The sequence below is a fragment of the Haliotis asinina genome, chromosome 3 (assembly GCF_037392515.1).
Source record: "Haliotis asinina isolate JCU_RB_2024 chromosome 3, JCU_Hal_asi_v2, whole genome shotgun sequence".
NCBI classification, from domain to species: Eukaryota; Metazoa; Mollusca; class Gastropoda; order Lepetellida; family Haliotidae; genus Haliotis; species Haliotis asinina.
This window is the reverse complement of record NC_090282.1, coordinates 70242439-70306006: the sequence shown is the minus strand read 5'-3', so window position 1 is coordinate 70306006 and position 63568 is coordinate 70242439. Positions and strand designations below refer to the sequence as shown.

The window sequence follows — 63568 nt, the reverse complement described above, 5'->3', positions numbered from 1 at the left end:
ACAGTTAAAGTGTCTTGACAGCACGGTAAAAGTTTGACAACCTAACTAACCTTTCGGTCAAATCTAATTTTGTGTGCAGTTTTAGATTTGGGTGAAATTTTGAGTGGGTCCAAATTGATGAAAATAATGTTTCTGGACCCCCTCTAATGTTAAATAGATGGGAAGATATAAAATAGAGGGGGTCCTCGCTGAATTTGATGAGTCAAAACACTCAAAAACCCCAACACTGGAGTGCATGTTTCAGTTTATTAGTCCTCAATATGAATACTGTTTTTTAAGTGAGGACAAATTATATGCCCTTAGTGCTCACGTAAATGTTTCAACACCGAAGAGACCCTTAAAACCTGTGTAAGAAATGTCCATGTATATTCTACGGAACAAGCTCTAACAACGTTTTGGAGAATTAATAATTCATGATAATTTCGTTTCGCTTAGGGAAGCATAACAGTAAACATTAGGATCACACTAATGATGGGGTCAGAGCAAAGATTGAGACATGAAACACAACTGCTTATGTTATAAGAGGGAACCAGCCTGGGGAAAGTGTTGATGGTTGTAACACTCTTAACTATAAACCACATCTGGTATAACCATGATTGTGCCTCGCAGCTTCCTAAAATACCCTCCACTCCAACCTCCACCACAACGACACCAGGGAAGACTTCATTCACGATATACAGGTCTTGGAATGAATGTAACATTGGCATTGATATTCCGCCGTGCCCGCAGGTCTCTGATGCCTCTGATGCCGACCATAGCGCCTAGTATCCCCTATAGTTAGATTCACCCAAGGGAGTTGTGGGTAGAATGGTGGAAGATCTGGCATTCTTGTTCTACTGAAACCATCTGCATATCCCGCAAGCAAATGTCGCCCACATACCTCAGTGTTTCAGCTACATGTTAACGCCGAGCGCCAGTATTTGTTCGCGATAAAGAACGTTAACGTGTTTTATTTTTCTGTACATCTCTGTGATTTGTATCAAATTCATGTTTCATTTATCCATGAATATCCAGGTTAGAACCGGCCAGTTAATAGATGCTTTTGATGTTGATCACTAGGTCGTGTGGTCCAGACTCGAATGTTTACAGACCGCTGCCATATAGCTGGAATATTGCAGAGTGCGGCGTAAAACACCAAACAAGAAGCATATCATGTTTGATTTCAAAAGTATTTTGTTGTAGGGTGCCCTTGGCGGTCCAGCATATGCTCACGGCTTCGGTGACACCTGTTTCCTGATTATCAGCTTGTAATTTCAAAACCACACTCCACAACCGTACCTTAGCCTATGCTAGCAGATACGGCTAATAAATATGCAAAGAGTTTTCATAGCAAAATAACATTTCGTTATAAAAGTTTGTTATAATGAGATGATAAATTCGGGGGTACATTTGTGTACTTTTAATGGAAATATTAAAGTGGCGAGGTATATCGTGCAGCGATGTATATGTCGTATGTATTGGGAGTGAGTTTGGTGCTGTATACGGTTTTTATCGATATGCGGTGGTGGACATGTGAAAACCGCTTCACACGTTGTTCCCATGTGGACAATCAAACCTGGATCTTCCAAGTGGCGAGCGAACGCTTTAACTGCTATTGCTGCAGATTCGTCCTTCCTTCGCATGGCGAGAACTGACACGTCTTAAATCCACTGGGTGTATCGTGGTTGCAATCAAGCGTTCCTGCTAAGTCGTCGTAGATCGTAATTTTCACTGTAAATTCATAATCAAACGGGTAGTATTACTAGTAATACGTAGTAAGTATTCAGTTATTCAAGGTAAATGAAGCAACTGTATGAATGTATGATGCGGAATTACCACCTATTCTTTTTGACACTCCTGGCCTCTAAGTCCATATGCAAATAAATAAATAAATAAATAAATAAATAAATAAATAAATAAATTATAGATAGATAGATAGATAGATAGATAGATAGATAGATAGATAGATAGATAGATAGATAGATAGAAGATTAAATTTAAAACAAAACAAACCAAAAAATGAAATGAAAACCAACAACATTAACGCATGAACACAAACACCACACAAAACAAACAATGATGACGCTAGTAATACTCCCAAACGTTACGCGTGTTTGCCTCTAAAGGTAATTTCACTGTGACTGTCGCGTAGGTTTGCCAGGCTGTTGGTATCGCGTCATGACTTCTTTCCAACCGGCTGATACTCCACACGCCAACACCTCAGTGTGAACGTAATATACACGTCTGTGAATGCCTTAGTGTAGTTCATTTGTGATAACCCTTTAAGCACATTTAAAAGAAAATGTGAAAGGAATATGAACGTAATCTCACATTTTAAATAACAGCACGAGTCGATTACGCAAGTTTGTGATACGGATAGGAACGGGAATAGCCATTATGTATACTTGTGCAACAGACTGCCACTGGCAACGACTTCGTGATTAGTAGTGGGTGTTTACGTCGGAAACCACTTCTTATCAAATGTGATATACACACAAGCGGGCAAATGTGATTATTAATTCAAACTATAACATGTTACCCTATCAAAATACACAAGTGGTCAAAACGTGTTAACCGGTAAGAGCGTGCCACTGTGAGAAATGTTATAAACACATGGACCACAGGATCCTTGTTTGAAATGTAGTGAGGACTCTCACATCATCAACTCTCACAATAAACAGATGCTAGAACACTGTATCTTGGTATGTGCCATTAGGGACTCGTTAAACACATGTTCCGCTCAGACACTTATCCAAGTGTAGAGTATAGTGAACGAACACATTATGTTAAATGGAGAGTGTTTTGAATGTTGTGTGCCTCAGTTGACACTATATCATGACATTTTGTACCATGGGGAATCGAACGAGGGTCTTTCACTGGAATATTGCTGAGTGCGACATCAGACAACAAACAAACCAACAACTACAGTCCTGATATTCACTGAGGTGATTCATTCATCACTGGCAAAAATATTCTAAAATCTGTGATTTAATTACCCAAGGTCGACAATAATTCTATTCTGGTGTTCTATTTCAGAACATCTCTAAATGTTCGCTCTTTGATCCAATAATTGTTACGTGTATGTAGAGCTATCACATGCCTAAAATAACCTACATCTGTAGTAGCGGATATGGGTCACGTGTATTCCCTGTAGACAGTGGCTGTCTGTGTTTCCCAGCACACCCGGTGTTGAAGTGTTCAGCCACATTTACAAGGTGTTTCCCTAAGAGTGAAGGTGCTGAGTTACGTTGTGATAATACAGACGTACATACGTTATAATATACGTGTCTTCCCACCCATCTATCTACCTTTGTTGAAAGTCATGGCGCCTTGTCAGAACCAGGGCGACATTCAGCGACTACAGCTGCTCGATAAAGATAGATAAAGCCGCTGATGGTAGCCTACAGATGTATCCGAAATACTCATCTTTGGGATTGAATTACGTTTTAACACCTCATTGGCATTCTCTCGATGAAGAACGTCTAGACATATATCATCTACATGAAAAACATTTTTTTTGTAATCAGTCGTGAGGAGTAATGATTGAATTTTTAAAGACTTGAACTTCACCTATAAAAAATTATTTCTACAGTCACCTACAGATGGTAATTACATATACTGAAACGATGAAACAACGCAACGTTCGGTGCGGTGCGGTGCGGTGCTGTGCTGTGCGGTGGGGTGCTGTGCGGTGCGGTGCGGTGCGGTGCGGTGCGGTGCGGTGCGGTGCGGTGCGGTGCGGTGCGGTGCGGTGAGGTGAGGTGGGGTATTATACTATCATGTGTACGTGTATGTGTGTGTGCGTGCGTACGTGCGTGTGTGTGTGTGTGTGCGCATGCTTGTAATAGCTCGTTCTAATGCCTGTTCACCAGTGCCAGCCACTGCGATACCTTACTACAAATTAACATGACATGAGCGCCAAGCGAGGTAAGGACAAATGCCATGTTTTACCGCTTTTCTATATGATCCGGTGTCTGGGCAGACACTCTGCCCGCTAACACCATGAAGGCGGTCGTAAAAACAAGACATGATAAACAGCGCCTCGTTATCTTGCTACTTTGCATTATTAAGACAAGACTCAGCTCAGCGCGTCTGACATACGATACTAAGAAAAGCACACAATTAAGTGTGTATTTCAATAATGGCTTTACAATGTTACATCGTTCAACTCCTACTTGCTCCATGGTGGCAACGCCGATTTTGTGTCGTACAAAACACGGAGAAAAGACTCCCAGGCTGTGTTTTTCACAAACAATATTTCTATGGGATGTGTGGGCGTTGTGTACTCAGCTTGTTTATGTGCAACGCACATTGCAGCGTTATTGCCTTACATTTGTGGTTTTGGTTCTAGGATATTACACACACAGAGAGTGACGTCATCAAACGAGCGTTGAAGATGGACGAACGAAGGACGAGTGACATGGTAATTACCTTACATCATCTCCACTTATGAAAATATCCCAAATCAGCCAAAATAATCTCAGAGTTCGCGAACGGATTGGAACTAGCTCCATATACACTCAAGCACAAACAAGCCGGTGATGACTAAATATGCATCTCGTTAGCCTCTGCGGGATATCACGACTCTTCCAGTTAATAGGGGTTAAGTTTAGGGAAATAGCATACTTCAAGACATGTTCGGTTGTATGTGCTGTACATGTTACTGATTCACCCCATGTCTCATACTAAGACGATGTGGAGATGATTAACGCGGCATGACTTAATCAGGGTCTGTCTGATGTTAATTAAGTGAAGCTGTTTTCAGGAAGACGTACGGGTATAAAATAGCTAACACGTCAGTGATGTTGATGTAACATCGTGACTCACCCATCACTCGGAAGACAACGTCATCCCTGATTTCCGTGAAGTGAGTGAGTGAGTGAGTTTAGTTCTACGCTGCACTCAGCAATATTCCAGCTGTATGGCGGCGGTCTGTAGATAATCGAGTCTGGACCAGACAATCCAGTGATCAATAACATGAGCATCGATCTGTGCAATTGGGAACCGATGACATGTGTCAACCAAGTCAGCGAGCCTGACCACCCGATCCCGTTAGTCGCCTCTTACGACAAGCATAGTCGCCTTTTGTGGCAAGCATGGGTTGCTGAAGGCCTATTCTACCCCGGGACCTTCACGGGTGATTTCCGTGAAGATTTCCGTGTAATGTTGGTGGTGCTACAGACAAGACTGCATCATGAACGCCTGGAATCGTCCTTTATAAGCGACCCGTAAAGGTCCGGGTTAGACTAATGGCCTTCAGTAATCCATGCGTGTCGTAAGAGGCTTCGAGATCGGGCGGTCAGGCTCCCTAACTTGCTTGACACCTGTCATCGGGTCCTAGTTGCGCTCATCGATGCTCACGCTGTTGATTAATGGATTGTCTGGTCCAGACTAGGTTATTTACAAACCGCCGTCATATAGTTCGAATATTGCAGAGTGCGGCGTAGAAAGAAACTCACTCACTCACTTTATAAGCGTTCTCAGAATGTACAGAGGTGTAGATAATATTGAAAAATGAACAAGACTGCATTTAGTTTATTAATGTCTGTACCAAACTACAAAAGAGTGAATGATTGAATCAATTTAGTTTTATGACACTTTTAGCAAAATTCCAATAATATCACCACAGGGGACTCAAGAAATAAGCTTTATAGACATTGTGCCCATGTCGGGAATCGAACTCGGGTCTTCAGCGTAAGGGGCGAACGCTTAACCGCTATGCAACCCCACCGCGCCAAACTATAAACGATGTTATTTTAGAACACTATGAGCACACGTTTGCTTGCCTATCGATTAGCGGATCTTGGCATAGTCTGGGGAGCCTCTGTTACACACTTTACTGGTGTTAATTAGTTTTAGGTATTTATGCTAACTGCTATTATTGACCCTCGCATTTCTGGCGTTTGTGAGTGAAGGTTGTTTTAAGCTGTTATTCCATACCCTTTTTGTGTCTGTGTTTTCCCTAACTACCATTCTGAAACCTCTGAACGATGAAAGGTGACAAGGTCAGTATAGAACGGTGAAACCCTTGACTTGAAATAGTATTGTGTGTTTGGATATTATGGCACAAGTGATCATTTCATCTCATATATCTTCGACAGTGTCTAGAATCAAATAACAATGCGTGTTACATAAACTGAACAGCAAAAGAAACGTAACTTTGTGGGTTGTGGGTGTCAAGTTTTTCAACAGAAGACTAAAGCATGAACGTTTACTTTTATTAGATTTCACTGCGTTTCTCTTGCTGTTCAGTAGACTTATACAGCTCAGTTTGAACTGCGTTCATTAGAAATAGCTGATCGGGCACCAGACATTAGGGTGAAACATTTGAGGAACAATCGACCACAAAAAAAAATATAATAAAATAAATAAATAAATATCAGAAAACAGTACGGGGTAACCATTTCTGTCCTGTGCTCCATTTTGCAGCCGAGCATTTCACTCTGTAATACCAAATACGTAAAATCATGGATAGTTTATCACTTACATAAGTTCCTCCTTGATTGAACCGGAATGCACGTTGTTCATTCGTTCAGGCGATGCGATAAGCCGTGCGGAGAAGAATATCTTTGCCAGACCAGGAACCTATGAATATGGGTTCGAATCCCGGCTCGCCGCAATTGTGTATCTACGTTTGTCGTTCAATAAATAGATAAAGCGGCAAACATCTGAGCAATACATCACCTAATCTCTCCTTCAGCTAACAAGCAGTCGGATAACGGTAAGTATAATTATGCCTGGACGTTGCGGTTTCAACACGGCAAACCGAGCAATAACAACTACTACCCCAGTAGCCTAATGGTTAAAGCGTTCGCTCGTCACGCCGAAGATCAGGGTTCGATTCCCCACATGGGTACAATGTGTGAAGCCCATGTCTGGTGTCTCCCGCCCTGATATTGCTGGAAAATAATGCTCACTCATGCACTTACTACATGTATTGCTGCGGCTACTGCTACAGTGTGTGTGTGCGCGCGCGTGTGTGTGAGAGAAAGAGAGAGAGATCGCTAGAGAGAGAGAGAGAGAAAGAGAGAAAGAAAAAGAAAGAAAGAAAGAGAGAAAGAGAGTGTGTGTATAGTAGTGTTCTATAGGAGGTAGAACACTCGGCATTGGTTTGTTAACAGTCACTCGATCTGGAGTTCAAAGTCTGTTCATCATATTGTACATTGTCCAACAACCATTAAGTCATGGAAAGGCACCTCCAGATGGTAGCGATACCAGTTAGCTCACTTTCTGCAGTAACTGAAACGTCGACCTGAAGACACAAAAACCTGAAACTCGAAATAGAAGAGCAAGCGTAAAGAAATAGCACCATCGACTTTTAATTCAGTTGAACTCGTGAAGCTGAAATAAATCACCGTAGGATGAAACAATTTTAATCCGAGTCCCATCCACCTGTCTTGTTACTATACTTCAGAGAAATCTAGCATACCAAAAAGCCATTACGGTGCCAGTGGATGAGAGGGAGAGTAGGATAGACAGATTGAGAGAACGGAAAGTGGAGATAAGGTATTTTCTCATCTAACAAAACATTGAAGTCTTGTTCCGCATTTAATCGTGAGGCTAATCTTATGGTGGTATTGATGATAAGAGCGTTCATCCATCACGGCCATTTCTCGGAGAACTGTGTGGTGTGGTTTTACCTATTTGTTGTCGGTGTATGTGTCAACCCCAATCAACCTCTAACTATACACCGTTACCAAGGACGTGTACCACTTGCTAACATTCGTCGTCATTACTCACTCTACACCAAGGTCAATGAAACACAGTGGTGGTAGAGAAATAGTGAGTGAGTGAGTGAGTGAGTGAGTGAGTGAGTGAGTGAGTATGTTTTGGGCAAAATTCCAGTAATATCAACTCTGGGTGTGCTATAAATGTCGGGAATCGAACCCGGGTCTTCGGCGTGACGAACGAACGCTTTATTTTCAAGGCTTCTCATTTCAGCTGTCACTTCAGAGGGACACACCAGGAATGGGCTTCAGACTTTTCATACATGTCGGGAATCGAACCCGGGTCTTCGGCGTGATGAGTGAACGCTTTAACCAGTAAGCTACCCCACCGCCATTCTTTCTATCAGTGAAATCAATAGGCATCACTGAGGCAGGGTCTGCCCTCCTAGAAAAGTACTTTGAGGCGTGCACCGTTTAAAGTAAAGAAAATAATCATCCAACGTCTGAACATTAACTGCATGATCAAATAACAGTGTTTGGAGAAACTGGATTATTCTGCACACACTTGATAGCGCTTTTGATAATTTTATCCACCACAGCTGTAACGCAACGACCGGTCGATAGTTTTATCTATGCCTTATCTTAATCTCTTCCCTTGCTACCATAAACATTTGTACGTCCGACATCGAAACATCAAGAAAACAAATATACAGAACCAAAAAGGTCAAAACATCCTGTATGGTCAAGGCAAAATAACAACAACCTCCATGCTGAGATTAAGAGGCCGAGGTTTTAAGCTGAGGCATTAGTGTATAGGGAAGTGCTTCCAAAGCAGACAGAGCTTACGCCCATCCGTTAATGACGTGATGATGACGTCTAACGCTGTCCAAGACGATGTATATCAGTGCTCACTATCAGAGCAGGTCCACACCCTTCAGTGAGCTGACGTTCGCATGTTAGCTTCGTCTCTCACAGAACGCGGTGTATTCCCTCCCATAATTCCCTGCTTGTTCGTGGTTTGCTCGAGTTCACGATCTCACCGTGGATCGATATTACGTCATCAATTACGTTGGATCAGTGTCACGTAAGGAATTACCGCTAAAGTGTTTACTCAGGGGCAGGAATGTTTTTGCCACTGATTAGGTAAGGCGTTTCTATCTTGGTGTAGTAAAGAATTTCGTGATACAGGCTACATCCTGTGATATATATCGATGCCCCTTTCAAAAGAGGGATTGCAGCTAAATTGACACACACGCTTAGAACAGACAGACAGATTTGTTTCTGCACCTCTTGCTCATAGCCCGATAATACAGTCAAGATGCAGGCACTTTGGTAGCATCGTATTGTACATGCTTAAGCATTGATACAATGAATACAATTAAGAATAAAACGTCTAATTTGAGAAGACAAAATAATGTATTCTTGTTGTTACAAAAGAAAAGCCTAGTAAAGTTCTTAATACTGTGGTTATGAAGTGTACAGGAAGGAATGCATTCTTGTCGAATATCTAGGACTCTAAGATGGGATCGAATCATTCAATGTTCAATGTCATGGTAGATTTCATCTGGGGAAGTCCATCATAAGGAGTGTTATGGACATCAGCGATTTTAGTTGGCCTTGCGGTTTGTGTGTTCTTCAACTCCACACTTGGCAATACACCAACTCTATTGCGACGGTCTGTAAATATTCGAGTCTGGAGCAGACAATCCAGTGATCAACATCATGAGTGTTGATCTACGCAACTGGGATACGATGACATGTTCAACCAAGTCAGCAAGCCTGAGCACCCATTCCCGGTAGTCACCTCATACGACAAGCAAGGCTTGCTGAAAGCCAGTTCTAATTCGACATTAGGTACGCACGCACACACGCTCAAACGCACGCGCGCATGCATTATGCTGTATGCATGCAATTATCTTGAACTCAAGATCAAATCCATTTCACAACATCGCCATTCTGGTAAGCCACTAGGTGTGATAATAGGCAGAGATGCTTATGGAGTCACGTAATGTCTCTTACTCGAGGCAGACACTTTAATGAAAGCTGCTGGTGTCCATTGGGACGTGGGTGAAAGCAAGATTATGGTGCCACCGTTAAAAGGTTTCCTGGGGTGCATTAATCGATGTACACTAAGCTGGAATGCTGCGTGAGTGAGTGAGTTTAGGTTTACACCGTACTTAGCAATATTCCATATGGCGGCGGTCAGTAAATAATCGAGTCTGGACCAGACAATCCAGTGATCTGGAATGTTGAGACAATGTACTTCAATAAACAAACATGTTTACACACTGTATCACACAGTGTATTAACAAAATACCGCAGAGGAATAGATCTTCTCAGATCAATATCTAGAAATGGGCGCGTAAACATTTTGGGATGTGTGAGATCTTGAGACTGGGTCAGACTATATGGACATGAAAAGACTGATGTTGTTCTGATCACGACTTAGTCTGTAAACGCGGTGGCAGAGAAACAGTGAGTGAGTGAGTGAGTGAGTGCGTGAGTGAGTGAGTGAGTGAGTGAGTTCCGACAATATCACAGCAGAGGCTTCACGCATTGACGAGCGGACGCTTTAACCATTAGTTTTCCTAAGCAGCACCGGTTGAGAAACATGTCAGTACACTGTATTACAGATCGTTTATAAAATTATACTCTTCAACGAAAATAGGGGAACCTGAACTTTGAAGAAAACCCATTGAGGAACGTTACAATGACATTCATCTTATGTATGCAGCATCATTTCACGTTATCACCACACGCAAACACAATGCATGGGAAGCACGTGCACAACGTGGGAGGCTCCTACACGTTTCTTGCATCTGTGTATGGTCAGGGTTTTCATGGTCAAATCACACACTACTGACTGAAAATTGTAAACCTGAAATTTTCATGTCATACTCAAGTCACCTAACAAGGGGGATAACTGAACGAACAGCTTTGCTTTGAATGAAATCCATGTGGTGATGCATTCTCAAGACATCCATTATTATTGTATCAACATTGATTCAATCCCATATATCTCCTATTTTCGACAATCGTACATTGGAAGTACAGTTCCCTACTTTTTGAAGAGTATATTTAAAGATAAACATACTATTTGTTATTTAAAAAAATGGGAAGCAAAGGGTTACAACACATATATAAGGGCTTCAAATTAACAATACTGGTAGAAAGAGTGAGTGAATGAGGTATGGAGTAAATAGTAACTTAATAATTAGAGTTATATTAGCAATATTTCAGCCATATCGTCACGGAAACAATATTTGCGTTAAAAGATCAACAACTTTAGAACATAAAATCAGTCGTCAATGGACATTAAAACTACTAAGGTAGTCGTACATTAAGTTAAAAGTAGCATATTATCATATACAGATGTAACTGACGAGAACAATCCAATATACAAACGGGCTAGAGATCACCAACAACTGAAGGTAGATCACCACACTAGGGACGGTGGAGACTTAAAGTACTTTTGTTTTCCTAGATTGGACAATAGTTCAATTCACACAAGCCTTCAGGTGTTGGTGATTTTGGAGCAAATTAGCCACACGTAACACAGATAAAATAACAGAAATTATACGAGTGAAACTCTGGCAATGATAAACACACACTGAATGGAGTAGTCGAACGTATTCTCGTCGCAATATTGGAAGGTTCAAGTGAATGAGTGAGTGATTGAGTGGCAACAATACTTCCTCCTGTTTACTATTATCACGTTGATGTGTGAAGAAAACGTGAAATGACACGCCGTTAAAACCCAAGAAAACTGCAATGGCTTTCAGAAAGATATTCGAAGGACAAAGACTCATTCATTGCCAGTTTTGGAAAGCAAATCCAATCAATAAACTGCCCATCAATAAGATATTGGCTGAATATATTTCTATCTCCATAAACCGTAAACAGAATTGGGCTACTTTCACTCACGGACTACTGTTTACAGATTGGATTATGGTGTACTATTAAAATGTAGGACATGCTCCATTTTGTGGTAAAGTTATTTGGGAAGAAAGATGTACAATTGTGTGTGGATATAGAAAAGTTTATTCCAAATGTCTGGTTATCCTCCTTCAAGACACCTCCGGAGTGAGTGAGTGAGTAAGTGAATGAGTGCGCTGTTCGTGCTTGTGTGCATGAGTGAGTGAGTATTAAAGCCAGTCTAACAAAAAATAACCTTGAAGCGTGTTGAAAGAATCTTAATTACCATAGATATTTACCAATCAGATGGAACCACAACAATAGGCATGGTGCTAAGATTCTGAGATACACAATCAGGGCAGATATTGCATCCGAACCCGCGCAATTCTCTGTTGTGTGGAACGCAATTTATCTCTATAGCTGACCTCCATCCATATATATGATCCGGTCACAAACGTTGTCCTTCAGCGAGATTACGCTGACCTGTCAGGGTGCACCTCAACCACCTCCTCGTGAACCAATGTGCAGTATCTCCTTCAACTACAATCTCTTGCTACGAACATCCAAGAGGGTATCTCCGTAATCAAGGAATAAACATGTACCTGGAGTGAGCATGGTGTTTCCTATCAAAGCGATGTGCCATCCAAACACGTCTTCCAAAAACACAATGGATGTTCTTATATATCGCCTCTACAAAGACACGGAAACACGAAGATCCCTTCCAGCATGAGACAGTTTATTCTCGCTCAAGTGTTCCTCTTGTTAAGATAGCAAGGCACATAAGTAGTGCACACTCCCTTTCAACACGAGAGGAAATCAAATGGTGCATTTTTTTCGGTCGGCACTGATTGCCAGGAATCTATTCTACAGAGCTGCAGCACGAGAAACACGCCTGTTTTCAATGGCAAAATTGAGTAGGTGGTAATATGTTATTGGGGGCAGACTGTATGACTCGACTGCTTGGATGTAGGAACTGACGACCACCGCGATGGTCGTAAACTTCATCCTCATCAACGTTGTTCACCGTTACCGTCGTTGTTTGGTTGAAACCGAACTATATATTATCGTTTTGACGTGGCATACACCCATCGGCTTTAGCCTCACTGATTGTTATTGTAGACGGGAATTACAGAGAAAGTGTGGGAATTATTTCTGTTATCATCATGTAACAGCAATTACTCAAACCTGGCAGGCAAAAGGAAGCACACACGTGTTCAACTGTGGCTAAAATACTGTAACAAACAAGAAGGGTTATTTCGATGGTGATGTACTGAATGCTGGCTTTAGGTTTGCAGAAACGTTTGATAACGTTTGTAATTTTTGGAGTGAAGGAGTAAGCTGTGTATAATTGCATTGTACGGTTACTACAGTATTGCAGCTACCTCGCTGAAACTCAGTCGCTATGTGGGAGGGAAACCCGAAGTAATACAAACTTTTACAACTGTGCTGAAACTAACGAAGCGTCTAAACATGCCGGCTGGGTTGTAGACAGACAGACAGACAGACAGACAGACAGACGAGTTGGGTTGTTGTCCTTCACTCTTACTTACTTTTACTCATCGAAAAAAACCCAAACAATTTAGGCATCAACTGCAATTCAGCAATACTTGAAAATTACAAGAATGATGACCAGTTTTGTCGGTCAACATCTTTGATTTGCTTTCTAGAAGATGGGTAAATGAAGGATGAGGACTATTCTATGGATATACATCTTCTCTATTTTGTACTGGCGACGTTGTATCGGCGACGTTTCAACATAGATTCCAAAGTCGTTGTCAAGCAAGTGATACTTGTATGCAAGTGTATCACTTGCTTTGCCTACGGTTCACAGATGGCGTCGTTGTTGGCGTCGGAGCGAGGAAGGATATGCCAGAGAAGCAATTCTTGACCATGATCGATATGGAGGTGGTAGTGTCATGGTGTGGGGTGATATTACACATGACAGACGATCAGATTTGGTCATCATTAACGGAGCTTTGACTGGTCAGCGATACGTTGACCAAATATTGCGTCCTTTTGTGGCTCCATTGGCTAGAGTTATCGGCCGAAATGTTGTATTCCAAGGTGATAATGCCAGACCACATCGGGCCCGAATTGTCTCCGCTTATCTCCGACAAGAAGGTATCCAGACATTGGACTGGCCCTCTAAGTCCCCAGACCTGTCCCCAATTGAACATCTCTGGGACGTTCTTGGTCGAAGGGTGTACGCCAGGGACCCAGGACCCAGGACCCGCCAACCTGGCCCAGCTTGGTGCAGCTCTCCAAGAGGAATGGCGGGCAATACCACGGGCAACCATCCGGAAATTGATTAACAGCATGCCATCAAGGTGCCGTGAATGTGTTGCCCAACATGGTGGACACACCAGATATTGAACTTGACGCCTAAAATTGATTTAGTGGATATTCAAAGCAGTTTCAAATTCGCTTTTATTTCATTAGTTCCCTTATTTCTTGTCGGTAGTATACTATCAAGAAACACAACGTTGTAAGCAATTACGAGAGTCAGGAGCCCAAAGATTCAGTCTGTCTGGAGTCATAGATGAGTGTTCAGACGTCTGTTGTGTGAAGGAGGTATGGAAAAGTCATAACCGACCGAGTCTGTGTTTGCAATAGACCTACATTGCTATGCCTACAAACAGTATCTTGGTACAATGTAGTCTTTAACTTGGGGCTGATCCAAACCTAGTTTTATGTGGGAGTAATGGTTGTGCTGGCAGGTGTGGGGCATGAACCACACATATACTCTGTTTGTGTTAACCCTTAACGCATGCCTTCTAAACCGGAAGTAGATACTGAGATTCGGTGAATGCAAACGTGACACTTTTATTCCGAAAGAATTACACATTAACCTGCTTCTGTCGGTGAGAGAGCGAAGGGTGGTGGAGAAGTCAATATCCCAACATCATGTGGGAGAGAAAACCCATGACAACGTGAATGTAAATCTGATCATGGGGAAATGTCCGCATTTGTTAAATGCCGAGACACAAACAGGTTTTATTCAGTAATTATGGCCCCGTGGCTCAGAGTATAATTGAAGTTGCTCAATTCCAAGTCTTGATCACGTGACCTGAATTTATGGCTTTACATGTTGGAGAGAAACCCATGACAACGTGAATGTAAATCTGGTCATGGGGAAATTTCCCCATCAATTAAATACCGAGACACAGACAGGTTTTATTCAGTAATTAAGGCCCCGTGGCCAGGAGTATAACTGAAGTTGCTCAATTCCAACTATTGGTCACGTGACATGAAATAATGGTTTCACATGTGATTTATGGATGGAAATTATATGTTTTATGAAAATGGCAACATATTTAATAATATCAGCATTCCAAGAATTAGGTACATTATATACCGTTCGGTGGCATCATTAGAGCATTGTAAATAGTTTTTTCGGAAGGCAGTGAACACCTCACAGACTAATTATATGTGACGATCGACTTCCTTTTTACAAGAACAATAACAACATGATAAATCTAATTAAACGAATGAAACGGATATAATGATAATAGTAACTCTAAAGTGGCCTTCACACGGCAAGCTAAGTTTTTGACAACACATGTTTGTGATACATTAAAAGTTGTCAAACTCGTGGTTTCAAGTCAAACACATGTTGTCAACCTTTGTCTTGTCAAGAGCCTCATGTCTCTTTATCGTTGCAGGCACATGACAATGTCTTTGACTGCGATTGGTTGTTTCTGAACAGCACGAGCTTGACAACACTTCAGACGTCAAAATGGAGTTTGACAGCACCGAAAGTTTGATGGAAAGGTTTGTGAGAATTGAGACCGATCCTATTTGTCGACAACAGTTTAACAACGTTGAAAGTGTGTTGCTGGCGAGTTGTTTGAAGGTTCAGACACTCAGACTCGAACTTTAGTTTGCCACGTGAAGCCGCTTAATAGTAGGCTTACTTTCGTGTCTTCTGACATAATACTTCTTAATCATGCTGTATGTATGATATATGATGGTTCCACCATTTAATCCATAACATGTTCGAGGCTTTAGGAACCTTGAATTGTCACGTTTATTTCTGTCTGTGTTCGGGTGAATAGCTCAGGTACCTTTGCACGTGTTTGTGTCAGGATTAGCCGATATCATCAATACTTGATTGGGATTAATAAACACGTGCTTGTAGCATACTTCTGAAGCATGCTGAAACACGACACATGGAACATGGAACAGGAACTTTTACCATAGCAGTTCTTCAAGACATTTTTGTGACTTCATTAACACTTTAGAAATACATTGTAAACTAAAGGTCGCGGTGGTTGATTGGCTGATGATGACTGAATGTTATTCGATTCCCAGAAACTGCTAGCTGATGACACCTCACTGCTGTACCCGAACTCGAAGTCAATGGGTGCAGACACAAAAAACAAAACACGCATGTGTACGTTTTGAATTACTTAAACCTCTGGCCATGGCCGTGGGTTCCAAATGAATTCGTGTGCTTCAAATACCCAAAAGTCCCGAAAATTGACCAACACATGACGTTTATCTCCCAAATCACCAAATCAACCATGTTTTCTTTTCTAAAAAGAGTCACTTGATGCTAAGATGTTAATGTTGGTTCACATTCAAGGTAAGACCATTTAAGGTCACACAATGTACGGTGGTTCCGCCATTTAATCCATAACATGTTCGAGACTTTAATAACGTTGAATTGTCACGTTTATTGCTGTCTGTGTTCGGGTGAAAACCTCAGGTACCTTTGCATGTGCTCGTGTCAGGATTCGCTGATATCATCAATATTTCATTGGGATTAATAAACACATGCTTGTAGCATATGTTGCACAAGCAGGTTGCCAAACAGTTGCATTTAGAACTAATGAGGACACCATTTAGAAAGCCAGTACCGGACGCCGCAGTGGCTGAGTGGGTTGAGGACTGGCTCTGTACGCTGCGGTTAGGTCTCCGACTCGTGGGTTCGAATCTGGGACTCAACCCCATAAAATTACTAGAATCTGCAGAAAAAAAATGTAATCCCAAAAGGTAACACATGTTACAGGGGACCAAATGTCGGCTTGAGTATACAAACATGCAAAGGGATTTCCATGGCAATACTGGCACCCACTACAGTTCCTAAATTCGCGGCAAAGTGCTCTTTGTGCCAACAATACCACGGCTCAGGTCATCAAACATGGTATTTCACCTATGTGAAGAATCCAATTCCGGCATCTGATGGGACGAGGTAACACTTTAACTACTTGACGTCTAAACCGCGTTAAGGCACAGAGAACTCCAATTAGCGGGATCTACGGTTGTGGGTTTTAAATTGCTGTGAGATTTATCTCGACCACCCGTTGTTAGGGTCTGGCCACGGGCGAGTTCACAAAGCAGCATAGCAACTGCTTACCCAGGGTAATATATGGCATCTTCCACTTTGAGCTTCGTGGATATACATCAGGTTTATCAAGAACACGGACGACATAAACCACGGTCACACCACCGTTATCATCCCAAAACACCAACATCGGTCAAAGTTATTACCAAGGTGCCAGCCGAACACCATTTTGGCCAGGTCATGTGAGTTTCATCGTCAACACCTTCTCGGGCTTGTGTACACAACAAAGAGTCTTCCATCATCAGAACGCAGGGTAAACAAACTAGTGAAGTGTTGCCTATGGCGATCTCTAACCTGATAAATTGTGACGGGGAGGCCGGTACTCAGACTTTCTTTGACCTCCTCCTTGATGAGGACTTGTGAATCAGTCAATTCGATCCATCAAATTAAACAGTTCAGTTCAGTCAGCTGCTCACAAATATCAATTAGAGATGTCTAAATTTACAGGACGGCTGTTTTCGTCACCACTCGCAGTCTTCCATAATTTACATTCGGTTTATTCCGGAAGGACACGACATGGTCGAACAAGAATTAATCGTCTCAGGAGTCTCCCGTAATGTCACAAGATGGTCGCGAATAATGCCTATAGTCCTCCATGCAATGCTAATTAAAGCCCTAATAAAAGCAAGTCTAGATTTCCCCAGGTTCAGGAATCCCCAAACTCACTGGGGCTCCTTTCCAATTAAAATACTGTAGGTGTGTTGCTTACTATAAAAATTATATATATTCAGGGATTAAGCGTTGGTCTAGGCAAATAACAATGGGCACACGTCGCCCCTTTCCGTAACCGTAGCAATAATGTCCGATCGCGTTCAGAGTACAGTCGAACCCCGTTTACTCGGACCCTACATATACGGAAACCCCGCCTTCCGGACGATTTTTATGTGAGACGAAACTTACGTTCATTAATTGTACTCGCTTAACCGGACCCCGCGCCTCCGGACCCCGCCCCTCCGGGCCCGGACGGCGATTTTTCAAACCATTCCTATAGATTTCCACTGAAAAATGATCCAGTTATCCGGACGGGGAGATATGTGCAACGTATAATATGTGCATGTTGCGTAAAATCTCCATCTGAAACTTGTCTATCTTCGGAAACATACTCTTTCTGTGCCATAGAAGAGGAACGCTCATTGTATTGCCAGGCTTGAGAATTGCTTCTGTTACGATTCCCTCATGTATTCCGCAAAGCGAACCGTATCCCTAGATGAATTTAGCGATCAGTAGGATCCATTATTCGTGGGTGGATATTTTGTCTATAAAATGAGTGTTTTTATTTGAGCCTAAGCGATTTTTTTACAGTAATGTTGTCGCTGGTCGATGTAATGATAAAGTGACGCTGTTGACATGTTCAGCGAAGCAACAGCAAATTACCTTTTTCGAATAAGGTAATCTGCTGTTGCATCGCTGAACATACTGAATAACAATAAATCGACTGCTGACTTGCTGCTGAATGAGTGAGTTTACAGTTGCCTTCAGCAATTTCACTATTACATAAGAAATGGGCTTCGTCTTCGGCCTGACGAGCGCACGCTTTAACCATAAGGCGACAGCCAGCTAATACTAACGTGTTCTTTCACCAACTAGAGTAGGTCTTAACCAACCCATGCTTTCCTACAAAAGGCGACTATGCTTGTAAGAGGCGACTAACGGGATCGGGTGGTCAGGCTCGCTGACGTGGTTGACTCATGTCATCGGTTTTCAGATCGATTCTCATGTTGTTCATCACTTTATTGTCTGGCTGAGTCTTGATTACATACAGGCATATACAGGCCGCCGCAATACAACTGAGTACAGCGTAAAACTAAACTCACTTTTTCACTCACATGTGCATTCGCCAACCTGTATTCTTGAAATCAGTCATTTCATATTCGCTTCATAATGGCTTCGTTGCAGCGCAACTGACAATCCCCGACTAGTCTGGCTTCGTGGTTTCTAGACGTAATAACACTTTAATGAACTGAGAAAAATTACATTAACTGAACCATCAATATCTTCCATATGATATGACCGACACGTGGCCAACACGACAGCAGATGCACGCGTTGCTACGTCTCCTGCCGCCGTTCTTCAGCAGTCATTACATAGCGAGTTCTAAATCCGTCATAATTATTTATCAGAAGCTGTCTTTAAATATATACACCGGCCAAACACAACACCACACGTTCTGGTTCTACACTAATTACTCATTACGGCTTCCTCGGCTATTTTGGCAAAACTATCAACCCGATCTTGTCCGACATGGCTGCACGAAACTCAGGACAAAACGGCTTTTGTTTTGGTGTGGAAATTATCTGTTTGACAGCCAAATGAATTTCGAGAGCAATTATGTACTTGTTTGTTGTTCCACTGGTCCCTGTTTATGCGTCGGTGACAGTGAATGAGAGGAACGTACGCCATTGGTTCAAAGGAATCTGACTGCTGTCTGGTTTGTGTCGCTGAGGAAGCGAGAGTCACCATTTACTGTAGCTATTCCTATGACCATTACAACGACTAGAAACAAAATTTACGATATTCCTGGTTGTTTTATCTTAAAGAACACCTTTCAGTGCGGTACTTTGTCCAACCAATTCTCAAAGCTGATGACATAACTGCGCCTTTTATAATGATGTGTGCTTTAGCATTTCATTTTCGTCTTCCTGGAGGGTATTCAGCAACACACCTCGACCAGTATGGATAAAGGAAATCAACAATTTGCACAGAAAGGTAAAATTGAAACAATAAACTGAAAATAAAACAGTCAAAAGAAGTTTCTATCACCAATATTCCAGCTATATGACAATAGTCTAAAACTAATTGAGTTTTAACCAGACCATTCAGTGATCAACAGCATGTGTCGCCCTATCACATTGGTCCCCTCTTACGACAAGCATGGACAGCTAAGATCAGTACCAACCCGGATCTTCACTGGTAGTTTCATATGGATACCCCATGCATACAGCATATATAGAGAGGATACTAAACGATCTCCCGCGTAATCCCATTTTCATTAAACGAGTTAATGATTTGGTATCAAACGAGAGCTTGCGCCCGTTTGATACTAAATCTTTGACGAGTTTAATGAAAATGGTATGTCACGGAAGCGAGTTTAGTATTCTGTTTATTACTCGCCAACATAAATTGACAGAGACTGTGCAAAAGGACTCCCTGCTTTCCGCGAGTCAAGCAAGGTCTAGTAAAATTGCAACAGCGACATTAGCATTGCGACGTCACAACTTTGAACCATTTTGACGTCAGACGTCAAGCGGTATTACACTACAATAATATTGCCGTAAAATATTACACTGCAGTATCTTCAACGGGGGAGGAATAAGCCCACTGATATGACCCATTCTGTTTTGTTAGCCCTTTGGCGGTGCCTCTATCTCGCATCAAGGGAATTCGGTTAATGCAATTTAGTATGATGCAAGTGGATTTCAACCACTCACCTTCTGACCTGAAGGTCAGATGCTGACTAGAGAAAACAAAAGCCTACATTGTGTTGTTAGATTTATTCACTAACATGCAATCATGAGAGGAACGGTTGATGAATAGTTGATAAATGGTAAATGAACATGTATACAACAGTGCAGACCTCCACTCAACCACACTTAATGAGACTTATATATCCTCCATTTGGATAAACCATTACAAGAAGTTTTGTTGTACATGCAGCTTAAAATGTTTGACCTAAGGCCAAGAATAAAATATTTAAGTCACATAAACAGTTCATTTGTACCCCAATGACGACCACTAATAGCTTCAGAGAGTGTCCTTCACATATTACTTTAACCCAGAACTACAACTATGAAATCTCTTGTGAATTTGCCTTGAGCTCCTCTTGCTACTTTTCAACTTTGTGACTGAACTGTCCACATCCCCAGAACTAGAACTTGTCCTGGACTCTGTTGAGGTGGTCCTTGTGCTCCTCCTCGCTCCACCCATGACCTTGACCTTTGTCCCATTTCCTGCACTGGTCAAGCCATCCCCAACACCTTCGTCTGCTTCACCTGAATTCCTGTGCCTACCTGTCTTCGTGCTGGAAGACTTGGCATTTGTTTCTTGTGATGAGGATGATTTGGTTGTTTTCTTAGTCTTTACTTTCTTTGGTTTCACATTTTCTGCTGTTTTCGACTTATTATTTTGTTCTGTTTTAGCTTTCTTTGATTTTGGTTTTCTTTCCTTTTCTACTGTGTCTTGAAGCTTTTTTCTTGTCATTCTGCCCTCAGTTTTTGTTTTCTTTGTTGGAGAGTGAAGAATTTCTGGAAGTTCTTCTCCTGCTTCCTGAGACCAATAAAAACATAAAGAGATTGTAACAACACAGGCACATTCAAGGTCTGGGATAGTTTAAACACTTCAATAGTTTCTGTCAGGATAGACACATAGTGGTAGATTGTTGTCTCTCTTGGAATGCTCTATTTATTGAGCTAGTTAAATTATAAATATTTAAAATGTGGGCAATTCACATACATGCTTTCCACTAATGTTGGGTGTGGCTTACTAGCTTGTAGGCCTGGTATGATGACTGAGAATGGGAAACACTTGATAGGAATAATTATTATGATTATTGATATGAAAATTGAATTATCGATAATATTGTGACAGAAACAAATTTTTATTTTATCACACGACATACAAATTTAGGACTTAATTCATGGTTTGCATTAATGCTTTGTTTGTAGTCCATGCAAAACTATTGTCACCACTCATAACACATGTGAAATAGACAATTCTTTCAGATGTTTTTGGTACTTTTGATCAAGGTTATGTCTTGCTAATCAATAATAACTGACTGATATTTACTTAACAGTTATCGACCATTATGGTCTCTCTTGATAACCATCCTTACTCGTGTGTCAAATTGTTGATTTTCTCACAAAGTTTCTCTCTGTCTACAAATAGGCCAGGAGACAGTCTACTTGCCCAAGACACCTGGGTGTAGCTCAGTTTAAGGCTACTTACCAGCATCTGTTTTGACTTTCTTTTCACGATCTTAGAAGTTTTCTTTATCCTCTTTGTTTTTTGTTCTGAAACAAATTGAAAAACTGAAACATGCAGTATTTTCATATCCACAGAGCATGTTTTCACGTAGGAAATGACTACAGAGGATTCGTTTTATTTGTATTGAGTGATTTTAACCATTTTTAGCAATAATTCAGCAATAAAAATAAACAAATTAAAACAAAATAACATGGGGGACACCAGAAATGGGGTTCATGCTTTGCTCTTGTTTAGGGAGTCAAATGTTGATCTTTGGTGTGACAAATATATGCATTAACATTGAGTTTTGACATTTATTCATCAAACAATACCATAGTATATTCTGATAAAAACATAAGTCAACAAAAATATTTATGTACTTAAAAACTGGACAACAATGGACATTATATGTTAATTGAGTTCACAATCAATGAAATCAGAGGCCACCCTAATCCTATCATCAGCTGATATGGAAGCACAAGACTGGTTTGGGCAATTAGCCACTCAAGTGTCTTTGAAAAGGCACTTGCTATTTAGTGAGAACTTGACACATGGACAAATATGGTTTTGTGTATATGTAACTGAAAACTGAACATCTGGATTTTTTGTTTTCATACAGCTCAAGGAAAATCCCCTTCTTTTCCCCCAGAGGTTACTCATGTCATATCTTCCTATGTAACATGTGTTCTTATACGGCCCTTTCATGGTGTGCGAGTTCTGCATTCGAGATTGCTTGCAATCAGATTTATTTGTGCCATCAGCAACGTTGTTTCAAAAGTGATCATTTGCATAGCCTTAATATCTGTATGCTTTGGGAAAACTAGAACCTCTTCCCCAACATGATACACAAACAATCTGTCCAGACAGAACCCAGTCATGTAATGGCAGATCAATGGTGTCTGCTCCCAACTCCTCGTTGACAATGGAAAAGCTAGCCTTTAAATGTCTTAAGTGTCACATCAACAAGTAATCTTGTCAACTGATTCATGCTCTCTCTGTTCTGCTAGTTTCTGCTTTTCAGTTAAATATGAAATTCCAAATCTATCTTTCACATGTTGATCAACAGCCTCATGGCGGCCACCATATTGGATCTAAGTGGATGTGACATGATCAGATGTGATAAAAAGACAGGGAGATGATTCATGTTGTGATTTTAGGCTGCCAGGGGATTTTATGAGAAAGAGGAAATATGGCAGAATTAGAACAGAGAACATGTAGGAATATATGACAGGAGTACCCTTTGTGGGAAGAGAATGGGAAATTCAAAATGTTAATGATCACTGAATAGACTGTATACACATTAAAAGCAAGCATCACAACACAACAATCATAGTGACAAAAATTATTTCCTCTTGAAAAAGTCTTTCACTGAGGCAGTGTTTGCAATATTGTATGATTACACGATGCCATTTTAGAAAGTGGTCAAATGCAACATATGCCATATTTGGGATTTCATTTTCTTAGTAAAGTACACTTTCTAGTCCTTTTCTGGTTGAGTCCCATCTGAGATTCGAACCCGCACCCTCAGAGTCAGGCACCTAATCGCCAGCACACAAAGTCAGCTGCCTAACCCGCTCAGCCACCGCGACTTCCACAAAAATGGAGGTTGGACAACTGGTAGTCTAGACTGTGTACTTTGTGTACCCCTCTGATAAGTGTGAATTGGCACGGCTATGATTACATGATGCCATTCTAGAAAGTGGTCAAATGCAACATATGTATTATTTGGGATTTCACTTTCTCAGTAAAGTACAAATTCTAGTACTTTTTTGGTCCATTTACCTGATGGCCATGACAGCCTACTGCTGCTTGCAGGTTTTAGAATCTACAGTCCCTGAATGAAATCTGCAAGCCCATTTTGTTCAAGTCAAACCAATAAAAACAAAACAGACTACAGTCTATACAGTTTCATACTGGTTCTAACAAGAGTCATCAGAAGTTGACATATCCCCCCGGCCCCCACATGTTTGAAAGGACAAATAATCTGAGTGTTACCCATTGCTTTTTTACACTAAGTTTAAATTGTTTCCATGCAGGTCATGAAAATTATAAATGCCATATATCTGTAATCAGCAAGGTCACAATTTCAAGATCTGTCTCATATATGCCAAGATCTGTTCGAAACACACCTCTAAAAATATTGGTCTAAAAATATTGAATGGTTTCTGAGTTATGCTCCAGAAACAAAATGATTACGGACGGACAGACGGGGGACTGACGTATGGACAGACGAGGCGTTGACTATATCCCCCGCATTACATTCCAGGGGGATAAAAATTCATTTAGTGAAGTCTGTGCTGCAGAGAGATTTTATTTGTTAAAGACATTGGTGTTGACACTACTACGTGCAAATCGCTGAAATACCAGGAAGTGCAACTGTAAGTTATCATAACATAGTGCATCAAGAATGAATCCCAAAAGCTGATATGAGTGATAAAAAAAATTATGGGAAAGATTCCAGTTAAAAAAAGACATATAATTTACTGGAGGACTCAAGGGCCTGCAAATATTGACACTGCCGACCTGATACAACAACCAGTGCTGGTCCTCTGGCTGGTGATTATTACAAAGGCTGCATTAAAGACTGCTTACTCTTTATAATGCTGATTTGCAACATGATGGACAACATCTGTCCATGCTGTGACCACAGGCAAACTGTAGCACAAGTGGGGTTGCGCAGTGTAGAGAATATGACCAGTCGTCATACATGCGAGCGAAGCGATCAAAGGCTGGCAACACACTTCCCTCACTTCGGTTCAAAAAATATTTTTCATGTCAAAATAAAATATCGCCACCATCAAAGGTACACTTAAAATTCCTCACTCGGTTGTGCTCTCCGATTTCCAATGCCATATTTAATAATTACTCACGTGAAATATGTTTTATTAAACATTTTAGGCACCACTCGTGGTACATCAGACTGTTCTTCGCCTCCATTACCCCTGCCAGCTTCCGGTTCAAAGCAGTGAAGGAACCAACACTATGCACATTTATTGCTTTGACTGTATGAACAAATTAACAGTTAAAACTTAATGGTACATGGAGTGTCAGATAGGCTGACCAATCACCACCAATACCCATTTGACTGGTCATTAATCTGGATTAGTGGACACTTGTGCTTCACTTAACATGGTCAGTGGAAGTAATTTACTGTCTGGAAACAGAAACAGCATATCCATCATAGATGGTCACTTAAAAACGCAGCTCGGTAGGAGATCAGATTTTAATGAAAAATGACTGCATGGCCAGGCTTCCGGATATCCTGTACCCAAGGTCTCACTGTATAGTGATAACAAAAAACAACAACAATGTGGTGGGTTGGTATGGGTTGTTAGTGAGTTAAAGGCCATCTTAAGAGTCCCATGAACCCACCTGTTTATTATGAACAAGGGAAGGGAGGCAACTCGATACAGAAACTGAAATCTCTCATGTGGTCTTACCTTTTGGCACCATGGGTCCAGGGTCTCCTGCAAACCAGATGGTTCTCTTGTTGTGGTCAGCCATGTTCTTCATGTTGGGGTTGTAGTAACACTGGAGCCAATCCATAAAACTGTTCATGGATTTTGTTCCATAAAGACCATAGGAGGTGGCCCCTGAAACATTCATAACCACATCCATGTTACCATGGAAAGACCATAGGAGGTGGCCCCTGAAACATTCATAACCACATCCATGTTACCAAGGAAACTAATATCAGAGGAAACTATTTTGGTCAACAAGAATGTGCATGTTTCAAGACACAAAAAATCTAACTTGCTATTCTATAAAGTTTCTAGCCCTACAAACTTCCTACACCCATTTTTAACACACCGGCTATGTACAAAGTTAAGAATTCTTTTGACTAAGAACGTTTCAAGAAAAAGAGCCATGAACATTATCAACTGCATATTATATTTGAACAGAATTTTTGAAAATTACATATTTTAATAAAATCTACTTAGAGTGTATTTTCTATGTGGGTTAAAGATTCAGTCAGATGTTTAACATGTCATGAGACTAATGACTTAATCTGAAGGAATGATGGCTAAAAAGAAAAAGTTGGACTGGTGCACAGAACACGTTTACAAGAAGTAGGTAGCTCACCCATCTGGTTTGTGAAAGGGAGAGGTGATGTATGCTAGTGCATGTGCTGATCACACCTCTCAAGACTCTCCTGTTGTTGGTGTAGCAAGTCAATAATATTCAGACTACACTTGATCACTGATAACCTGGATCCCTTTTGTTCACAATGGGTCAGTTGTCAGATTGGTGTTCAACTTATCCTTATTTGTTAGTAATGACACTTGATTGCAACATAAGACATTTATCAAGGTGGTAGTTGATTACAGTCAGGCCGCGTTAGTCCGGACCCCGACAATCCGATTCCCGCGATATCCGAACAATAGCTAGCTGTAACCAATCTTGTTTACTATGTAAACTCATTACCTGTTGATTCAGTAATCCGATGCTTCACTCTCCGTATCCGAACGTTAATCAGCGGTAACAGATTAGCTAATTACACATAGTTTTGCTTCATTAATCCGGCGGTACATCAAAAAGGTTCGGATAATCTCTTCACACCATGAGCCCATTCAGTGGTAATTGTTAAGTGACACTTGCGAGGTGAAGATGTCGTTAGTTTGTGATTTTGATCAATTAGTCGGTCTCACTTTTGGTTAGTTGGAGTAATACCTGTCATGCTTCCTTCCTGTATAAAACACTGATCGTGTCAAAATGAGATCACCTGACGCTTGTCAGTCATAATGGCAAGTCCCGCCCCTAGGCGTAAAAGATGTGAAATTACTGCCGCACACACAAAAAAGAAAACCCTAAAGCCAATTTTGATCTTATGTGTAAACATTTTGGTCAAGAATTTGGACATTCTATCGGCAAGAGCACAATTTCGGACATCGGATATGTTTTGTGATTGGCTATGATAATTTGACAGACAGATGCAATCATGTGGTTGACACGTGATCTTACTTCGTGACAATGCTGCCAGTCACAAGTGTGCCAATGTCAAACTGAACAATGTGAAAGTGAAAGTGCCCCCAAACACCACATCGCACATTCAGCCAATGGATGCTGACATCATGAGAACTTTCAAGGCCCACTACAAGAAATATCTCATCAAGCATTTCATCCAGTGTGCCGACGCTTCATCTCCGTGAAGCACTGAGAAAACTGCCTGGTCCGGAGTAAAAAGTTCCACCATTCAGAACTGTTACCGTCATGTAGATTTCTTTCACAAGTGAGTTTTGTTACGTGTATGTATAATCTATCCAGACATGACTGTATGCACTGATTGGTTATTATATGAATATTCAAGTTATTATGTCTACAAACTGCAATAAAGTCTTTTGAAACCTGTATACGTTCGTATGTTTTTGTATTGCCATGTCAAAGGGAAGTAACCCTACATTAGTTGTGTTCATAAAAGTTCGTTTCAGTAGTCCGTACGTTTCACAATCCGAACGTTTTTGATGAAAAACAGAAGCGTTCGGATTAACGCGGCCTGACTGTATACAACAAGTTCAAGATGAGATGTGGATGAGTTAGTCTACCTTCCTCAGCAAATGTGACTTAACAAGCGATCAGACCAATAGCTGATACAGTCAGCACCATAACTGTAAACAGACAGTCACTCAGGATAAGGAGTGCATCCTGCTTCAAGATCATTCAACCAGAAATATACATATACTGAACAGCAAAAGAAATGCAACTTCTTATCAAGTTCTTATCCAGTAGAAGACATAAACATGAACGATTACTTTTATCAAATTTCATTTTTTTCATAAGCTGCATTTAATTTTCTGTTCAGTATATCTGGCAGCTACTTGGTCACATTGGCAGCACCAGTGCTGATTGGCTAACTTTGAAACAAATTAAATGTTTTACCTATGTCAATGACCTCCAGAGGTAGGATGTTGCACATTTGTAAGATGTCTGGACACTCTGACTTGACCACCACTTTCTTCTCTTCCTGACCAGAAGACAGTTTCTCCAGCACTGACCGAGCACACTTGAATGGTGGCACTCCAGCTCTGTCACATTGGTGGAAATCAAGCAATGGTTTAGCATTTACATAAAAACAACATATGCCATATTTGGGATTTCATTTTCTTAGTAAAGTACACTTTCTAGTCCTTTTTAGGTTGAGTCCCATCTGAGATTCGAACCCGCACCCTCAGAGTCCGGCAGCTAATCGCCTGCACACAAAGTCAGCCGTCTAGCCTGCTCAGCCAACGTGACTTCCACAAAAATGGAGGTTGGACAACTGGTAGTCTAGACTGTGTACTTTGTGTACCCCTCAGATAAGTGTAAACACATATAAAAAGAGTTTCACCAGTATTTCTGCTCTACTAAATATATGTACAGTGTTTCTGCCCTGGGACCTTCCTGTACATGTTGGGTATTTCTGCTCTTGGACCTACCTGTACATGCACAGTAATTCTGCTCTCGCTTCTACCTGTACATGTACAGTATTTCTTCTCTGGGTTTTACCCGTACTGGTTCTTCTGCTCTAGGATATATCTGTACAGTGACTGATTTTCCTCTAGGATCTACCTGTACAGTGTTTCTGTCAGAGTACCTACCTGTACAAGTACATCATTTCTACTCTAAGTTCTATCTAAATTTAGATCAGTATTTCTGCCATCAGACCTACTCGTTGAGTATTTCTGCTCCTTTACCTACCTGTAGAGTATTTCTGCTCGTAGATAGTTTCCTACCCCGTTGAAGTATCTTTGGTTCAGCAAAACTTCACAGATTGGTTTGTTGAAAGCTGCCTGGTGAAGATTGTCCAACACGTTTTGTCTGAAATGTCACCATTTGAATAAACATGGATACACTCAAGCGAGCACCAATGGCGGGGTAACATGTTTGTGAAAGTGAGCATAAGTATGAAGCGGGCAAACCAAGGGACATGATTAGCAAAACTCTGATTTGAAATCCCCATCAACGTTTTCTGGTACACTGAGTCAAGGGACACAACACTGCACTAAGTATTGCATATTTTATATGTATAACACTCAGGAATTTGCATGCTGTAAATCCCTGTATATCATCATCATGGTTCATAGAGACTGATACTAACACAGAAAATACATATATCCATGGTGGTAGTAACCATGGTGATAGTAACCATGGTGCTAGTAACCAACGGCAGTCTGTCTCCCAGACCTAATGAAAAAAATTAAACTGGAGTCCTACTGAAGTCTACAGACGACTTCCTCTGGAAAATATGGATGTTCATCTATATATCACTGCCCCATTTGGATATCTTTTTTAAATAAACATATATTTCATTTATTCTTCTTTAAAATGAGATACCTTTTTATATTTTAAATCTCAGTCTTCAACCATGGAGACAATACTGGCTACCCCAAAGACATAACTTACATATCGTGTTCACTGTGTTGATTATGTACAACGGTTTGGAAGTATTTCAAAGAAATTCCTTCTGATTGAAACTGAGTACCTAAACGCCGGATATTCGAACATCACACATGGTCCTCGATCAGCTGCCCAGTCCCCGTTCTCTGTCCACTTCCCAAACCGTCTGTAGTCGACGAAACTCAACACTTCAGGATTTGAACCTTCGGTCGTCTTGGTGTAGAAATTCAAATGGGAGTGTTTCTCCATTTCATTCACGCCGCAAAAATTGAATTTCCCCGACATGCCAAACTGAAACATGATATCCACGGATCGTGGAGAGTTTGCATGCTTCTTCTTGTCCTTACTTGGACTGTCAGCGTACGCTGTCAATGTGAGTTTCAACTCCTTTCCTCTCGAGGAAGCCGAGATTGTGTAATCGGTGTGATCCCAAACGATGTCTTTACTTTTATGCACATCGGATTTCACGATTTTCCCCGCAAATACTTTTCCTTTACAAACAAAGTTGACAAATCTACTTGCGAGATGAAGCTCTGGTCCTTCTGGCATTGCGATGGGAAGAAATCACCACTCCAAACGTTCGACTGTTCACACGTGTTTGTGTTTATGTAACTCTATGTGTGTAAATAGTAAGAGTTATCTCCCCTGTCACGGTCGCGATGTGGACACTCGACCGGTCGCAGCCTTTCTCTTGTATAATTCATGCATTTCGCCATAGCGACCAGTTAATTTACATGTCATGCAAAAGGAATGGTTTCTAAGCAATAACAAAATAATATGTTAGTTAAGTTAAGGTTTTGAGATTACAAATAACGAGTAGGTACATATTTGTAAAAATCTTAATTATTTTTAAAACCTATATAGTTTCTAACCAGAATATCAAGGGTGTACCAACTTTCTAAATTCTATCTTGGATTTGAATGAATATCTATCCATCAAAAGTGTCATCAACATGAATTTACGCATGAAATGGAGTTGGGCACGAAATCTTTTCCATGATGTGTTTTTCATTTTTATCTTTTTATTTTCCAGATGTTCATAAACATGTCATACATACTCATATAAAACATACATACCTAAGTCAGTTAATCGATCATACTGGTAATAGCTCGCAAGGTATTCTGTATATATTCTCATTACATGCACTCTCATGTCGGCCATTCAACTATATCAGTTATAGCTAATATATTTTAAATCTAAAAACGTGTGATGTCCTAACTAGGTGTAAGTACGGTACTGAAGCTAATAATTTTATATTTGTACATTAGTAAGCAAGGTGTGAATGATGAGCAAAAAGTATAGAATTTAGACTGACTATCACTTGTAAATGAACTGTATCTACATGCTTGATAGTAATTAATCCTCTAATAACCTGGTTCCTGTTTATCTGACAGCTTGAGTACTGTTGTACTCACCCTTGTATACGGGCACCTACATGACAATTGCGTTCACTTCAATGTGTCAGAAATGTACTAAACTTAGGCTACCTTATGGGGAACAGGTCAAAAGTAACAATAACACTACTGTAGTCAGTAATTAATCTAATCAAAATTAATGAACACAGACAGCTTATCCTAAGCTATATCTAAGTCAGTAATTGCCAGGGCATAAAATGAGCTACATATAGATATATACGTCATGTCTATTTTACTCTGTTACGTCTTCATCGTTAATAATCACAGTCTCGAAATGAATACGGTACCACTGAAATAAATAAAAGTATTTTCGGCATCTGACTGTGGGTTTACACAGTCGCCTGTACGGAGAAGAGTTACTTCCCATTTGTGTAGATGGCGTTAATTTCAAGATGTCAGCCTCCATGTTTACCAACACTGCCGAATTTGAAGCAGGCTACAAAAACTGACCATGTTTCATCGGAAACCTTCCTTTTAGTGATTTCTAAGAATTATTTGAAGGCCGAATAAAATGTCCGCAGGTAATTACCAATCGGTGATCAGGTCAAGGAGTGTGTGATATTTGACTACGGAAACAAACAACTGATCTGCCTATAATTAGTATAATAGGCAGAACGGGATATTACAGGCCTTTCTGCCTGTTTTGTTATGGGCCAATCGGACTATAATTGGCATGGAGTTATTTCACAAACTATTTCTTTCGCACACAGTGGTTTTATTTGATCACAGAGATAAAAAGATAATGGACCTCAGATTGAAAAAACCCAATGTGGACAAAATTGAAATTTATATAGTGTGCAAGAAAAGAAGTTCATTGAGAACACAATTTTTCATAGATTTTCCTTCTGATAATTAAAACTGAATATCTGTGTCATTGTTTTTCAGTGTAAATTGTCAGAAATATCATTGACTTATGTTTATTTAGCAATTCCCTAGTTCATATGAATAAATTCGTCTTCCAGCCAAGGCCTACATCGAGCACACCTTGGTATAGTGCGAAGTCGTCTAGTTATATGCTGGACTAAGCAATTACCCAACTCCTTTATTATGTGACGAAAATTCTCAAAAAAGGTTTGAATGAAAACCTTAGGACATCAAAATTTGAATCACATTAATATTCTCATGTGGAAATGCACCACTTCAAGTTTATTTGACAAATATCATAATTATAGGCTGATTGACCTATGTCAAAATATGGAGAACAGCTTATAATATCCAGTTTAGCCTGTCATAGGCCGATCTCTATGTTTCCCTAACCTGCCTAACACCATTGACACCATGCCAGAGGTGACAAGTTCATGTAGTCATATGTCACTGATCATGCACATATTTTTCCAACAATGTTTGTTGTATTCACACTTTAGGGTGCTTTTGATTTGCTGATTGGCACAATTGCCATTTTTGTGCATCATTTTTAGAGTGTCTCACATAGTCAGCATATTTTTAACATAGGTTGGTCGGTAGAGGAAAAAAACCCAAACCTCAACTTAGTAAAGGCAAAATTATCTGAATAATGTTCTTGATTCTCAGTTATTGTAAATCCTCTTACAAATTCTCATGTTCTTTGGACTTGTATCAGGGAGTCAGCAGCGTTGGAATGCGGTGTTGCAATAAAAAAAATGTCGGTGTCAGAAATTGAATCAGAAATTTCAGTCTGGCAATGAGAAACACAGAAAATAAAAAAGAATCTTCCCTAAGTGATTTTGATAAAGATAGAATAATTATGCTGTTTCATGCAAATATGTACAAAGGATATCTCTGTTGTTTAGTGAGAACAGTTAAGAAAAATATGAATACCAGACTAGTGTCATATAGTCTGTCAACTGAATGTATGGTGATTGGTGATGAAGTTCACTACACATATACATGTGTAATTAGATATATGGTACTGTGTTTGCAAAGAAAATCAATTACAATTTTAGACAATGCTGTGCCATTTTAGAGGGTAAGTTTTGGTTTCATTTAATCTCATCCTTTTCCAGTAACCTACATTTTCACACAGCAGAAATAACTGAAGAATGATTAAAATTTTATAGCTATACAACCACTCTGTTCTGTGATAGGTGATGTTTTGAGATAGATTCTACTGGCAAACAAGGGTAAGATAGACTGGCACATAAAATGAATGAAGTAGGCAGTGCATGGCATCGAGCAAACCCATATGATTTGTGTAGAGCTGATGTAGGCTACTGCATGTGCAGTGCGTGACAATGAAATTGATTCCACTTTTAGATGCACCTGCTTTGCTTATAAGACTCTCACATGGTTGCTGGAGCAAGATGTTAGTATTTCGATAATCTTTGGCCCTTATTTTTTCTCTCACAATGGCAAGCATCAGTAGACGGCACTCATACATGCCAAGGCGGGTCATTTGTCAGGTTGGTGATCACCTTATTCTTGTTTGCCAGTAATGTCGTCATTAAACAAGTGACATTAGAATCTACCTTGAAAGAAGTTGTATATATTTGTAAAATTATCATCTTTCTTCATCACCTCAACTTCTAAAATGCAGAAATAATTGCTTATCTTACACATGAAAGTACTGTGTTTATATATTGTGGTGAATTTCTTTTGAGAAAGATTGTGAAAATCGTATCATGAATGACATGGTTAAGAAATAGCATAACAACCATACTAATTTAAAAAAACAAATCTTGCATGCTTCATATCTGGATATGAAAAAAAGATGTTTATTTTCTTATTGTGATACAGAATTACTCTCATTTCAAGTGGTGTGATTTTCCTTAATCTGAAGATATCTCTGATGTTATACAGTGTGTAAGCTGATGTAGGATTTCAGATACACGGTATATATTTTGTTTTAACAGTTGATGACAGTCCACCTAGTCCTGACTCACAGGAATCTGAGCCGAATTCGAAACTGACCAAGGCACAGTTGGCTAGGATTGAGAGAAACAGACAAAGAGCTCTCCTTCTACGACAGACACGCTTACAGAGCAGACCTTATCCAGAGGGGAAACCGTAAGTTGTCTGTTATTCTAGAGTCACATAGTGGTTATGGTAGGCCTGTTATGGTATGCCTGTTATGGTATGCCTGTTGGGGTATCTTGTTTTATTCTCCAGAAATAGTTTGGTTGTATACTGGCTGCTGATTAGTTACGGCAGCAGACCAGTTATTGCCAATATATCTGTATCACGTGTGCGCTGTTCCGGTCTATTACACATCTGGTATTAATACCACAGTATTTGACAACATTAACAGAGAGCGAACGAAAATTCTTCACGGTTAGTAACAGAAGAGAAAAATTAAACAGAAAGATATGAATCCTATAAATTTTTTAAACATAGTCTGGTGATGTCACATGCGGTACATATTAGCAAATTCAAGTTCACAAAAGTCATTGATTGTTTAGTTCCTGATCAATCTACTTTGAAAAGAACTTTTGACTAGTCATTCAATCAGTTACTCGAGGTTATTTTGTGATATAAGTATATATTATTTCATGAATGTCACGAGAAATTCGGAAATGGCGATAACTGTTTCAGGTTGTGAGAAAACATCAGTTTGTACTGCTATGATCCCCTTCCTCTGCGTTATTTTGCATATAAAAACAAAGTCGGCGACAGTTTCAAGTTTAGAAAATTACTATGTATATGAATTATGGGACAAATGGTTTACATTTCCGAAATCAAATCAATCGATCAATCAAGCGTTGACAGCGAACGGATGGGACACGTCAGAACTCAAATAATAGACACATCAGTTTCTGCCTCATAGGAGCTGAACCTTATTTTGTCTTTGTTTCCTTTTGTTTTATAGTTCAAACTGTTTGCAGGTAGTTGTAATGTTGGATGTGTCTCTGCTGATGTCTGTTTCCTGATCTACAGTGTTGAAAGGATGTCCACAAACTGAATTTAAATAGAATCTTTTTGTTAGTTTTTTCATCCAATGGCTCCAAAGTGGTTTTAAGAAGTGGATTGAGAAAAGGGTCGAATCGAGTTCTGAGTGAATCATTGCAGCCCTAACTCTGATACTGTGGTGAACACATGGGCATACAAAGTTAGCAGTCATTGTGAAACCTGGTGTCATGTGTGGGAGTCATTATGACTGCCTGGTGTTGTGAGACTGAGTCATGGACGTGTTTTGGGGAGTCTGATTATTGATCTCTGATTCATTAGTCAGTGCTCAGACAACATCAAACTGAAAAGTTCATTGTTTCTGTATTAAGGAAATGCCTTCTTATCATTTGAACATGTTCATGTCATGTCTTTTTGCACCAACAAAGACCAACAAACAACAAAACTAAAAAGCTCCATAATCATCATAATATGTGACTTGCTGAAGATGTGGTTTTTTTTAATTTCGAGCATTTCTTCACTAAACATGTCAAAACATTCCAGATCGGACTGTAGTTTCCTTTCATCATCATGATCATGGCCATATGAATATTATCCTGGTGTGGCTGTTCTGTTTGCAGGGATAAACATAAAGTTAAGGCACCGCCTCGTGAGATCGACTCTGGGGGAGGGTTCTTCATCGAAGAAGATGATGAAGCACTGCAGAATGTACACAAAAACATTGTCCATCCTGAAGGTAGCATCTTCTTGAAAGTTCTCATATTTCTTTGAATAAAGGGAATGTTAATGGGGCATCGACCCCCAGACGTTAAAGAGTTGCCTCCCTTAGATATTGGCAAACATATGATCTTCGGTTGTATTCCCACTCAAACTGATTATGTTTTGGGTTTGTCAGTACCATGTCAGTGATGATGGATTCCATTAAAGTAGTAGAGACCTAACACTGTCGAAGGTTTCCCACTTCAAGCTGACATGCTGTTATATAAATGTGTTAGTGGGTGTAGTTTTTCTGCCACACTCAGCAACATTCCAGCTATATGGAAGCAGTTTGTAAAAAGATGAGTCTGGACTAGACAAACCAGTGATCAACAGCATGAGCATCATTTTACACAAATGTATATGATGACTTGTGACAACCAAATCAGTGAACCTGACCACCCGATCGCATTAGTCGCCTCTTACGATAAACAGGTTTTAAACCAACATCTATGAATAGTCAACTTTTTTATTGCAATGAGTGCGACAGTGTTAGAACCTACACTGCAATGTTGCACTCATTGCAACAAAGAAGTTTACTATCCATAGTACTTTTTTTGTACTTCTTTTTTCAGTGATGCCCATAGCAGGAGTATATGAAGGAAGTCAGAATACTTGCATTATGAAAATTCTTCGTGTATTTGAAGATACTTTTCACACAGGTGATAATATTCGTAAGATTTCATGGGAGTAGTTTCATTTGTTACATGGAGGTAATGCTATAGGGTTTCGGTAAGTTTTATGGATCTGTTGTTTTGATGTGTACATGTTAACATAACCTTCCTTCCTGTCACTGTTGCAGGTCCCGTGTTGGCAGTCGACAACCTTGTCTGTGATGGATGTGGGAAGGAGTTTATAGAGTCCTTCTTGCTTCAGTACTTTGATGTCACTGTCTGTGATGTCTGCAGGTGAGGACTGTAGTGTTGAATCATTTGATGTCTTCAGGTGTGATCTATAGTGTTGAATCATTTGGTGTTCCTGTCTGTGATGTCTGTAGGTGAGGACTGTCATGTTGAATCTTTTGATGTCACTGTCTGTGATGTCTGCAGGTGAGGACTGTTGTGTTGAATCATTTGATGTCTTCAGGTGTGATCTATAGTGCTGAATCTTTTGGTGTTCCTGTCTGTGATGTCTGTAGGTGAGGACTGTCATGTTGAATCTTTTGATGTCACTGTCTGTGATATCTGCAGATGAGATCTGCAGTGTTGAAACATTTGATGTCACTGTCTGTGATGTCTGTAGAAGAGGACTGTAGTGTTGAATCATTTTGTGTCCCTGTGTGTGATATCTGCAGGTGAAGACTGTAATATTGAATCATTTGATGTGTGTTATCACTGTCTGTAATCAATGCATTAATGCAATATACTGAACAGCAAAGGAAACACAAGTTTAGAAAAAGTGAAATCTCATAAAAGTAAGAGTTCATATCTATATCTTCTGTCTATAAACTTATGAAAAAAAGCAGAGTTGTGGTTTTCTTTTGCCGTAAAGTATATTTGCCAGAGATATTTCCAGGTGAGGACATTGTAGTGTGTTCAATCTGTGAACAGATGTGGCTGTCTGCAGGTGTGAACTGTGTTACATAATGATTACAACCTTCACATATTTGTGTGAATCTAAATGAAATGCATAGTTATCCCCACGGCATATAATGCGGGGGGATATAGTTGACATCTCATCTGTCTATACGCCCGTCCGTCCATCCGTCCGTCCGTCCATCATCATTTTGTTTCCGGAGCAGAACTCAAAAACCTTTCAATATTTTTAGACCAAACTTGATAGATATAATAATCTCAATCTATAGTTGTGCCTTTTGCTATTCACACAGTTTTGGCGTTTTTATTTTTTTTGTTTTTCCATGGAACACTTTGGTGTTAGTCAAATGGTGGGGTGGGCTTCGTTTCCGGAGCAGAACTCAAAAACTGTTCAATATTTTTCTGCAGAATTTTGGTAGATATGTGTGGCAGACCCGAAAGTGGTGCCTTTTGCTATGTACAGGTTTTTGTGATTTATTTTTCTCTTGGTTTCCATGAAAACGTTTCAGACTTAGTCTCAAAATGGAGGGATGGGCTTCGTTTCTGGAGCAGAACTCAAAAACTGTTCAATGTTTTTCTGCAGAACTTGGTTGATATAAAATGGTGCCTTTTGCTATTTACAGGTTTTTCTCAGTTTCCATGGAAATGCTTTTGACGTAGTCACAAAATGGAGGGATGGGCTTTGTTTCCAGCGCGCAACTCGAAAACTAGTCAATATCTTACAGCAAAATGAGGCAGATATTTGAGGCAGACTACAGAGTGGTGCCTTTTGCTCTTCATAATGTTTTGGCATTTTTATTTTTCCTGGTTTCCATGGAAACAATTCTGGAGGGATAGGCTTCGTTTCCAGAGCAGAACTCGAAAACCACTTCCATGGAAATGATTCAAACTTAATCTTAGAAAACATTATGTAACTCTCAGATGTTGGGCTGGGGGATATGTCATCTTCTGATGACTCTTGTTTATTTTGGGACCATGTTTAAAGAAACTCACACACTCACTCATTACAAGTTTTTTCATTAAAAACATAGTGAGCTGTTACAGTGTTGAATCTCACTGGAATAGTTTTAATCTTGTGTCAAAGCTTGGTATTGAAATAGTGTTTTGTCTTGCACACAGACAAGATGAGGACAAGTATGGTTTGATCACCAAAACTGATGCGAAGAAGAGGTTTCTCCTGAAAGACTGTGACTTTGATAAAAGAGAACCACCTCTGAAGTTCATCATCAGAAAGAATCCTCACAATCCAAGATGGGGGGATATGAAGCTGTACCTGGAGACTCAGGTAATCACACAACTTTATGAAGCTGTACCTGGAGACAGGTACTGGTAGTCACACACCCTTATGAGGTTGTACCCGGAGACTCAGGTAATCACACACCTTTTTGTGGCTGTACCTGGAGATTCAGGTAATCACACACCTTTATGAAGATATATGTAGTGTACCATTTGCATAGATAAATGCTGTTGATCATTGGATTGCCTAGTTCAGACTAAATGATTTACAGGTCGCAAAAAACTTCCAAAACCAGGAACTGGGAAATAAGGGAAGTAACTCTAGCCAAGTGAAGTGCCTGTTCAGTGGTCATGTATGGCGTGTTCAGAACCGCGAGCACCCGCGTGATTGCCTCCCACGACCGCTCACATGGGTCCTGATCGGATGCAAGCGCTTGCTTACATCAAACCATTTGTGACCAACTTGTGTTATTCTGGGAAAAGCTGAATAGCTTTTTGTCTTCTTGTTGGAAGTTTAAGGAAAGGGGCGAGTAATGACGAATGACATTAAACATGTATAAGACAAATGTTATGGCTGTCAACTTCTTCTTTATGCTTTATAAAACGTTTCTTGGCTATTCCTTGCCCATTCATCAGGTGGATGCTTACTAACGACAATGATCAGAATGGTTTTTTTTCTATTAAACATGGTCGCCATCTTTGTTCGCTTGGCAACATAGGTCTGAAGATAGTTCTTGGGCTCTCGCGGGGGCTCGTCTGGGCACAGGTGTTCAGAATCGAGCACTCACAATTCTGAACATGCGTATGAACTGGGATAATGTAATGGTAGGGGAGATAATTCCAGTAGCTGCAAAACTCTGACACAGAAGAAGTGCCCTGATTGTCCAGGTCAAGTGGGTTATGGTAAGAGTAACTGCACATGATTAACAGGTCACTGTTATAGATTAGTAATGAGTGTGCTAATCTGGTGAAGTTCAGAAAAAGAAGTTCAGAAGTTGTGGCATTTACTTGTGGACAATCACTTTTACTGTCAAGTACATTTGACTCAAATGTGGACTTTTGCAATCTAACTCGAAAACTAATGAAACGCTGATGATAATCAAAACATCAAACCAACCCTGTGAAATGTTTGCAGAATTTTTGTCCTAAAAATATGAAAGTTGTTTAAGAAACTAACATTAAAATATTGACACAGTTCTCTGTTTGCTATGAGGGAGGAGTGCAAAGAAAGGGGCAGGCAGGTGTGTGAGAAAGGATGATGGCACAGCACAGGTTTATGAATTAATAACTTTGTTGGCTCTTGTGCACATGCTTCTCAAACACATGGCTGGAAGAACATTACTAATAACATACACAAAACTTGTATGTCTCAGGTCATGTTACAGGCTTGTGTCAAACAGAAAAAGATTTCAAGTGACATGCATGTTGAAACGTGAAATAGAGATCTCAGAAATGACAACAGTGTTTAATGTATTCATCAATATTTATTTTTATTGTGATCAGTGTTTGCAATGCTTAATTTGACAGGAGGCCATCAGGGCCTGCTGCTGCCTGCAGGCTTTAGAATCTACAGGCCCTGAATAAAATTTGCAGGCCCTGAATAAAATTTGCAGGCCCTGAATGAAATCTACATGCCCATAATGATGTCCACAGGCCCATTTTGTTGTGAAGTTAAACCAATAAAAACTACCCTGTACACAATTTCACACTGTTTCTACGTGAATCCAATGGTGGAGAGAGATGTTTTTATTTGTAAGAGACTGGTGCTGAAATACCTGGACATAAAACTGGAAGTTATCGTAACATGAAGGGACATGAATGATTCCCTAATATTAATAAAGAAAAGAAATAAGGGAAAGATTTCATTTGAATTAAAGACAGATACTTTACCACAGGGTATGCCTGCAAGCTGCTGGCCAGATACAATAACTACTGGCGCTAGGAACCTGTGCCAGCAATTATTTCGAAAAATAAATAATCGATTGTGATAGCAGTTTTTGCAGTGTTTCCAGTCAGACACAGTACTGCATTACAGAACTAAGTCATGATATTTGGCTGATGTATGAGTTGTTGCTGCAGGTTTCAGCTCGGGCCATGGAGGTATGGGGGGATGAGGAGACACTGGAGGAACAACATGAGAAGAGAGGTCAGAACAGGGAGAAGTCCAAACAGAAGAAGTTTGACAAGAGAGTTAAAGGTATGCGACAGGAACAAAAAACTTTCACCATACTTGTTGGACTGCCTCCATGGTCTTCTGCAGCAACTTGTTAAGATGTTAAATGCTGGTACTTGTTGCTACCTTGTCTGATGTTGAGCATTAATTGGATAGGAGGATAGGACAAGGACTGGTATGATTAGAATCAGTATATTTTATCTGAGTTGGGTGTTGGGTGACGAAATGTATTTCTCAAAGGTCTGAATTATTGTGTTTGTGAGGACTGAAACAAGCAGGCAAACATGAGTGGGAAGTTACAAATGAAGTCCACCATTATATACACAAACAAAAATGTTGAGCACCCTTGATATTTTCACAATGCCAAATGGCAAAAAGCATGTCAGGTCTGCAATGGCCCTAAATGCTCAGACATTCAAATGCCATCTCATAGAATAACCATCTCGCAACACAGAAACGTAACATTGGTTAGCTGTGGTTAGAATTTAATTGTGTTTATTTCATATTATCACAGCTTCTGATTTTACCCTGAAACATGAAAACCCAAAGTATGGAGCTGCAAGCCAATGAATGGGTGTTGACATTGATATGGTCACATGAAAATGTTCCTTGTATACATGTGTTCAGTGAAGCAAATCAGTACCAGGTGGACCTGCCACGTACCTGGATGACTCATTCCACTCTACGTCTCATGCCTCCAGTCAGATGTCTGATCTGTTCTCGGGTCAATAACAACCACTTTGCATGCAGATTTGCCTCCAACTCATGTAAATTCTCTTCTGGAGGCTTCTGTGTCTGGATTCGCTGCCCTATATTGTCCTACACATGCTTGAGATTGGCTTAACACTAGCAAGGGTAGATTTGTCACTGCTTTTACCCTCATGTAATGCAATTGATGAGGCCTGTTATTGTCATCCATGTACTGAGGTACACTTCCCATAATTATTATACCCCCACTATTTCATATAATGGGGGAAAAATTTCATCAGAAATATCAGGCGTGCTGAACTTTTTTTCTTTGTGTATACTTTGGTAACCTGGCATGCATGTGGATGTTTCTGTGGTGAACATTCTAGACAGAGTTCCAGATGAGTTCTGCGTATAAACTGCTTTAGAAAAGTTGAAATAGGAACAACAAATTAATCCCAGCATTTGGAAAAGACACTGAATATGACTATGTCAAAATAAAAGTACGTATTTACCCAGATATCAACATCATGCTGTGTATGATGTCAATTCTGATGAGTGAATATTATATTATCTAAAGAGTGAGCTTGATATCTCTTTTACACCTGAGTGGATGTCGACTAAGGCACATATTCGTCACAGCACAAGGGGATAAAACTGTATTAGCTATTAGCTGTAATTTAGCATTACTAGTTATTCATTTTACACGTAGAGGATTTTGTCTTGTCTCAATTATTGGATAAAAAAAGATGCACCTACTAAACGTGTCATTTGAAATTATGCACAGATTATAAAGATATGGTGAGCATTAAAAAGTAAAGAAATCCATTTGCAGTTGGTAATACCCACTTAGTTTCAAAAGTGTGGGTATTATGACCACACGGCCAAAAGCTTATCTGAAGCCCTCATTCTATCTGCAATACTAGGGATCAATGTCTGTTGTCGAATGGCATAAAAGTATAATACATTCTTGCCCTTCCTTCAGAGTTGAGGATGGCAGTCAGAAGCAGTTTATGGAGGAAAGATTCAGGTTCCCATGAACATGAGTTCGGTGAAGAAACCTACGATGAGGATGAAGATATGTACTCGAAAACATGCACATCCTGTGGACATGTGATGACATATGAAAAGATGTGATGAAACTTACAAAACTTTCATGTATAGATGATGGTATAGGTGATGCACTTGGATGAACAATGGCCACATCCAAAGGCTTGTTTATCATAGTGATGACATGTATTCATTGTACATTATTCATTGTTCATCAGTGGTGTGTATGTAGACACTTGTTATGTCTTTATATCATGCGTAGCAAAGATGTTCTGAAATGGCATCAGAATTATTATCCTCTTGTTGGAATCTATGTAGAAGAATGGAGAATTTGAATGTCACTTGAAGTTAGTCTGTGGAGGTTGGTATAATTGTCAAAATGTTTGATAACTGATATTTCTAGGTACATACAATTGTTCATGGTACATAAATTTTCCAAAGGACAGCATGAAATTATCAGCTTTTCTTCCATAAACATGAGACTAGTCTGAATGCAATTCTTATTCCATGGAAGATAGCTTGAATACTCAGTGGAAAAAAACAAACCTTTGGTCTTTTGTCTGTGCATATCAGGAATCTGTGTTCTGCTGCTGCAGGTTGTTTAAATTAAGTATGAGAGTACGTTTAACTTTAGTATGAGAGTACGATGGTGACAGATCTTTGTCTGTGTTTGCTGCTACTGATGTGTAAATTTAGTATGAGAGTAAGATGGTGACAGAGCTGTGTCTGTGTTTGCTGCTACTGATGTGTAAATTTAGTATGAGAGTAAGATGGTGACAGAGCTGTCTGTTTGCTGCTACTGTTGTGTAAATTTAGTATGAGAGTGAGATGGTGACAGAGCTGTGTCTGTGTTTGCTGCTACTGATGTGTAAATTTAGTATGAGAGTAAGATGGTGACCGAGCTGTGTCAGTGTTTGCTGCTACTGATGTGTAAATTTAGTATGAGAGTAAGATGGTGACAGAGCTGTGTCTGTGTTTGCTGCTACTGATGTGTAAATTTAGTATGAGAGTAAGATGGTGACAGAGCTGTGTCTGTGTTTGCTGCTACTGATGTGTAAATTTAGTATGAGAGTAAGATGGTGACCGAGCTGTGTCTGTGTTTGCAGCTACTGATGTGTAAATTTAGTATGAGAGTAAGATGGTGACAGAACAGTCTGTTTGCTGCTACTGTTGTGAAAATTTAGTATGAGAGTGAGATGGTGACAGAGCTGTCTGTGTTTGCTGCTACTGATGTGTAAATTTAGTATGAGAGTAAGATGGTGACAGAGCTGTGTCTGTGTTTGCTGCTACTGATGTGTAAATTTAGTATGAGAGTAAGATGGTGACCGAGCTGTGTCTGTGTTTGCAGCTACTGATGTGTAAATTTAGTATGAGAGTAAGATGGTGACAGAACAGTCTGTTTGCTGCTACTGTTGTGAAAATTTAGTATGAGAGTGAGATGGTGACAGAGCTGTGTCTGTGTTTGCTGCTACTGATGTGTAAATTTAGTATGAGAGTGAGATGGTGACAGAGCTGTGTCTGTGTTTGCTGCTACTGATGTTTAAATTTAGTATGAGAGTAAGATGATGAATATTGAGAGTGTGGTTATTATGCATGACGACTTTTACTTCACGTGTAACACCTCCAGAGCTATTGAAACCAGAGAAGGGAGAAGTGTCAACAAAGAATGTTAATTATATTTCTAACAGACAATTTTTGTGACTGGAGGAACAACTTCGATGCTACTTGCAGAGTCAGTCAGAGGCTACCAGGGGCAGGTGGCAAAGTGCATCTTTGCAGAAGGTGGCTAGATTGACTGGTCAGTTCGTCCCTTCACGTCCAGGCTTGCCTTTCTTCTGGCTTTTGTCTGCATTCTTCTGGATGCTTGTCCTGCATCTTGTTAAAGTAGGCACTGAAAAACTGCATCAGAATGTAGTTTTCACTGACATGGTCTGCCCAGCTCGGCAGTTCTCATGGACATACTGTGCCATGTAAACAACATTGACTTATGTGCAACGAGTGTACACAACAATACACATGTAAAGGAACATGACTGTTACTTGTGCAGTCATGTGTATAATAAATTCATTCCGTCATCAGCATCATCTTTACTACACTCACATTACCCATGAGAGGATTTATCTATTGAAGCATCGACCTGATGACCTTGTCCTTGAGGTGATCTAATGGGGTTGTGGAATTGGGCACATCCAAGGATTCATGTTTTCCATGTTGACCCCAACTATGATCATATATTAGGTTATATCTAAATCCACCGACAATTTCACGAAGCGTTACCAACAGTCCTGTTTCATTACAATACATCTGGGAACCAATACGAATCATTATTCATTGTTTGATCAGCCTTCTGGAAGTTGTCGAGTCTGTGATTACGTGCATCCTACGACAAGTCAATAGGCCATCACTCAACCAGCGAATTGGAAGGCCAGTTTCAAGCACGGTTTGGGTCAACTGACATAGTGGCAGAAATTTCAACGCAAAACACCTGTCCTAAAACACACCTTCAGTTATTTTCCTGGATCACTTACAATGCATGACAGTTATGAGTCAGTTTGGGTAGAAAATCGTCAATAGCAGATGCTCTCTTGAGTGTTGGAAATACAAAGTTTTAGCATTAACAGATTAGAGATTTGCGTTGAAAAATGTATATATACAGACCCGTGCCAATTATATTCGGTCACATAATTTCCATAGACTTGCATATTTATTTAGTGTAGAATAGATAATTTTCATGAATAATTTTTGTAAGATCCAAGTCAAAATTTGCACATTTGTATAGAATCATCGTACCTACAATCATATAATTTCTGTTTAATTTTCTGCTGGCTATTTATTCAATGGCAACAATCTAAGCAACATATGTACACTGTCGCTATCTCATTTAACATGGCCGACTATGGAATTGTTGATTGTGGAACCGTACGTAAGTTGATAAATGTGACGTCATTAGTTAAATAATGGTGGGAAAACTGAAATCATGCGCGAAGAGCAAGGTGATTTCACATTTGCCCTTCATATTTTACAAACATCCATCCTCCTCATGAAGACTGTATACCTTCAGGCAAGACTGTCAATGAGTGGTCTGAGAGACCATGAACCACTTTGAAGAGCTGTGTCCCTCCAGCATACTTCAGAGATATTTGGGTAGTCATATGATTACAGCGTTGGCTCGTCACACTGAAGACCCGGGTTCGATTCCCCACATGGGTACAATGTTTGGAGCCCATCTCTGGTGTCCCACGCCGTGATACTGCTGGAATATTGCCGAAAGGGGCGTAAAAGTACACTCACTCACTCGACATTCGTGAACAGTTTCCGCGCTATTTGGATCGCCCCCATTGTATTTCAAGGTTTGTCACTCACTCATGTATTCATACCTGATGGGAATATTCTTCTGTAAGTCATGTGTCATTTGGCCAACAAATACAAAGTTAATCAGTTGTATTCAGTCGTATTATTCCAGCTAGTAATATTCCAGTCGGGCCGGTAAATCTCCACATTCATTGGCCCGACTGGCTAGCTAATTTTCACGGGGGTCATTTTGTAAATATATCACTCTCCGACTTGTTAAGTTAGAATGCATGTAATGTTTTAAGTCATGAAAAATTATGACGTGACAAAAATGTTCATCATATCAGCAGCTTAAAGTTGAAACCCGCGTCGACATTCAAATTTCGGGCTAGTGAATGATTTTGTGGGCTAGTATCTTTCAGGCATAGCTTGCCCGACAAATTGGTTTCGCACACTGGTTGTATTACTACAATGTTCCAGTGAACATATTCTGGACTGACAATGTACATTTATACATTCTGGCCTTCCCTAGCAAACGTTGTAAGCTTGCACGTTCTTCTGACACATTACACGATCACTTCACTCCTTTCTGAGGACCTTGTGTTTTCCTTTTCGGGCAACTGTGAAGCGTTTGTTTTGACCTCCATATAATCGTTATTGTGATAACTTGAGGCCTGTTTCGACACAGAGGCGTCGTCAGCTGGACCAGGTATTCTGGATGTCTATATTTCAAATGCTACATGTTAGCCATTGTCACACGCATCCTCTATATCAGCTGGCATGGCGGCTATGTTGAACATCAGATTAAATCCTGTCGAAGAAATCCATATGCTATCATTCACAGGAACAGCATGCCAAAATTTTGCATCACTGTTCCAGTGGTTTCTCAGAAAACACAAACTTCACCCCACCTACGCCATTAGAAAAGTTTCCTACTACAACTTCAGTGTATATGTCGATCAATTTCATACACCAGACACAAAAAAGAAACCTGTGACTTGAGAAGCATGTATACGGTAAGTGTGGCATCACTTATTAACGACTGTATTCATCATGAGCAGCAATACACACACTACACCTTGCAGGTATGTTGGACACCAACCACCGAATTGTCGCCCTTGGAATTAAGCGCCACTCATGCTGCAGTGCTCTACCTAACGCAGCAAGTTTTGTTAGAGTAGGGAACCTGGGACGCACTCACGCCCTACCACATTCCACAAATGTTAAATGGGATAGATCTGGTTGTTTAGTCGGCCAATTAGTAACACCTTTTTGCAGCAGGGATAATCTACAACAGAAAGAAATAGCTAGAAACACTCAAACAATGGCGTATAGCATTTCAATAGAGGATCAGAACAGATCGGTGAAATGTCATATTTTTCACACACCTCAGTTACACCCTAACAATTTTTAAGTCATAAAACTATCACTATTACTTACAAATACCTTTCAACTAAACGTATGTTTTCCTTCTAAAAATTAATCGAATGTGTGCAAGAAGTTTTTATCAGCACAATTTAGTCTATCTTCGCGGTAAATCGAAAATAGAAGCCAGTAAGCTATAACATACCGACTTGAAACTTTATTAATCTGCTGTTCTAACACGGACACTAATACCAGTTATTTGACTTAAACTGAAGTGACAAAATAAATTTAGTTAACTTATCTTCTACATGTAAGATTTCAGTTGTTACAGCCCTCAGGGAACTTAAATCAGCTGTTGAAAATAACCCTTGCTCAATCTTAAATACTACGCTACCACCACATTGGCTACACTGGTTGCGTAACGACCCGAGACGAACGGACAGGAACTTTTCGGGGAGTTTCTTCTCCCTCTATATATAGTCTCCCTGCTGGCAGGAAGTTTACGGCAAGGCGAGCTCTGTGATTACGTGCATTATTGTCCAGAAACACAAAGTTCCATCCTGCCCTGGCAGTCATTGGACCACATTGAACCACATGCGATGGCCTGTACAAGAATCAAATCAGTCCTGCTATTGAAAGAAATTCTTCCCCAGACCTTAACAGAGCTGCCTCCATAAGAATCGTCTCCCGTACAGTTCTACTCAGCGTCGTCACACACGTAACCGTCCATCCGTGAGCCGTAAACGAAAGCGATGTTCATCACTAATTACATGTCGCCATTGCAGGTTACCCCACTTCTGACGTTGCTGAGCCCACCGACAACTACGACGTCTGCGGTTAACTATTACCGTCACGCCTTTGAATGGACCTCTTTGCCATAAGACCTCTGCTACGGAGCCCATTCGTACGGTAGATCTCAAAATCCGTGTTGCCGAGGCTCCGAAGAATTCGGGGCTGTGACAAATAGATTCCTCAGAGCTATAGTCGTCAGTACGTTGTCTTATCTGGGGGTAGTGTTAGGGCGTTTTCCTCGACCTGTCCTCATTTTAACGCCCCTGTCTGACGGTAAAGGTTGACGAGACGAGAAATGACGCTTTGCGACTTCCTGAAGAACCTGGCAACACTATTCTTCTATCATGCTAATGGCCTGTCATTTATTTGCGTTTGTTAGGTACTGTCGAGGTGTCATTTGAACAAGAGATAGTGGGACACGCTTACCGCCATTTTTTATAGCCAAGAATACATGTGTGGTGCAAGAAAGGCATCGTGATTTCCGATCTGGGTTCGGTTGCAATCAGCTCGCAGCTTTGATAGTCTTTTTGCGATGAAAACGTACAGAAGTAATTCACTTTGAACAAAAAAGGTAAATCAGATATAGCACAATTGAGATTGCGAATCCTCGTAATTTCATCTTGCCATTTTAACGTTAACATCTCAGAATTTTATTCACCTTAGGATAAATTTGTTGACCAAACTGCCATAAGTTCCAATCGCTATTACTGGTTTGTATTACAAGGGGGTGGGTGCAGTAGTTTGAACAGTGAAACAAATGCACATGCGGTACCAGAAGAGCGTAAACTTAATTAGACCAACCCTGCTTGTCCTCGGTGTTTCATTTAATGTGTTTACCCCCTTGTAATACAAACCAATAAAAGCGATTGAAACTATGATCGTTTGTTTAAGAACTTTCATCCTTGGGTGAATAAAGATTTCAGTTGTCAGTTGGCAAGGTAAAATTCTGAGGATTCGCAATCCTAATTTAACTTTATTCGATCCTCGTTTTTATAGTAAGTGAAATTCATCGGTACGTTTTCACTGCAAACAAACTATATGTAGCATTGTTTCTACTAGGAAATCTTCTCGGGGTTCCATTATTTCTTGTGCTTAGTATCTACGACTGTGTCGTGACCCGTGACTGTCCCGGGGTAGAATAGGCCTTCAGTAACCCATGCTTGCCATAAATGGCGACTGTGCTTGTCGTAAGAGGCGACTAACGGGATCGAGTGGTCAGGCTCGCTGACCATGTTGACACATGTCATTGGTTCCCATTTGCGCAGATCGATGCTCATGTTGTTGATAACTGGATTGTCTGTCCAGACTTGATTATTTACAGACCACTGCCATATAGCCGGAATATTGCTGAGTTTGGCGTAAAACTAAACTCACTCACTCACTCCAGGTACAAATACAGATACAGAACTAACGTACATATAAAAGAAGTAGAACTTGCTCATAAAATAAGTTCTCTTGACTGGTGAGCTAAAACCCAATCTTCTCCTAAGTCAAAATTCCAGCGAGCGAGTTGGGTTTTAGGCTGCTTTTAGGAACGTCCATGGAATACTGCATCTGGGACACCAAAATTTGGGCTTACACATTATTCCAACGTTGGGAATCGAACCCGACCCTTTGCCGTGACAACCGAACGCTTTAACCACTAGGCTACCCCATCGCCCCGTAATCTCTCAGATTGATTACGGCAGATTTTAAACGTAATTTAACTAGGAAAACAAGAACGACATCGATTCGAGTCACGATTATTGTTTCCTATTATTGATAAATATATACTGGCTCTTTCTGTGTTGACAGCGTTGTTACAACATATTCACTTGGAATTTGATATTTAGGTCATGACAACTTTCACACAGCTCAGTCTGGAGTGTGAGGCGATGTCGCCCACGTTGTGCCACCAGTGATTGGGTCAACGCGCCATGCTGCTTTCAAAATTGAAATAATTGGGGTAAAGAGAAGTGGTATTTTCCTCCACCAGAGTTGAATCAAGTAGCTTATAAATCAGATACATAACATTAAATCCTGGAGGTGATCAACCGAAGACGACTAAGGACCAATGACCAGTCTTAATGCTACTTTTCACCTCCGATACACACTCAGGTCAAAATGACCTCTTCGCTGTTGGCGGTTGTGTGTGATTCACGGTGCGCCACGATTTGCTGACAATTGCACAAGCATTCCGCACATAGCGGAATAACCCGAATTCACGAAGGAAATTTTCGGCACCAATCGCCCGTTTCCGTAGACTGTAAGAATAGTAATGGTGCTAATGCGAAGGAAGATGCTGATCATTCGTGTCTTTCCGTCAGCCCCCCGATAATTGGACATCTGTGTGATGTGTGGCTGACCTGACAGTGTTTTCCTTCGGTAAGTGTTATAGTCACACGTTTTGGGTGGAAATATGTCGTAGGTTTATGCCTGCATCATCGACGGTAGCAGCAGTGGCTGCCAACGCGGCATTTTAACGCTGGTAATGATAACGGAACATGTCTGCACCCCAGCAGTCTCATGCACGGAGACACACGAAATGTGTCGATCTGCGGTATCAGCTTCAGACATTGTTTCTGAATGTCAAAATAATACATGTTATACCTAACTGACATTTGGAAATAATTCAGATCAGAGAACTGTTACGTGGCTGGTATATGAAAGATTTAAATCAGAATGCCGGCATTAACTGCATGTGAGAAATCGATTTGCGAATGGGCCATAGCCACATACTTCACGTAATGACAGATTAAACATATCTATGGAAAATAGGTAAATTACTTTGACCTAAGTTTGTACTGCAACACATGTTCATTCATTTAAATCCCTAATGTTATTATGATGGTAAACTATGTTAAGGGCTTCAGAGTGATGGGTAGATTGTTCACACCCGACCAGTCCACTGAACGTAGGCATTTAACCATTTCCTCACGTGACTCTACCACTTGTTCACGGCAGGGTTATTAAATTTCAATGCAGTGGAATTTGTTCCATTAGAGATTTCACGTCGTGCTTTATAAATGTTAAGTCAGTGTTTAAACACTGAATGGTTGATGGTTACACCTTCGATCTCCAACTGCAGTTGCAACTACGGTTTATGTGTAGAAAAGATATGCTATAATTTACTGCTTCGCGTATAGACAAAGTCTCGCATTACTGACTGTTATATGTAAGTCGTGCATTACTAATATGTGTAGATACACATGTCATGCATCACTGGCTGTTATAAATTTATATACATGTCGTGGATTACTGATCTGTGTATATGCACAGTCATGCATTACTGACGGTTGTATGTGCACGTCATGCATTACTGACTGTTGTGTATACAAGCCATGCATTACTGACTGTTGTATTTACAAGCCATGTATTACTGACTTGTATATACGTATCATGAATTAGTGGCTATTATATGCATGTACCATGCATTACTGAAAGTTGTATATACATACCATGCACTACCGACTGTTGGGTATACAAGCCAAGCATTACTGACTGTTGTATGTACATGTCATGCATTAATGTCTGTTGTGTATACAATCCATGCATTACTGACGGTTTTATAAAGTGTCATGAATTATTGTAGACCAGTAGTGAGTGTTTTCAGATATTTCATAGGTCGAGAAACCTCATCGAATATAGTTAGATTCCCTTAAGTACAAAAGCCCATTCATACCGAAGAATACGCACTACTTTCATTTGCGTAATGGAGGCTAATGTTGTGTGCTCTTAGTTCCCTTGATGAACGTTTTGCAGAGAATGCTATTTCGGAGATGTTCATAAATGTTCAAGGTAGGTATTTTATTTGTTTAACTAACAGAACACGTTTTACATGACTGAAGAGAGTCGAGAAAACACATTGTTGATTAAAAAACTTTCAGAATTGAGTTAATAATTATAAAAAAATAATAAAAAACATTTACAATTGTTAAAAGCAACAAATGTTTTCTTGGGAACAGGTTTCGATAATTTACAAGAGTCTGGCTTAAAATGCATTCAGGTTGTACAACTCGGCTAATACTCTCGAAATATCGGGACTGCCCGTGGTCTCAACAAGGAAACGTCCATCTGCATCGGCTGACCAGAGCGACACCAGTTCTCGTTGTAGAAAGGTCATATATGATGACCTACAGAGTACGCCTTTCACAAAATGTTTTATCCTCCACAAATAAATGAAGCATACACATCGAAATTCTGCATTGATGGAAAAATGCGAATTTACATACATTTTTACGATATCTAAATGCAATAAGGTGTTAATGATAACGTAAATATTCTAGCCCGATATTTAATACACACCAGCAAGCGACACTGGGCTGTAGCATGGGTCAAGGTCTATGATTTTCTAAAAACATTCTTACCTTATCATCTTACCTTCTCTTTATCCGCACAGTGTCTTGAAGAGGTCGTGTAAACTTCTAGGGTATCCTGTTGATGCTCAAGCACTGAACACCTATCTTCGTTCATTCTACGCTGAAGTGAGGAATAGTCGTGGCAAACAGTATTCAAAGACTACCTCCGTCGACCATCAGTCGCTACCCTTCTTGTGTCGTTTCTTGCATCTCAAGCAACACTGAACTGGACTACTAGAGGCTAACCGCACTACGTCACACGATATCGCAAGTCAAAGAGTTCCTCGAAAACACGCTCTTCACTAAAAATGATTTACAATATCTATAAATAGTGTCGTTTGTCCATTTTCCGGTATTCACTGGAATTCAGCATAGGCAAAGTTTAACGTTTAAAACTCCGGCTGACGCCGTCGGTTGTAAACTAAAGTTGCCTATGCTGAACTCCACTGAATTATCTTCTAACTGTTTGCAGTATGCAATCGTCACCTATATTTTTAAACCTATCACCTGCGTGTATACAACTTATCTATAACTGACCAGTGGAGAATATACAACGCCAGTGCAACAGATCACATGTTTCATATATGAGTTTTAGATTCTTATAAAAAAAATTATGTATTATATAGCCTGAAATATTTTCTGCCATAAAAGTTTTTCATTTAAGGTTAAAAACAAATTGAGCGAATGTACCTATTACCTAGTTTATGAATGCTTTGAGATTCACACGAAGAAAAGCCATACAGTACTGCAGTCACTAGCAGTAATCATGAATCATGACCCCACATTTAGTCCTCTTAACGAGTCCATTTGCGTAGGTTTCGATTAAATATGTAAAACCTGAAGTAATTTACCAATGTAATGGCAGATATACCGTGTGACATCAAAAAGCATCTTCTGGACAAGCATATGGAGTGAACAAGCGGTGGAGTGAACAAGCGGTGGAGTGAACAAGCGGTGGAGGGAACAAGCGGTGGAGTGAACAAGCGGTGGAGGGAACAAGCGGTGGAGTGAACAAGCGGTGGAGGGAACAAGCGGTGGAGTGAACAAGCGGTGGAGTGGGTATCCAGAAGAATATCCTGTTTAATGTTCGTTTCTAGTGTGAAAGCGTCGTAAAAACTTTCCACTCACTCACTTCATGATAAACCTGCTCACAAATGAATCTATACAAATGGAAGTATGAAGCAATAAACCAGGGGGAAAACGCAACTGTGGGGTCCAGCTTTGAAAGAGAAGGCACTTCAGTTTCCAGCGGAACTTGAGGTGGAAGTTTTTAAAGCTAAGATCATGGAAGTACATCAAGCAGCTCAAAGTTAGTGGCGAGAGCTTTCACGCCAACAGTGTCATTGTCGACGATTTCAAAGCCCGCCTCCGTCAACCATCGATGGCTATCACATATCCAAGGTTCAAGAGATGCTGAGGGTGCAAAACTCACTTGAACTGTTGAAGCCTGTTGCTACACTCGATACCACTACAGAAACTTTGATCCTTATACAGTTAACTAACACGCAGTCACAATCGTTGATGACTGATTTCCTCACAAAGGAACAACAAACTACAACAAACTGTTGTATGCATGTATGTAATAAATAATGTATTTAGTCAGTAGGTGTTTCGTCTTTATGCTCATTCAAGTAATATGTGTCTCATGCACAATGCTTGTCAAAGTGAGATAGCATTAAATTAATTTCTGTGTAATTCGACCTGCTGTTTAATTCGGACATTCTTCATGTAGACTGGACCCGTGAAGGTCACGGGGTAGAACAGGCCTTCAGTAACCCATGCTTGCAACAAAAGGCGACTATGCTTGTCGTAAGAGGCGACTAACGGGAACGCGTGGTCAGGCTCGCTGACTTGGTTGACACATGTCATCGGTTCCCAATTGCGCAGATCGATGCTCATGTTGTTGATCACTGGATTGTCTGGTCCAGACTCGATTATTTACAGACCGCCGCCTCATAGCTGGAATATTGCTGAGTTTGGCGTAAAACTCAACTCACTCATGTAGACTGCCCTGTCAGATTCATTTTGGGTTTGTGTGTCACAATCAGTTGCCTTGACAACAGGTATAACTAATGATTTTGAGATAGTATTAATGGTAATATCTGAACATGTGAGCAACAGAACCTGTTCATTTGTTCGTTTTTGTTCCAGACCTGATGTACACTCGTGAAGTATAGTGAAGGCAGCTTCACCCTATGCAGTGAAAATTACGATTACGATAAGAAGATAGAGTCAGTGTAAAGGAACACAATGGACGACTTGGAGAGTAAGTTTGGACAGATAAATGAATATATTGAAGAAGGCGAAGAGGGTCTTCTCATGGAATATATAAGAGATACGGGCATCAAGGCAAGTGACTATAATGCTGATATACATGAGACCTATCCATTAGATTACGCTGCCACAGTGGGAAACGTAAGCATATTTAACTATCTTGTGAACACAGGTTACTCAGTCGAAGGAGAGGAAATCCATCCCATTTACGAAGCTTGCTCAAAGGGTCACCTTGAACTGTTGGAAACCCTTGTTGAAACCTACAACATTGATCCGTCAAAACCAGATCCATATGGATCAACCCCATTGTCAATTGCAGAATCCGAAGGCCATTTGGATTTGGTGAAATACTTGGTTACTAAAGGAGTTTCAATACACACTACATTCTCGGATTATGAGTTTGAGGATGCCACACCACTTCACCACGCAGCAGTGTCAAATGCGAAAGACATTTGTCAGTATTATATATCTCTCGGCGCCAATTTGGAAGCTAGGGATAAGCACGGGGCCACCCCATTGTACTTGGCAGCCGCCTCGGACACTGAGGAAACGTGTCGAGTACTGCTTGATGCTGGAGCATGTGTGGAGGCCAGGAATGCCGATGGGCAAACACCTTTCTTTGCAGCTGTCAAAGATTTAGCCTCACGACCTTGGAAAGACGTTTCGAGCGTCGTTCGACTGCTTTACTCCAAAGGTGCAGACCCCGAGGTTAAAAACAAGGAAGGGAAAACACCTCTGTATCATGCCATGTCGTCTTACAGTCTCACTTATTACCTTTTGGTAGAGCTGAATATATCGCCAGGAGGGGATAATCCCGACGCTAGGACTCTCTTTAATCTGGCCTCAAGGGCAAAGAATCTCGATGTTTTGAATCTTCTTGTTAGTCTTGGTTACAATCCAGCATTGATTGACTGCCTTGATGACCACGAACATCCCTTGCATCAAACAAGTAAAGGGAAAGAAGTAATGCTTAAGATGAGAGAAATTGCAAGCAATCCAAGGACTCTTCAAGAACTTAGCTGTTTTCTTGTTAGAGCACAACTCGGGAAGGATGTGGCATCACATGTTAAATCTCTTCCCGTAGCAGAGAGTGTTAAAGGATATGTTAGGCTTTCACATATACCTGCTGTAGTTGAGTATGATTTTGATGCCCAAATGGATGATGATGACATTTCAGGTGCTGAGGAAGGAGGAGAGGAAGAGGAATTGGGCGACGAGGATGACGAACTGGAAAACGTTTCTCAAGAAGAAGAGGATGGCGAAGAAGATGATGATACTCATGAACAAGACGATTCTAATTAGCGGAAGGAAAGAGAGGAGAGGACCAAGATGAAATAGTGGGGCACAGTGAATGAAACTATGAGAAACTATCAAGAAATGCTGATTATGAAAAAGTAGCATGAAATTACATTACCAATGACCTCACGTCCTGGTTCCGTATTGGAAAGAGCCCTGTAAGAGCTGTAGCCACCTTTGTGGCATTTTGTAAGAATGCCTTTCTGACTTCAAGATGTCTCTAATACTAGCTCGTGCACCTGTATTTCGGAGGAAGACCATTTGATTAATGTCTCCCAAATAGTAGAACGTTAGTGCATTACTCCATGAACGTGAATTGAAAACCTTGGCGAAAAACGTTAAATGATGTTTGAAACAGTCGAAGGCTTTTCGGTCCAACACCTACGTTTGTGAAAAAGCGTTTGAATCATTCATTTTGAGTCATAACAAGGACTGAGCAAGGGATGTGGGACTTACTGTGAGATATTCGCTTAAGGCAGCATCCCTGGGTCAGAGAGAACTGGTGCTTTCAACAAACCGCGACAAGACATATGCATCTATGTTTGTTTGTCCATGTGACTTAAATATTTGTCGTAATATGTCATAATTATATTCACAAGGAATACAGATGGCCGGGAGGGACGTTGTTTGTTTGTTTGTATGTATGTATGTATGTATGTATGTATGTATGTATGTATGTATGTATGTATGTATGTATGTATGTATGTATGTATGTATGTATGTATGTATGTATGTATGTATGTATGTATGTATGTATGTATGTATGTATCTTACCTGTGTAACTAGTCGTTATATAAAATATTTCTTTATCTTAGCAATCGCTTTACAATACTCATCCCACTTAGATTCAAAATGTACATATGAAACTTCACCAGTTTCTTGTGACGTTCCTGGTGTAAAATCAAATTCTAACAAGCAAACTGTTAAACCGACCCTGTTGATTGTCGAATTACTCCAGAAATCCAGTAATCTAGTATTCATTGGGCGGTTTGGGCAGTTATGGTTTGATTTTTCCTTTGTATTTTGATATCCACTTGTCTTGAAATAAAATCCAAAGTATCTCGATTTACGTTGTTTGGTTTACCTTTGAAAATAACGCTGATATTGAGTAAATATTAATAGTATCTTTGGGCAATGGCCAGATGGGTTGTTTATTTCAGGTAACAATACTGATTATATTGTACCTATTGAATTACCTTATGGCACCAAATACGGTAATCTACCGTCACTTGGTGGTGATCACTAGCCCATTATTATATAAGCCATTTTTATATGGTATTGTCTAAAATAATTTTCTCCTTTTAAAAGTACATTCTAACTAGTTTTAACTTTTTCTGATGCTCTATAGGTAGTTTAAATAGCTGAAAGTTCGTCGATGACTGGTTCTTTAACTACTTATATTTATTGTGTATCTACAATATTTCTCGTTACTACATGGCTACAATATTGCCGATGTGACGTTAAAAGTTTAGCTCACTCACTATTGAATGATGGGTCTTCCAAGAGGTGCGAGTCTTTGAATCATTAGAATATTTACAGCATTTTTGTTCTAAAGATACTTTACCCGTGAAGATCCGAGTTAGAATTAGTCTTGAGTAACCAATGCTTTTCGTAAGAGGCAACTAACGAGGCTCGCTGACTTGGTTGACGGATGCCATCGTATCCCAGTTCCAGAGATCGATGCTCATGATGTTGATCACTGGATTGTTAAGTCCAGACTCGATCAATTACAGACCGCCCCTATATAGCTGGAATATTGCTGTGTCTGGTGTAAAACTAAACTCACTGATTCACTGACTGACTTCCTGACGTATTCATTCACTCAAGATAATGGTTCTTTATTATTCCCCTCCGCTCGTTTTTTGCCTTCATTTCAAGGTCACAAGGGGACTTTAACCTTTTACCCTTGTCAGCGAGGTATCTCAAGAACCATTCCATGAATTTTCTTCATATTCAACACCAAGCTTATTCTAGAGTAGAGAAGGAGCAGGGCCAGTCGACTTTGGTGATCTTCACTTAATTTTCAAGGTCATTGCGACACTTTGGCGATTTCAGCATGGTAAACGGCATGTTAAGCTTGTCAACGAGACATCTCAGAACCATTCACTGGATTTTCTTCATATTCAACTCCATGCTTATTCTAGGGAAGGCACAGGGGCCAGTCGAATTCCGTGACCTTCACAATTCTCAAGGTTTCTGACACTTTGAAGGTGTCAGCATGTTAAACTGCATGTTAAGCTTGTCAGGAAGATACCACAAGAAGAGTTCTCTGGAGTTTATTCACATTACTCATCAAGCTTCATCTTAGGACGCTCCAGGGCTCAGCAGATTTTGGTGACCTTCACCTAATGTTCAAGGTCAAGAAGACACTTTGATGATTTCAGCATGTTCACCTGCATGTTCAGCTTGTCAACACGATATCACAAGAACTGCATGTCACTGGATGTTCTTTTTCACCAAGTGTCATCTTGAGAAGGCGCATTTAACTTCATCTTAAACTACTGCCTTCATTTTCATTACTTTTTATGTTTAATTTGATAATTTGGGGCGGTGGATTATGTCACCTTAGTGACAATGCTTGTAATACATTCGGGTCCATATCAAACGTAATCATGTTCAAGACCGTTGATAATCTCATTCATTGTAAGCATGTGTCTTGTTTCCTTTTGGAAAACGATCATAATAGCAGTGTAAGAACTTCCTACAAAAAGACAGAAGCCCACAGAGCCGATAACTAAAAAAATGTTTTATGTATTAAAAATAGGAAACTGAGACATGGTGTTAAAGGAAAGTAATTAATGAATTACTTGTACTGAGGTAAACTAAAACATGTAGAAAATTTAATAAAACCATGACTTGGTGCTCACTGCTAATTTGTTTAGTGTCATTGCCACCAGAGAAGAACGACATTACTCATTGGCTGAAATCATTCTCTTGATCAGTCACGTTTAGTGTTAGATAAATGGGTAGGTTGACCTGTGGAAGTTACAGTTTGACTGATCGCGAACTACACAGACATCATCTGGTTACCACAAATGTATATTATTTTCGAAACATTTCCCGTCGTAAATGACTTGGTCAAATATATACCCTTGGGAAATGTATTGGCGCACAGGGCCAGCTGTAAAATAAAGTTGTAAGCCCACCATGCAACTAAGAAACTGCGGGCCGCCGGGCAGACACTATTTCATACCCTGATAATAATCACAAAATCATGCCGATTTTTACACAGCATGATACAACTGTAGAGACATGTTTCTGTGCCATCGGGAATATGCGTGGGTGTTATCTGCACACGTGATCAACATTTATTTATCTGATTGTTTAGGATGTCATATCATCAAACCAACCTGTCAACAATACATGATATGAAATATCCATAAGGAGCCCAGTGGCCATGTCAAACGGGTAGCAAATTGTTGTTACTCTTTATTTAATATAACCAGGAAAGGTTTAAACACTAATCTGACATTTAGAACATGTTTTAGTTCAAGGCCATGTCCAAGGGTACTGACAGGTCAAGAATGTGTCTCAAGTTTTTCATTAACTTGAAAAAGTGAGTGAGTGAGTTAATATTTAACGTCACATCGGCAATATCGCAGCCATATCGTGACGAAAACATACATGACAAAAAAGAATATATATGGCTATTATGAAGACCCTGTCTACGAAGGACAGTAAAACCACTAGACCATCACAGTTAGTATTAAAACTAGCGTGGAAACTTAAAAAATGATAGTATCACTATTTGGACAGTACAATATAAAAACAGGCCATAGATCGCCAACAACAGAGGGTGGATCACCATAATAGGGACCATGGGGACTTAGAGTACCTCTGCTACCTGCATGGTCCCTGGCTGGATTTACACCATCCCCTCAACTGTTGGCGACTGTATGCAAGATTAGTCACAAATTAAAATGACACATATTCTACGATTAAAAATGTGGAAGATTAAACTTAAACCGTTTTGGGACTTACGTACCCTCTCAGGAGGACAATAATTTTACGGTACTTCAACCCCCTTCGAGGATACAGCCACTATCAATCTTAGCTGCTAATTCAACTTCCAATCATTAAATACTTATTTATTTACATGTCAGTCAATAAATTGAATTCTTTTAAAAATGCAATAATTAAATGAGAACGTACGTTACTAAAAATGTCCTTCATAGTTCTTGATTTAAAATAATTGTCCCTAGTAATGGAATATTCAACACAGTCAAGCAAGACATGCTTGACCGTGATGATTTCATCACAAGGGATGCAGAACGGAGGATCCTCACATTTCAAAAGATATTCATGCGTATACCTAGTGTGGTCAATATACATCGTCGTATAATGACCTCTTCAAATCTGGACCGACAACCCAAGTAGGTGTAACCAACAAATGGTTTTATTGCATGTAATTTATTGATACCTACTTGGGTGTCCCACTTCTTCTGCATCAGATCACGGATGTAAGATCTAACGGTAGCTGTGTCCAAGAGGTGGAACAAGAGAAGACCTCTTGTATAAATTTTCATAAAGCGGATTGAACACACAGTTATAGGCAGGGTTAGATTTATTAGAATATAATTTAGTAATGTATTGTAAAGACAAGTTTATACGGCGTTGTGTAAGAGATGGTTCATCAGCTTCAACATAAAGGCTGGCAACAGGTGAGGTTCTAAAAGATCCAAGACAAAGTCTAAGACCTTGGTGATTGGACAGAATCTACTAGTTTAAGGTTGCTTTTACAGGCTCCACCATATACAATGGAGCCATAATCAAGTTTAGATCGTACCAATGATCTGTATAAGTGAAGGAGGGTAACTGGATCCCCTCCCCACTTGGAATTTGAAATAACCTTTAACAAATCTAGTGCCTTCAGACATTTAGCTTTAAGGGATTTAATGTGTGGCAAGAAGGTTAAATGAGAATCGAAAATTAAACCCAGGAACTTGGCCTCCTTTACAGCCTTGATGGGAGTGCCATTTAAAGATAGTTCAGGGTCCTTATGCGGCTTATATTTTCTACAAAAATGTATGCAATTAGTTTTGGATTTGGAAACTTTGAAGCCATTTTCAAGACACCATTTATTTATTTTGTTTAAACATAACTGCAGTTGTCTTTCAATAGTGTGCATATTTTTACCACAAGAAATATTAAAATCATCCACAAATAATGATTCATCAATTGAATCATTTAAAACCTTGGATAAACTGTTGATCTTAATACTAAACAAAGTAACAGACAAAATACTACCTTGAGGGACACCCTGATCCTGATTGTAATGATCAGACAGGGTAGAACCCACTCGGACTTGAAATTGCCTGTCTTTTAAAAACTCTGATATAAAAAGAGGCAAACGGCCTCTCAATCCACAGTCATGTAAATCCTTCAAAATACCATGCTTCCAGGTCGTATCATAAGCTTTCTCAAGATCAAAGAAAATTGATACAGCATGTTCTTTATTTAATATTGCGTTTTTAGCGAAGGATTCTAAGCGTACCAAATGATCAATGGTACTGCGATTTTTCCTGAAACCACACTGGATATTTGTGATAAGATTATTGGTTTCAAGATACCAAACTAATCTATTATTCACCATACGTTCCATGGTTTTACAGACACAGCTAGTGAAAGATATCGGTCTGTAATTCGACGGATCTGTATGATCCCTGCCAGGTTTTGGTATTGGAACTACAATGGCATTACGCCACGAAGGAGGAAATTTTCCAGACGTCCATATTTTGTCAAATATATCTAAAAGTGTGACCAGAGATGGTTCAGGCAAATGTTTCAGTAGCTGATAATGAATATTGTCATCACCTGCTGCAGTGTCATGAGCTTGGCCAAGAGCTGTATATAACTCATGTAATGAGAAAACTTCATTATAATCTTCACCATTATTTGATTCAAAATTATGTTTTTTCTTTTCCTGTTGTTTCTGATATTTCTGAAACTCAGGGACATAATTTGCCGATGAAGAATTTTTGGCAAGTGTTTCGCCAATTTTATTTGCAATATGAGACTTGTCAGTAATTAAATTATCACCATTTTTGAGATGGTGAATTGAAGATTTTGAACCTTTACCTTGAATCCTGGAAACGTAGCTCCTCCAAGATTGCCGTTTGTTTCGTTTGAAGGTACGACGAGCTTTCGCATTGAGGATTTTAAACTTATTCAAGTTGTTGGACAGTTGGATGATGGCGGAAATAATTGTCTGCCTTTTTCCTCGCTTTTCTGGCTTGCCTACAATCGGAATTGAACCATGGTTTCCGTACACGTGGAACAGTAGAAGACCTTGGTATACCCTCATCAGCTATTTCATTTAAAGTGTCAGAAAAAAGCCGAATAGGATCAGTTACATCACTGAAACACTGCGGCCGTAGTTTAGATGTGCATAACGTTTTATATAACGACCAGTCTGCCTTGAAAAAATTCCATCTTGTATAAGATGGAGAATCAGATGGATTAATTGTTGATAAGATAGTTGGAACGTGGTCACTTCCACAGAGGTCATTGTGGACCGACCACTCAAATTCATTTAGTAGAGAAGGGTCTGCAAGAGACAGATCCAGAGAAGAGTAGGTGCCAGTTGCAGGGTGCAGATAAGTGCTTGAATCATCATTGTATATACACAAATCATTATTGGCTATAAAATCTTCCAGTATTTTACCTTTAGAGGTTGTATTTGTACCACCCCAAATCGGGTTATGGCCATTGAGATCACCCATTATAATACAAGGTTCAGGAAGCTGGTCATAGAGAGCTTGAAGATCAGACTGCTGGAGTGCTGAAGAAGGTGAAATATATAAAGAGCATAGTGTAAAGGTAACGGTAAGAGTTAGTCTCACTGCAACAGCTTGGAGGCTAGTTGTGAGTGTTACAGGACTACGGATAACATTCTGCTTTACAAGAATTGAAGACCCTCCCGTGGCCCTATCACCTGGAGGTGAAAAACAATTATATGCAATGAACTGACGTAAATCAAAAGTGTCTGTATGCTTCAGATAGGTTTCCTGGAGACAGAACGCCGATGGTGCAAAATCCTGGACAAGTAGCTGTAACTCGTTGAAATTGGTCCTTAGGCCTCTACAGTTCCACTGTACAATATTTTTGGAATGGATTATCGTTTGGACGGGTTGATTGGGGATCTACCCCGCACTTTTTTTTGAAGGCAACAAGCTGTGCGCCCTTGATTGGACGTTTTCGGACACGTCCATGTCCTCGTGTATTTGTTATAAAGCACAATTCTGTTTTCAGACCCTTTTGGGGCCCTGCCACTTTGCTTTTTTTGAAGAATCAGGCATAGGTTTAGTTTCTCCTTTAGGAATTTGTTGGACATTTGACAAAGATTGAGACCTTGAAGGTGGCTTTGATGATGAATCATGATCCGAAGCTGGCCCTGATTGACTTTGCGACATGCGCGGAAGTAGCTCAGCGGTCTGCGTGGAAATAGCGGGTGAAAAAACCAATGGGGAATCAGTGTCCACCCAAGTCAAGTTTGTTTGGGCAGCTGCAGAAGATTTAGAAGCCTTAGAGGATGGTTCAGATGATGGTTTTGTTTTAGAAGCATATGTTTCTTGTGGGTCACAACTTTGAACAAGTTTTTTTGCTCCGGCAAAGCTGATATTTTGAGTAAATTCTATTTTGTTTATTTCCATCTGGTACTTCCAAATCGAACACTCTTTTGAAAAAGACGAAAGGATACACGGATGATATACTGAAGCAGAATAATACAAAAGTAATTATTCTACTTGATTGGCCCATGAGCCACTGCCTTCTGGACATAGGACACTAGGCAGGTTACGAATTTGGAATTGTACAATCGAAATACAAATGAATCACCATGAAGCCAAGACAAAAATAAAATATTTTCTCAAATTTGTGAAACAACATTTACATGTACAGGGCTTAGCATGACCAGCCGCCTGGTTGAACCGGGCCCATTCGACCACCCGCCTAGGTGAAGTCAGGGACAAAGTGGTGTGTTGAGCAATAGGAGCAATGGTCCTGCTCCCATGCTGTCAACCACCAGGATCCCCCCGGGTCCACTACGGGGGTGTCGGCGAGCTCTTAGCGTTAGAGAGAAAACCCATTGAGGAACACTACATTCATCTTGTGTATACAGCATCATTTCACGATATCACCACACGCAAACACAATGCATGGGAAACACGTTCACAACATGGGAGTCACCTAGACGTGCATGGGGTGTCATTATGAATCTTGACGTTTTTCAGGCAGGTCGATAAATAGCTGTAGACTATTTTTTCCTATAATTTTCTTGCATCTATGCATGGTGGGGGTTTC

The 63568-nt window shown here is 40.1% G+C and overlaps 3 protein-coding genes across 3 annotated transcripts; 2 read left to right on the top strand and 1 right to left on the bottom strand.

Moving 5' to 3' along the window:
* Positions 1–20384: 20384 nt before the first annotated feature.
* LOC137277049 (endonuclease 8-like 1) lies at positions 20385–29868 on the bottom strand. The gene is made up of 6 exons (XM_067808709.1): positions 29327–29868; positions 28543–28662; positions 27745–27890; positions 25308–25460; positions 21850–21914; positions 20385–21171 (listed from the first exon to the last, which is right to left on the bottom strand). Exons 1-6 carry the CDS (start codon positions 29788–29790, stop codon positions 20671–20673), a joined length of 1449 nt encoding a protein of 482 aa, XP_067664810.1. The 5' UTR covers positions 29791–29868; the 3' UTR covers positions 20385–20670.
* Positions 29869–31022: 1154 nt separating this feature from the next.
* LOC137278387 (DNA repair protein complementing XP-A cells homolog) lies at positions 31023–42357 on the top strand. The gene is made up of 7 exons (XM_067810682.1): positions 31023–31177; positions 33485–33638; positions 35096–35211; positions 36034–36139; positions 37886–38051; positions 40082–40199; positions 41848–42357. Exons 1-7 carry the CDS (start codon positions 31168–31170, stop codon positions 41997–41999), a joined length of 822 nt encoding a protein of 273 aa, XP_067666783.1. The 5' UTR covers positions 31023–31167; the 3' UTR covers positions 42000–42357.
* A 7111-nt stretch (positions 42358–49468) lies between these two features.
* Positions 49469–56332, top strand: LOC137278386 (ankyrin repeat, PH and SEC7 domain containing protein secG-like). Its single transcript, XM_067810681.1, has 2 exons — positions 49469–49724; positions 53849–56332. Exon 2 carries the CDS (start codon positions 53948–53950, stop codon positions 55271–55273), a length of 1326 nt encoding a protein of 441 aa, XP_067666782.1. The 5' UTR covers positions 49469–49724; positions 53849–53947; the 3' UTR covers positions 55274–56332.
* Positions 56333–63568: the final 7236 nt, after the last annotated feature.

Coding starts and splice junctions, on each gene's coding strand:
- LOC137278387 (XM_067810682.1), top strand. Junction 33,639..35,095: donor CCTTATCCAGAGGGGAAACC/GTAAGTTGTCTG, acceptor TTCTGTTTGCAG/GGATAAACATAAAGTTAAGG. Junction 36,140..37,885: donor ACTGTCTGTGATGTCTGCAG/GTGAGGACTGTA, acceptor TCTTGCACACAG/ACAAGATGAGGACAAGTATG.
- LOC137277049 (XM_067808709.1), bottom strand. CDS start 29,790: ATGCCAGAAGGACCAGAGCTTCATCTCGCAAGTAGATTTGTCAACTTT. Junction 27,891..28,542: donor CGAGCAGAAATACTCTACAG/GTAGGTAAAGGA, acceptor CCAATGTGACAG/AGCTGGAGTGCCACCATTCA. Junction 21,915..25,307: donor TGGACCCATGGTGCCAAAAG/GTAAGACCACAT, acceptor AATTTGTTTCAG/AACAAAAAACAAAGAGGATA.
- LOC137278386 (XM_067810681.1), top strand. CDS start 53,948: ATGGACGACTTGGAGAGTAAGTTTGGACAGATAAATGAATATATTGAA.